Here is a 69,985-nt window from a genome sequence, read left to right as displayed (position 1 = left end):
GGATGAGCAGGGTAGAGACGCAGTCTCCTACCCACGCGGATGCCCGGAGCTGGCAGGGTACCTCGCGCAGACTTCCGAGAGTGCAGAAGTGCGTCCGTCAAGAGGATGACGCAGCGTGCACACGCCGTCTCCCTGCAGTGTTGGAGTGATGGCTCCACCAGGGCTGCCCTGGAGGCTGGCTCTCAGGGGAGCTCTAGGCTGAAATAAGCCCGGCTCCCCCCAAGAGGCTGCTCCCCAGGGTGCAGGCAAACAAGAGTAGAAACCCCAGCTGCAGAGTTCAACTGCAGGTGCTGACCTTGGGCCGGCTGCACTAACTGAGAAGCCTCCAGAGAGAAAGGCTGAGAAAAGCCCCCGGATGTGCGGTGACATGGTGTGGCCCAGTACGGAGAGGTCTGACTGCAGCCTCCCAGTGCTGCCTCATGCCCACGGGATGCAGCCCTGGGGCTCCTGAAGCTGGGAGAAGGCAAAGGACTGGGGAGGAGGCTCCTGTGACCAGGAAGAAGGGGTGCCCCTGAGCAGCAGGGGGCCAGCCCCAGGCAGCTGTGTGCTGGGGGTCGAGGGTCAAGGTGTGTGTCGGGGGAAGACGGGGGCAGGGCCTCCACTGTACCAAATCTCGGCTGACATCTGCATCTCTTATTTTTAAAGATTTACTTTTTTAAAAATCAGAGGCAGAATTATATATAGAGGAGAGACAGGAGAGAGCTCCCATCACTCCCCAAATCACTGCGAGGGCCAGAGCTGATCCAAAGCCTGGAGCCTCTTCCGTGTCTCCCACGCAGGTGCAGGAGCCCAAGCGCACTTGGACCATCCTCTGCTGCCTTCCCAGGCCACAGGCAGGGAGCTGGTTGGAAGTGGAGCAGCCGAGAGGCACATCAGTGTCCCTATAGGGTACAGGAGGGTTAGCTTGCTGTGCCACCGTGCCAGTCCCTGACATCTGCACCTGTAACAGCCATGTCTGTCCTCAGTGACAGATACAGCGTGAGACTGACCTGACAACCTGCTTGGCTCACGTGGCTTCCTTCCCGCCCTTCTGTACCTTCTGAAAATGTGTCCACATCTGCCTGTGGCCCCATCACCCCTGCAGCCCCTCTTCTCTCTGTGTTCATCCTGCTGCAGGGCTTCCCCTGGACATGGCCAAGCGCAGCTCCCCAGGTGCCTTTATGTCTGTGTCCAGTTTGGAGAGCACTTTTGTTCACACTGGCCTTTCCACTGGACATAATCCCCCTTCAGGAGGCTGCCCAGTGTCTCCCAGCTTCCCCGGTGCTGCTCCCATGCTGCCTGGGGGTCAGGGAGGAGTCTTCTCTGCACAGCTGCTTTTATGCCTGGAACTTTTTGTCCTTTTGGCATGTGGCTGGGACGCCAAGAAGCTTGACCAGAGCCTGGCAGGGGTGCAGCCAGGGACAGCCTGACCACAGCCGAGCAGGGGCGCAGCCAGGGATAGCTGACCACAGCCAGGCAGGGGCGAAGCCCAGGACAGCCTGACCGCAGCCGGGCAGGGGTGCAGCCCGGGACAGCCTGACCGCAGCCGGGCAGGGGTGCAGCCCGGGACAGCCTGACTGTAGCTGGGCAGTGGTGGAGCCAGGGACAATCTGACCGTAGCCTGGCAGGGGTGCAGCCTGGGACAGCCTGACCGCAGCCGGGCAGGGGTGCAGCCCGGGACAGCCTGACTGCAGCTGGAAATTTCGGGCCTTCGAGGCAGCTTTAGGTTTGCTCTGTTTATGAGCACCAGCCCCGGCGCTTCCTGGGCTCTGCTCCACAGAAGCCGGCATCTCCCTCTTCCAATAACCCAGTGTAGGTGTGGAGCAAGAGGCTTACAAGAGAGTTCTCCCTTCCCAGCAGGCAGAGCCTCGGCCGCACACCTCTCAGCTGACAGAGCCCCATGTCAATTTGTTCTAGAACCAGCTCCAAAGCTCACTGGTTTTTGCAGCACGATTCAGTAGTGAAGCCTTAGGTTGCCCTGTTGGTTAAAAGCAGCAAATGCTGCTGATGGAAAGCAAGTCCAGGGGATTGTCTGTTCCTCTGGGTGCCATGAGTCAGACAGGGTGCAGGGACGGCGGAGCGTGGGGACGCACAGTCCAAGTCCAGAAGTCGTGCAAGGTCATGGAAACCTGTGCAAGGTCAGGGGAACCTGTGCAAAGCTGTGGGAACTCGTGCAACATCGAGAGCCTCTTTTCAGATTCATTCACTTGAAAGGCAGGGTGAGAGAAGAGAGGGATCTTCCCCAAATGACCGTAGCAGCCAGGGATGGACTGCACTGAAGCCCGCAGTCCCCCATGTGGTCTCCCACGTGGTCCATGCTCTGCTGCCTGCCTGGGTACATCTGTAGGGAGCTGGATCAGAAATGGAGCAGCCGGGGCCACCGGATCTGGCATAAACAGGAAGTTTTATTGGCTGCACTACCCAGCACTCCTTGAGGGACCTACGACTGGGACAGGAGGACTCACAGGTTGGAGAGGAGGGACACACTGGCAACAGTGTGGGATCCATAGCTCAGGAAAGGCCGAGGCTGGGTGGATGTCTCAGGGTGCTGGGGGCAGAGCGGCCTTGGCCTCACGGCCTGCCAGTGGTGGGGAAGAAGCATGGTGCCTGGTGGAGCCGTGGGATGGTGGAGGCTGAGCAGGCCCCAGGCCACACGCGGGGGCTGGGTACAGAAGCGGCTGTAGCAGAGGCCTGGTCAGAGCCCTGGGCGGCTGGCGCTCAGGACTGAAGCCTGGCAGTGCCCCCAGTGGCGAATGCTGCATCAGACCAGGAATTATTCAGGGGCCTCAGCTGCCTGCAGGTGAGAGCGAAGGCAGGGAACCGCCCCTGGACACCTCCTTGGCCAGACGGCCACATGGACTGCAGGTGCAGGACTGGGAGCCTGCTGTCAGCACATGGGAGCCCAGGTGGCCACAGAGACAATGGAGACCATGAAGTGGGACTCACCTTAGGGCTGCGTGTCCAGGTCTGCTGGTGATCACTACTGGGTGGGGTTGGCCACAGGGTATAGCCCTTGCCTACCTAGTGCCTGCTGGAGGCCGGTGGGGCTGGTCACAGGGTATGGCCCTCGCCTACCTCGTGCCTGCTGGAGGCCGGTGGGGCGTGCTGAGAACCACTGGACATGCATGTGCAGGCTGTGCACACACACAGCCTTGGCTCTGACAGTCCGACTGTTTCCCAGCATGGCAGGGCCCTGTGCAGCTGCACCTGCACCAGGTGGCACTGGGCCCTCCACTCTCCTGTGGCCACCCATGATGCTGCCACTCCAGTGACCAGAGCTCTCCTGAGGGTTGGAAATAGTTTCTGGCCCAGTCTCAATGTGCATTTCCCTGTGTACGAATGGCGTTGATGGGTTGTGTCGTCTACTGAGGTCTGTCTGACCCTTGGCCTTCCCAGCAGGCTGTTTGCAAGAGACAGTCCTGCCCACGGGGTCCTTCTGCCACAGACTCTCTTCCCCCAAGACAGACTGCAGGCAGGAGAGATCACCTATGGGCCTGGGCTGAGTGCCTGGACAGGCCCAGCTCAGAGACCAGGCCTCTCCCCAGCTGGGTCAGGCTCCTGCTAATTGGTAGTGAGGAGCACTGGGTAATTGGGCTCTGGAGGCTGCAGGTCCTTGCATAGGGCACAGAAGCCTGGTCCCTCCCGGCCCAGCCTCCTCTGCCCTTGGAGGAGGGCTCGTGTGCCTGCTTGAGGCAGCCAGGCCGTGTGGACACTGCTCCCTCTGCTGTAGGTGGAGAGGAGTGAACCCCGGGCTGAGGAGTGAACCCGGGGCTGAGGAGTGAACCCCAGGCTGAGGCCGCTGCAGAGCCTGCCGGTGAGTCCCCTTGGCATCCAGGCCACCCTGGATCTGCACCTTCACAGAAGGCAATGGAACAAGGCCGGGCCTGGGACTGTACCCCATCCAGCACCCCTCCCTGTAGTCTAAGATTCCCACCTCCCCCTATTGGGCGGCCCCCTTGGGCCACCATGGACATCTGGAAATCTGCCCGAGGAAGGCTAGCTGGTACAGGTGCTCAGCGCCCCTCCTGAGGGCCTGCTGGCAGGGGCTGGGGCGCAGAGCAGCCATGCCCCGTCAGGCTGCTCCAGCACACCTGGTCAGAGCCAGACTTCCAACCCTAACCTACACCCCAGCTCTCTTGCAGTCTCCCTCCCCTGTCTCCTTGTGAATTGAGAACTGCACACCTTCCACGCTGTGCTCCTGCTGGGTCTGACAGACCAGGGAGGCGTCTGCTTGGGGGCAGGGCTACCCTCCCAGGCCCAGCTCGTCCTGGGCCTATCTGGCTCCTTTACTGGTGCCTGCAGGAATATCTGAACACAGAAGTAATTGAAACCCAAGCTAACATCCATCCAGGGGCTGGTCACTTGACAAGACCCACTGTAGCCCGTGCAGGCACAGCAGGACCACAGCAGGCACATGCTCTGATTCACATGGGTGTCAGGGACGATAGAAGGCAAACACCTACTTCCTGGGATAGTCAGCCACTCTATAGTCCTCGTCAGGGACTCCAGGAATGGATCAACTCTGCCCTCACTCCCCCTGCTGGCTGTCTGCACAGATAGTTGTGCCTTCAACCCGGCTCTGCGTCTGTCTGCAGAGTCAGCTCTGCCCTCACTCCCCTGCTCTTTCTGCCGGCACGGTCAGCTCTGTCCTCTCTCCCCCTGCCCTGTTTGTCTGCATGGTCAGCTCTGCCCTCACTCCCCTGCTCTGTCTTCCTGCACGGTCAGCTCTGCCCTCACTCCCCCTGCTGTATCTGTCTGCCTTCACTTGTCCTGCTCTGTGTTTGTGTGCAAGGTTAGCTCTGCCCTCACTCCCCTGCTCTGTCTGTCTGCATGGTCAGCTCTGCCCTCACTCCCCCTGCTCTGTGTTTGCCTGCCTGGTAGCTCTGCCCTCACTCCCCCTGCTCTGTTTGCCTGCATGGTCAGCTCTACCTTCACTCTCCCTGCTCTGTGTCTTCCTGCAGGGTCAGCTCTGCCCTCACTCCTCCTGCCCTGTGTCTGCCTGCACGGTCAGCTCTGCCCTCACTCCCCCTGCCCTGTGTTTGTCTGCAGGATCAACTCTGCCCTCACTCCCCCTGCCCTGTGTCTGTCTGCTCTCATCCCCACTGTTCTGTGTCTCTCTCTCCTTCATTCCCCTGCTCTATCTTCCTGCATGGTCAGCTCTGCCCTCACTCCCCCTGCCCTGTGTCTGCCTGCACGGTCAGCTCTGCCCTCACTCCCCCTGCTCTGTGTCTGCCTGCATGGTCAGCTCTGCCCTCACTCCCCCTGCTCTCTGGTTGTCTGCAGGGTCAGCTCTGCCCTCGCTCCCCCTGCTCTGTGTTTGCCTGCATGGTCAGCTCTGCCCTCACTCCCCCTGCTCTGTGTTTGTCTGCATGGTCAGCTCTGCCCTCACTCCCCCTGCTCTGTGTCTGCCTGCATGGTCAGCTCTGCCCTCACTCCCCCTGCTCTCTGGTTGTCTGCAGGGTCAGCTCTGCCCTCGCTCCCCCTGCTCTATCTTCCTGAAGGATCAGCTCTGCCCTCACTCCCTTGTCTGTGCTGTGTGACTGCTTTTTTTTTTTTTTTTTTGCTTGTTTTGTTTTGCTGACTCATTTTCATCGTTATTGTTGTCTCCAAGTCAAAGTACACAAGTGCTCTTTATTAATCTCCTTCTGGCTCTGTTTCCTCAAATTTGTCTTTCTCTTCTTTTATTATACTTCTCTTCTTTTTAAAAGAATTATATCCTGTAATTCCAAGAAATATAAAAGTTGATGAGATTTCCTTTGACGTAAACTTAAATACCCAATGATTTTGTGGATATTGGCCTCCTTGTAATAGCCTTCTTTTTGTAGGAACATTTAGCTGGCAGTCACTAGCTATGAAACAGCAGGCTCTGGGGTTCCTGGGTGAGAAATGTCTCATTTTAGGAGGTTTGGCTTGGTTTGTGTCCTAGTCCCTTCCTCTTCTTGGTGTCTGTGGTGCGTGGCTGTGGGGTTGTGGTTCCAATAAGCTCTCCTGGCCAGGTGGGGAGGCTTCCATGTTGAAGTCCAGAACAGCCGTGTGTGGTGGGTAGTGGCAGAGTCCTGCCCCATGTGGGGAAGTGTTACTTCCCTTGGGTGACAGATATTCACAACGCTGGGGACAGTCTTCCATCAGCAATGATCAATTCAGCTGGGCTAGATCAGCATGCATCAGCTGGCCTTGAGTCCCTGTCCCTGAGTGGACCACCCTGTGCATCGGCTGGCCTTGAGTCCCTGTCCCTGAGTGGACCACCCTGTGCATCGGCTGGCCTTGAGTCCCTGTCCCTGAGTGGACCACCCTGTGCATCGGCTGGCCTTGAGTCCCTGTCCCTGAGTGGACCACCCTGTGCATCGGCTGGCCTTGAGTCCCTGCCCCTGAGTGGACCACCCCGTGCATCGGCTGGCCTTGAGTCCCTGTCCCTGAGTGGACCATCCCACGGTGTCAGGTACCTTGCAGTATGGTTCTGGGCTCACTCTGCTGGGAGTTAATTTGTGCTGTTGAATTGTAGGTCACTGGCTTCCTTTGGGTATCTGTTTCCAGGTTTTTTTTTTTCAAGATTTACATTTCTTTGTTACTTGAAAGGCAGAGTCACAGAGAGAAAGTAGACAGAGGAGAGACAGAGATGTCTTCCATCTGCTAGATCACTTCCGAAATAGCTGCAATGGTCAGAGTTGGGCTGGTCCACAGCCAGGGGCCAGGAGCCTTTTCCGAGTCTCCCACACGAGTGCAGGGTCCTATGACTTTGGCCCACCCTCTGCTGCTTTCCAGGCCACAAGCAGGGAGCTGGATAGATGTGGCACAGCTGGGACACGAATCTGTGCCTGTAAGGGTCCCGGGACCACAGGTGAAGGATTAGCTGGGTAGACCACCACAACTGTGCCACAACAGGTTTTGTGATGGGATTTGGTGATTGGAAGCTGGATGGGGAAGAATGTTGGGATCCAACAGCTTAGACGACAGGAAATGTAATAACCTCTGGTTCTCAGACTCTTCCTGCATCTTTTAGATGTGGTTATAAGAGGGCGGGTTACCGGGACAATGCCCAAGGTGCTTTATACAGAATGTCGATAGCATCTGCCCGTTCGTCCTTCTGTCCGCCACTGGGGTTGTGTGTGTATTGCCCACCTTTTCCTGTCCAAGAAACTTTCACTTTTTGTTTTCCCCAATGGAGATATGTGAGTTTTCAAAATGCTATTATAGCTGTCTCTCTGGGTTTCTGATGGGCCCTATAGCTGTGGGTTTCCTTCCCACAGGTCACTGAGATCTTGACACCATCACTGTCAACGGTGGCGTTCTGACTGTGAGGTCAGCTGGGCAGTGGGATGTGTGCTGCAAGGCTGAGCCTGTGCCTCTGTTGCCCCTGAGATTAAGCCCAGTGCCTTCCTGACACTGGGTTGAGGTCATAGCTTTCACCAGGTTTACAAACAGAACTGACTCCGCTCTAATTCTGAAAACATGCTTGCTTTCTGTTGGTCTCACAGAGCTGGAACTGACATGCCATTTCATCCGAGGTGAGTTCCTAGCTATGCTTGTTTTCTTATATGCTTGGGTCATTTTCCTGGTGAATTTATTCCTTTTGCATTTCCTGCCATGACCGATGTTTCTCAGTCCCTGTCGTCTGGGGTGAGGGCCTTTCTTGTCCTCAGCCGCACATCTGCATTCTCCATTGTTTTTCCAATCCTCACCCTGTCCACACCTTAAATCACTTGCTTCAACTCTTAAAGGCATCTAAGTTACTCTTGTTATGAACTTCAAGAGTAAGAGGCAGCTTTTTGCTTTCTTTCTCAGAAAATGAGATGAGATGATTTCTCTCACATTTTCCACACATTTTGGGCTTTTCCTCATGAATTCAGACCATTTTCTCCCTTAAAAATGGTATTATTTTCTACTCGGTACGTTCTTGGGAAGCAAACACCAATGTTTGCATTTGGGTCCACAGACCATGTCAATGACGATGGCAAAGTGGACTGCTCTGTTGGGGGTTGCTGATGGTCTCCTAGTCAGTTTTTCTGACAGAGCTGGTTTATCTTGGGGAGGCAGCCAATATTTTAAGTCTCCTGCTGGGGAAATTTGCAAGCCCAGCGTTCAGGGATAGGTGCCTTGTATATGTGTAACTATGGGTCCCAGTGCAGCACTCCGAGCAGGCTCCTGATAACGTGCCTTGAAAGCAGACCCTGGACACTCTGGTGTCTGCATTTCCGAGCTCCTTCTCTGTTGCAGCAGAAGGCGGGGCACCTCGGGACCGCTGATTCAGGCCTCAATATCGGGCTGTGGCCTCTTCCCGTGGGGTTCCCTCTGGGATCTGGGTGCTGAGAGGAGGGTCCAGAGGAAACAGTGGTTGTGATCAGGATGCATTGATGCTCTCTTCCTGGCAGGGAAGGATGAGGGGGGAGAATGCCACCAGGGTCAGCACGTTCATCCTGCTGGGCTTCCCCACCTCCCCCAGGCTGCAGTACGTGCTCTTCCTCCTCTTCCTGCTTGCCTACCTCTTCGTCCTGGTGGAGAACCTGGCCATCATCCTCACCGTCTGGAGCAGTAGCGCCCTCCACAGGCCCATGTACTACTTCCTCAGCATCATGTCGACCCTGGAGATCTGGTACGTGTGTGACATCATCCCCAAGATGTTGGATGGCTTCCTGCTCCAGCACAAACACATCTCCTTTGTGGGGTGCATGACTCAGCTCTACTTCTTCAGCTCCTTGGTGTGCACGGAGTGTGTGCTCCTGGCCTCCATGGCCTATGACCGCTATGTGGCCATCTGCCACCCACTGCGCTACCAGGTCATCATGACCACGGGGCTGTGCGTCCAGTTGGTGGCATTCTGTTTTGCAACTGGCTTCACCATCTCTGCCATCAAGGTCTACTTCATCTCTAGTGCCATGTTCTGTGGCTCCAACGTCCTGAACCACTTCTTCTGTGACATCTCACCCATCCTCAAGCTGGCCTGCACTGACTTCTCCACTGCAGAGCTGGTGGACTTTGTTCTGGCCTTCCTCATCCTGGTGTTCCCACTCCTGGCCACCATTCTCTCCTATGGACACATCACCTTGGCCGTCCTACGCATCCCCTCAACTACTGGCCGTTGGAGGGCCTTTTCCACCTGTGCCTCCCACCTCACTGTGGTCACCATCTTCTACATGGCCTTGTTCTTCATGTACGTCCGGCCCCAGGCCATTGACTCACGGAGCTCCAACAAGCTCATCTCTGTTCTGTACACAGTACTCACACCCATCTTGAACCCCTTGATCTACTGTCTGAGGAACAAGGAATTCAAGGACGCCTTGAGGAAGGCTCTGGGCCTGGGTCCAGCTGCAGCTAGCTAGGCATGCCTCTGCTTCCGGAAGGATGTCTGCTGAGACCCAGGGGACACCTCACAACGTGCTGTGTTGGAATTCTTTAGTTATTTCAATATGACTTGTACTTAGATAAGCCACATTTATGTTTGTCTGTTCTCTATGTCTCCTAGAGGTAGTGGCACAACTAAGATTGATGGATTTCTGAAGCTGTGGACAAAGCAGGATGTGGTAACCTGTTAAGGTTCCTTTAAACTAGCCATTTTAGGTCATCAGCCATGTCCGTATGCTAGCTAGGCCCAGAACGCTGAGCTCCAGGTGCCATCAAAGCACCACACCTCTGGGAAATTGTAGGTGCCCTCAGGGCCTCTGTTTCACCCCCTCTGATGGTCCTGAGAGGACAACTGGCCCTGCATTCTCTGGTCCAGACACCCACCCAGAGCCTAGTCAGCCACTGAGAAAACAAAAGGTGTGTTGTTGCTGCTTGAGTTGATTCGGCTGGACTTGCAGCATGGACAGCAAGACCCATGTCTGTCTTCCTCACTCTGGGATCCCTGAGGCCCACCACACAAGCAGGAGATAGACACCGAGTGCAGGACTAGTGGTAGGTGGATCTGTGCAAAGCAGAAGCTCACCTGGGGCATCCCTGCAGCAAGGAGAGGCAGCCTGCCCAGTGGGAGGGCCACCAGGAGGCCAGGAGGACAATAACTCCAGAGGAACGGCTCTAGGTGGTTCCAGGGCCATAAAACCACCAAGGCAGGAGACAGAGCAGTGGTGCTCTGAGGTGAGAGATGCTGGTGTGGTGGGAAGAAAGATGGGAGCCAGCAGCCAGGACAGCAGCCTGTGGCTGGGTGTCCCTTCACCATCTGCAAGACTGAGCAATGTGCCAGCCCATCCAGAGGTGGGGGGAGCATCTTGGAAACTGGATCTATAAGGAGGTCAGCATGTTTCTAGTTCCTGCGGTCTTCTCATGGGGCTCTGTTGGGGGCTCCTCCCCATCCCGTGGCTGCTGTTTATTTTCAAGTGGATCCCGTTGTCACCAGTTGGATAGTGGCGGTTGGGGAGTCTGGGGATGCTGCAGGGAGGGCTGCACATCCTTGGTGACTGCTTTGGGGTCTTCCCCTCGGTCCGGGCCATGATCTGGGCTTGAGACCAGGGGGTGCTGGTGGCTGCAACAGGCAGACCTGGCTGCTCAAAGGGCCCCATTTTCCCATGATATTCAGGATACACTGAGCAAAATGCTTATGAAATTTAGAGTGTTTGAGTGGAGACAGATAGAAAAGGACACCTGGAGGCTAAGCCCATCAAGGTGCAGGCCGTTGGTTAGAAGTCTGCAGTGCGCTGTTGAAATTTGTCATCTGTTCCCTGGACAGAGGCCTCTAGGGAGGCGAGCTGGCATTCAGTCCTGGCCACCTCTGTGTGCTGATGAAGGCCTCTAGGGAGGCAAGCTGCAATCAATCCTGGCCACCTCTGTGTGCTGATGAAGGCCTCTAGGGAGGCGAGCTGGAATCAGTATTGGCCACCTCTGCGTACCTATCAGAAGACACATTCTGTTTCTCTGCAGACTCTTGTCCTGTGTGTCCAGCAGACACACATGTTTCTCTACATTGAGAAGCATGTTGCTTCTATAGAGTGTTACCTTTTCTGAAAACACGCAAGTTCTGGGTTGCTGGGGCCCATGGGGTGGGTGTGGATGACACAAAGGTGTGAAGAGAACAGCTCTCCTATTGGCAAGGCCTTGAGGAGCTTCCAGCTCTATGGCAGGGCCTGGAGGATGTCTCTCCAACCACCTTGACACAGTCTCACCCTTTTTGCATGGACACTCAACCTCCCCGTAAGAATTTTGTAGCCTATTGAAGCATTGTTGTTTGCTCTGTGAGATGGCTTTTGCAACCGATGTGAGCGTGCGAGTTAATGTTGCTGATCATGTTTTGGTGAGTGGGCCTTTAACAATTTACACACAGGAGCACAATGAAGCCCATGCCATTTCTGGACACCTTATTGTGTGCCTACCCATTGCCTCAGGATCTGGCCCAGACATGAAGCACACCTTCTGGGAAAGGGCTTGATAAGTACCCTAAAAATTAATGGAAGTGATGGGAGTATGAGCTGCAACTGCTATGGTGATAAATACAGTTATTATGATCTTAAAGGCTAGCCTGCCCTTGCACATTTTTGAAGCATAGAAAGTATATCTGTTGTAGCTACTTTTATGATTTTTGGCTAGAGGGATTTAAGGATGCTCTGATTAATAGAGATATGCTTTTTTATTATTGTTTGGTTGCTTATGGGTTGTAGAGTCTGTAGTTGTAAGGGGATTTAATATATGGAATTTTCATTTGGATCTTTATATTTTTTCCTTGTGACATATTTTTTCCATGAAGTGATGGGCAAACTGTAGAAATAGAAATGTGGCAGGGATGTAGTACTGATTAGCAGGTGATCACATGTGCCTTAGCCTTGGAGTCCTCGCTGTCACTCCATGGATACTACTGAAGAATGAACAATGGCTTGCTTGGAAGAATATGAATACAGTATTTTGCAGAATTACTTTAGGGGCACCTGCTTGATCTTGAAGTAACAAACAGTATGACCAAAGGTCGGTACATGCCCCCTTAGTGATGAAGTAAAATAGAAAAATTAAGTGTGTGTGCAGGAGCTTGTGATGTGTCTGGGTAAATAAAGACAGCTTCTTGAACTGTTAACAGAGGACACCAAGTGACAGTGTCAGGGTCTCTTCTTTTTGCTGACTCCACACACCCTTCTAAAGCTCAAAACTTTGCTGGATCTGGCCTCTGGCAAGTGGCGCCCAACGAGGGTCTTGATGAATGTAGGTCTTTTCTATCTTGCTCTTTGCAGTGTGGATAGGACTTCACCCAGGTTGCTGCAGGCCCCCTGACAGAAGGTCAGGTTAGGAGGGGTAAGTAGTCACATTTCTTGAGAAGTTTTGTACCCTCTGTCAGTATAAAGGTAAAATGGGACAGAGTGCATTCAGTGACAGAAGCCTGTGCACTGATACTATTAACCATACTTTACAAAAGAAAGGCGCTAACATTAGTAAAAATATCTTTCAGGATTTTTGCAATTTGTGCAGAAGTTAGTCCCTGGTTCCTGGAGGAGGGAACTCTAGATTTACAAACATGGGATCAGGTGGGGAATGACATGAAGAGGTGGTATCAGAACAATGGGGGGCTGACATGCCTAGCTCAGCCTATGCTGTTTGAACAGTACTGTAACAAGCACTGGACATGCGGACAGATGCCTGTGCCCCATCCTCCCTGACTGCTCCACCTCAGGAACATACACCCTTGATTGATCATAAAAAGGAAGGATCAGGAGGGCTGCGGGAGAGGACGTCTAGCTCGGATCCCGAACCCAGTCCGCCATGTGCCCATGGCTCATGGCGGGCTGGGCCCGGGCGGCCAGTGCGCCATTTGGCGCCAGGCTGTGCCTACTGGCCGCCCGGCTGGGGAGCTCTGGGGTATTGGACATCTGAATCGCTGCTGAGATAGCTCTAGAGTGACCCCACTGTTTCTGGGATCTGAGTCAATCCTAAAGATTCCCAATGCCAGTAACTCTTCCTTTGAAGAACTTCCAATCCCTTAATAATGCTGAGCTTTGAACACCTATCAAGTAAAAGATAAGCTCCGGCTTGTGTAGCAGGCTGGCACCTAATGGTCCTCGGAGCAACCACGTGCAGGTGCGTGATTTACAGCTAGGAACGGTCCCAATCTGGGAAGCCACAGCTGGGATGAGGTTCCCACCAAGGGGTGTATGTGCTGGAATGGGGGCTGCGTTCTATCTAGGAAACAGTTGCAGTCACCCGAGGCACTAGTGTGGGCTGGGATTGGATGCACCAGGCCGGTTCAGATCCCAGCACCATCTGGTGTTATGGAGAAACAGGGTAGATGTGGGACTGACTAGGCTGGGTCTCAATCCCCTTCTGAGCCATGTGTGAGCTGTATGTGGGTATGGACGAGCCATGGCTGGGCTGAAACATCCAACAACAAGAGTCAGAATGGGGTGAAAGCCAGCCAGGAAAAGCCACTGTTCCTGCTAGGACAGGAGGTGAACTGAGTAGGGTTGGCTCAAGAACCCCCTGGCAAGCGCAAAATCTGGCATTGGGAGGGGTTCTGATGGAGGAGCCTGGGCAACTCCTCTGGCAGGACACAGTCCCTGCAGGTAAGTGCGAGAAGCATGATTGGAAACAGCCCAGAATAGGCCATGGAAAGTTTCCCACTGGCATGCATTCGGCATGGGTCAGGAGCAGGCCAGGCTGAATCAGTTCATGTCATCCTCTGGCAAATCCGATCACCAGAACAGAGTGTGGAATGGGCCGGGTTTGGTTGCGACAAAACCAGTACACATTCTGGAACGCCAGGGCGTGGTTGCCTGTACTGGATATGAATGCAACACCCATCCAGCACACGTGAGATCCAGGAAGGGAGGGGCAGAGCTGGCGGGGGGGTTAAGGGGCTGGTCCCCTCGCTGGACAACCACTCCCACTGGAGAGTGTTGGCTGGGATAGAGACAGACACGACTAAGCAAGGCTACAACACCTGTGCGCTGCATGTGGACAAGATCAGGGCCACAGCATCAGCTGGCAGAAGCTGGCACTGGGGACTAATTCTGTCGAGTCAAATCACAGGACCACCTAAAGAGTGCATAAACCGGGACAGAGAGACCTGGGAGGGAAAAAGTGGGTTCCCCCTTCTTGGGTCACTATTCCCGTGGGAGGGCATGAAAACTAGGACGGGGGCTGGGATGGCTAGACAGAGGCACTCAACAACATCTGTGAGGGCTGGATGGTTGAGTCGATTAGATAGAACTAAGCTTTAATACCCATTGACAAGTACCAGAGCCAAATGGGATGGGGAACAGACTGGTCTTCTGCTACACAAATTGGCAAACCAGGGTAGGGGGCAGGCTTGGTGGGGGTTATTGTGGGTCGCCCCGACTAGGCTGCAGCTCCCACTGGTTGATGTAAGGGCCGAACCAGACTGGACTGCAACACCCATTGGTTCCAGTGCAACTCGGGACTGAAAACAGAACCAACACAGTAATTGCAACCACCAGCTGATCAGGGTGATGGACTGTGCCGGGCCCTGTGCTTGCTAGAACATACAAGAATCTGGTCTGGGAATACCTCAAAGTATCTTTGGAGATCTCCCCACTTGAACTGCTGGACTCAGAATTCTAACCAAGAAAAGACAGAAGACAGAATAGGACAATCATTCATCTCAGCTACATGTTGGCAGCGAAATATGGGACAAATGGAGACTTCATGATGGACCATATCAATCAGTGGACCACCTCATCGAGCGAAACTGGCAGTGACTCATAACTGGAGAACTATTAACTCCACTTGAGCACATATCTCAGAGCATGCCCCACATATGGGACTTGGGGTGGGCGGGAAACCGGGTGGGGCTTCTCCCTCAATACCCCCTTTTACCTCAGATACATGATGGAAACAATATGGACATAATAGCATTGCCCACCTCCCTATCCCCCTGAACCTTTTTTTTTTTTTTTTTCCTTCTCTTTCTTGATTTTCCTTCAACTATAGTTAACTATGTAAAGATTGTCAACAACAATACAATAAAATGGATTATGTATAAAAAAAAAAAAAAAAAAAAAGGAAGGATCAGGTTCTACTTATGGCTTTATGGATAATGTCCTTTGAAAGACGACTTAAAATCTCTCTCTTTTTTTTTTAATTATTTATTATTTAACTTCAGTAATTACATTGTATTATGTGACACAGTTACATAGATACTTGGGTTCTCCCCACCCCTCCCCAAACCCTCCCACCATGGTGGATTCCTCCACCTTGTTGCATAACCACAGCTCAAGTTCAGTTGAGATTTCCCCATTGCAAGCGTATACCAAACATAGAGTCCAGTATCTTATTGTCCCGTCAAGTTCAATGGCTTCTTAGGTATACCCTCTCTGGTCTGAAGACAGAGCCAGCAGAGTATCATCCCAGTAAATTGAAAGCTCCAAAATACCATCAGCAAAAATTTACATCATTATGGAATTAATTGACATAGTAATGAGTAACCAATATGTTAAAAGTAAATGAATATTTTATTTTTGAGAATCTTACATAGTTTATTAGGGCACAAAGGGTCAAGGTTTACAGGAAAGTGGGTAAGACCATTGTTCCCACATTAAGATCATTGTTTTGCTGTTGCTGGGGAAAGGGGAGAAACAAAGGGAAAACCCCCAACTAGCCTCCCACCCATCCCAGGTTCCTGATGTGGGGCATGCTCTGAGGGTCCTGCTCAAGCAGTTTTGGTAGTTCAACAGTTCTGAATTGCTGCCAATCTCGCCATTCCAAGTGCAATGGAATCTCTACAGAATCCACTGGCTGACATACTCTCCTCATGGTTAAGGTTCTGAGATCAGCAGTTCATTTGGAGGGATCCACAGAGAAACTTCGTCTGAGGTGATGCCAGACCTGATTCTTGTGTGTGCTTGCCAGTACAGGGTCCAGCACCATCCGTTGCCCCAATCAGCCTATACCTATGCTGGTGGTTGCAGCTGCTGGGTCAGTTCTGTTTCCAGCCCTTCTTCCACGTGAACCAATGGCTGTTGCAGTCCAGCCCGATCCTGCCCACTTCATACTCGGCCTTCACGCAAACCAGTGGGAGCCGCAACCTAGTCAGGTCAACTCCCATAACCCCCCCACCAGGCCTGCCCCCTACCCTGGTTTCCATTTTTGCTTGCCAGTATGTACAGCAGACTTGTCCAGTCTGTTCCACATCCCATTTAGCTCTCATTCATGTCAATGGGCATTGAAGCCTAGTTCAACCCTACATGCCCTACTATCCAGCCCACACACATACTGGCGGGTGCCCTTCTGTCTAGCCACCCCTGCCCCAATCCTGGTTTTCATGCTCTCCAGTGGGAGTGGTAACCCAACAGGGAGGAACCCACTATTTCCCTACTAGGCCACTCCCACTCCCAGATTATGCACTCTCCAAGTGGTTCTGCAGATTAACTTGACAGAATTTGCTCCCAGTGCCATCCTCTGCCAGCTGGTGCTGCAGCAAAGCCCAACCAACCCTCACCCACTCTAATTTATGCTTGCACTAAGTCAGAACAATCAGCTGAGCCTGGCTTTTCCCTGATCTAGCTCACATCAGGCCCACAGGTGTTGTAGCCCTGCCTAGTCTTGTCTGCATCGATCCCAGCTCACGCTCTCCAGTGGGAGTGACTGTCCAGCAGGGGATCCCACATTCCCCCTACTGGCTTTGCCCCTCCCTCCCTGGTTCTCACGTGTGCTGTTTGGGTGCTATGTCCACATCTGGTACAGCTCACCTCATCTTGGCTTTCCATAATGTGCACTGGTATGTGTTGCGAAAATACCTGGCCCGACCCACACTCTGTTCTGGTGCTCAGATATGCCAGTAGGTGATGTGAACTGGTTCAGCCTGGTCTGCCCCAGACCTATGCCAAATGTATTCCGGTGGGTATCTTTCTCTTGTCTGGTCTGGGTTGTTCCCTATCGTAGTTCTTGTGCTCACCTGCAGGGACTGTGTCCTGCCAGAGGAGTTGCCCAGGCTCCTCCATCAGAACCTCTGCCTAGGCCAGATATTGCACATACCAGTGGGTCCATTACCACCCTACTTAGTCCACCTGCTGTCCTGGCAGGCACAGTTACCTTTCCTTGCTCGCCTTCAACCCATTCTGGTTCTTACTATTGGATATTTCAGTCCCACCAAGGCTTGGTCCATACTTAGACACGCCTCACACATGGCTCAGTAGGGACGGAAACCTAGCCTAATCCATCCTACATCTATCCAGGTTCTCCAGACACCCAGATGGTGCCAGAGTTTAGCCTGGTTATGTGCACCCAGTCCCAGTTCACACTTGTGCCAAAGAAGATTGCAGCCATGTCCAGACTAGAATGCAGCCTCCTTCCAGCCCCTGCACTCAGCAGGGGGAACCCCAACCCAGCAAGTGTGTACTTTCACAGCCATTCCCAACCATCGATTGTGCGCATGCCAGTGGTTGCTCTCATCCACTTGTCTTAGCCCCTCACCTGTCTCAGCCTTTGCCTTTGATGCTGTGGCCTAGTATCCCTGGCTCATGCAGACCAGAGCCCAGTTCAGCATGCAGTGAGCTCCATCCTGGTTTCTGTTCTTCCTGTGAGGTAAGGTTTGCTCAGCCCTGCCTGGTCCACCCCTTTCCAGTTACAGCTTGGCCCACCCCTCATCCTGTTTCAGGATGCGTATCCAGGTGCTGCTGCCTTGACTTGCCCAGACTGTGGTCAGTTCCTTTACCCGTGATTGCAGGTTCCATGGTCACACCTAGCTCAGCCCATCACCACCCCAACTCATGAGCTAACCACTGGGACTTGTATTTCCACAGGGTTGGGCCCACACTTTCCCCACAGAATCTACCCTTAGACCTGATTATCTCATGTGTTGGTTAGTGCCTTGACCCTGCCAAGTGTGACCCATCCCGTTTCATCAATCGGTCAGGTATTGGTACCTAACCCTGCCATACAGGCCACCAACCACAGCTTTCATGTGGACTGCTGTGTGGCAGTCTGTGACGCTCTATGCTAACAACCCATCTCAAGTGGGTTGGTGAATCAGTCTGGCCCAAATAGATCTTATGGACTCTTCCCTCCAAACCACAAAGTCTCAGTCCCCATGCTTGCCAGAAAGATCTGTGACCCCATCGCTGGGAATCACTCAGGATTCATCCCTCACCTACACTCACATTGTCCTTATCCAGAGCTGTCCCTAGGCAGCAATTCCATAGCCCGAAAACCCTAGAGCTTGCCATCAGGCAGCCAGAAGGAAGAGCCTAGTGCCCAATAGGCGCATTGGCCAAAAGCCTAGGTCTTGGTCACCACTTGGCAGCAGTGACCATGGCCTGAGTCCCCAGCATTGGGTCCGGCATGGCTGGGGCACCCCCTGCAGCAGCCATGCTGTAGGAGGCTTTTTCTCCCCAGTCCCATGGCTGAACACCTCCCTGGCTATTCCTGCTGCAAGATGATAACGGCAGAGAGGAGCCAGGTCCTTAATCCAGCTCCCAAGTTTCCCTTGTGGTTTACTTACCCCAAGAGAAGAAGTCTCTCAGGCCTGGAATCACCTAGGACTTGGTCACTACTTGGCAGCAGCGACCATGACCTGAGTCCCCAGCATTGGGTTCAACCTGGCTGGGGCACCCCCTGCAACAGCCATGCTGCAGGAGGCTCCTTTCACCCCAGCTCCATGGCCAAACCAAGATGACGTAAAATCTTGTAAAAATGATCAGGAAGGATGGAGATCTTTTAAAACCAGAAATATGTATACCAGGGGTTGAGGATTGTGAAAAAGGGCAGACAGTTGAATTACATGATAGGTGGTCTCCTGCTGTTAATGATAAGCCTCCAAGAGATTCTACTAAGCTATGTTAGCCCTTTCCAGCTAGATCAGACTTGGCAGATTAGCTTTAGGGGAGCAATGCAGTATGCACATAATGAAGGTGATTTTTCTCTTATCCTGTTGTTTATAAATGGGATGAACACGAACGTGAACTGTTACCTTATAAACTCATTAAAGAACTAAAGCACGCTGTCTCTAAAGGCCAAACTCCCAGTACATTATGACAATGGGGTGAGGGATAGGAGCAAAGTGGATGACGCCAAATGATTGGTTTCAGGTTGCCAAAAACTTGCCTCACAGGAGGAAACTTCCTTTTGTGGAAAATGGAATATGAGGAATTGGCTAAAGAGGAGTAAAGTCTCACGGATCTGTGAGGCATGGAAAACCTTCTCTTACTTTGGACGTGCTTTTAGGACAGGGCACTCATCTTGGCGTATCAGAACAACTTCCTCTGCTTAAAGAGACATTACAGCTTATCTCCTCCCTGGCATTAGGAGCAAGGAAACACCTGCCACTTCTGGATCAAAAGATTTCAGGTTTTGTAAATGTTAAACAGAAGCCTGAGGAGCCATTTGAACACTTTGTAGCTCAACTCACCAAAGTGGTGAGTAATTAGTAATTCAGCTACTGATCCCGTAATTAAACAGTTAGCTTTTGAAAATGCTATTCCAACTTACCAAACCTTAATTCAGCCAGTGAGGACAGGAGACTTGTCAGACTATTTTCTTTTTCTTTTTTTTTTTTTGACATTTTATTATTATTGCTATCATTTTATGATACAGTTCCCTATTCCCTTATCCCCTCCCCAATTCCCTCCGACCCCACCTAGTTCCTCTATATCATTACTAACATATAGTTTTTCATACTCAGTCCTATGTCCATCATTGCAGGCATGGACAATGGCAGAGAGTCCAGAATCCTATTGTCAAGATATAGTAAACAGTTTCCTTGTAAGTCCATCTTTGTCTGGAAGTAGAAATGCATACTACATTGTATCCTCACATCTGGATGTTAGTCTCCATTTCACAGCTACTGTACATCCCCTTAAATGAAAAGTCATGATACAAAATCAACAATAGAAAGAAAAATAGAACTTTACAATGCCATGAAGTTAAATGACATGTTACTAGATAGGACAGTCTCCATTACACAGCTATTATACATCCCCTTAAATGAAGAGCCACAAACAAAATCAACATCCGGGAGAAAAAAAGAAATTAACCATACCAAGAAGTTAAATAACATGCTATTAAATGACTAATGTGTAGCTGAAGAAATGAAAATCAAGAACCTTCTTGAAGAAAATGATGCCACTGAATGATCTATGAGTCACTGAATGATTTAATCAGAAGAAAGTGTTTTGAAGAGATGAAACCAACAGAAAACAACAAAACCCATGTGATATAGTTTCTGCTGATCTTTGTTGAAGTGTGTCTCCTTCAGACAATAAACAGATAGGTTTTGTTTTTTAATCCAGTCTACTAATCTATGACTCTTGATTGAGCTTAAGGCATTTACATTGAGAATTTAATATATATGGGTGGTACTTTGGTCCTGTCATGTTTGCAATGGGTTGTTCATTGGTTTAGTCTTTTGTTGTCACTTTACTGGGATGTTCTTCACATTTACCTTTGGTTTTGGTAGGTGCTATTCCTCTTCTCTGTCAAGAGAACATCTTGAAGTATCATTTGTGGGGCAGATTTGGAAGAGGCAAATTCTTTTAGCTTTTCTTTACTGTGGAAGAATTTTGTTTCATTCTCAAAGACGAAAGAAAGCTTTGCTGGATATGTTATCCTGGGCTGACAATTTTTTGCTTTTAGAATCTGGAATATGTCACTCTATTCTCTTCTTGCCTGTAGAGTTTCCTGTGAGAGATCTCCTGTGAGCTTAATTGGCATTCCTTTATATGTCAATTGATTTTTTCACGTGCACATTTAAGGATCTTTTCCTTATATTCAATTGAAGAGAGCTTGATGATGATGTGTCTTGGTGAAGATTGCTTTTGATCAAGCCTGTTGGGAGTTCTGTGCCCCGCCTGGATCTTGTTTCCCAATTCTTTCTCTAGATTAGGGAAATTTTCCTTTATTACTTCATTAAATACATTTGCAAACTCAGCTTCTCTTTCTGCACCTTCTGTGACTCCCATAACTCTTAGATTTGGCCTTTTAATAGTGTCTTTCAATTCTTGAATACTTTTTTTGGCCTGATCCAGTTCTGCTTAGAGCTTTTTGTTTGCTTCCCCCTGGTGACAGGAAATATCTTCCAATTCTGAGATTCTTTCTTCTGCTTGCTCCATTCTATTTTTGAGACTCTCCACTGTACTTTTAATTTGCTCTACTGTGTTCTTAATTTCTGATATATCAGCCTTGATTTGCTTTATTGCTTCCTTAAATTCTTTGAACTCTTGCATGAGCTTCTCATTTTTGATCAGAAGTTTTAAAATGAGTCTTATGCATCTGTGTCCCCCATTTTCTCGATGTCTTCCTCAGTTAACTCTGAGGTTGGCAAAGGCTTTTGCTCTTTTGCAGGGGAGTTTTCAGTAATATTCATTGTGCCCTTGTCTCTTCTTTTGCTCTCGGTCATTGCACTTTTGGTTAGCAGAGTCTTCTCCTTGGGACAGGTTTCTAAGCTGTGTCACCCACAGGTCTACAATGTGATTTTACTTATTGCGGTTGGTACACAACATTTTGCTTGCAGCCACTTGTGCCACAACCTCCAGCAAGTTCCAGGTCTGGGTTCTTATGTCAGATTTCCACCGTGGTCTCCACAGCCCCAGCTCTTGGCTCACCACTCGCCACCTCCTGTGATACGGTGCTGAGGCTGCACCGTTGCCTCTGTAACCTTTCTCCCACTTCCGGTTGGAGCAGGTTCCAGGATTGGAGAGACTCCAGGTGTCCTATATAATTAGGTTGTTGGTGGCTCTGATCTTGTAGGAACCTGTTGGACGTTAGGTCTGGGTGCCACCTGGATCTATTTTGGCTGGTACGATGCCACAGTCAGTATTATTTTCCTGCGGGACCAGTGCAATCCACTGACCTCAGCGAGTTCTCGGGAGCTCAGCACATGCGCAGTTCACTGTTGTCCCCTGCAGTCCCAAAGCTATTGCCACAGTGTGCAAAATCGTGCATGATGTACCACCACTACAGTTCTTGATCTGCTGGCCATCAGATCCGAGAGCTACCCAGACCTGCCCCGGGTGGAACCCGTAGAATGCCACGTCTATGCAGTTCACTGAGTCAGCGCATGCTCCATCCTTTCCCTTGCCCTTTCCTCCTTACGAAAAATGGCACCCAATTCAGCTCTAGGGGGCTGACTGGGCTATGAAATCCACTCTGTTCTCTCACTGCCCATCTGAGATCTGCTGCTCTGTCTGCTCCTGGTCAGCAGGACAGACGGACAGTTCTTTCTCCTGGTTCACCTCCCAAGCTCCCAATGAAAGTCCCTTCCCACCTGGTTGCTGGTGGAGTTCCGGCTGCTGTGGAGTTCAGATCGCCATGCTGGAATATCAGTCACTGCAACACCACACTGCTGTGTCTGCTGCTTTCCAGTGTCTGTCAGTTTCCAGGTACCCCTCTGCTGTTGTTCTGTCCTTTCCTATTTCCTGAAATATGTCCTCTCTGCTTCATCCTGATTAAATGTTTTTCCCTCTGTTTAAACATGTCCTTACCCTATTCCGCCATCTTGATTCTCCCGACTTATCAGACTATTTTCGAGTTTGTGCTGAGGTAACTCCATCTTACATGCAAGGGTTAGATATTGCGGAAGCTCTTCAAGGTCAAACTGTCACTCAGATTCTTTTTAAGATTTATTTTTATTGGACAGTCAGTTATACAGAGAGGAGGGGAGACAGAGAGGAAGATCTTCTGTCTGCTGATTCACTCCCCAAGCGGTTGCAATGGCTGGAGCTGCACCATTCCCAAGCCAGGTTCCCAAAGTGTTGGGCCATCCTTGACTGCTTCCCAGGCCATAAGCAGGGAGCTGGATGTGAAGTGGAGCTGCTGGGATTTCAACCAGAGCCCATATGGGATCCTGGCACATCCAAGGCGAGGAATTTAGCCACTAGGCTATCGCACCAGGCCCTGCCACTCAGATTTTAAAGAACATAGAAGGCAATCAAGGAAATGAAAAGAGACACAAATGTTATTCCTGTGGCAGAGTAGGGCATTTCAGCCACAGCTGTCCTACCAGTAACTCCTCTCAACATTCCTAACAGAAATTTATCTCGCCTCTTCATTCTATAATGTTTGTACATAATTAAATATCATTCTTAAGACACTGTGTAAGGTAATCTCTAAAGAATATAATATTTACATCAAATATAAATTGGCATAAAAGTAAAGTTTAATTCACTGTTAAATTTTTCCAGGTGAGAGACAAAAACACCCATTTGCTTTTTTCTGCGACTTTTTATAGTAAGATAATGAGTAATTGTAAACATAGAAACATGTTCATGATGAACCAGGTTGTAAAGAAAAGAGGTTTTGGATAAAAGAGTAAAGGGAGTTGCTTGTGAAATGTTCTGTCCTACAGAAAAATGGTTATGTTAGATTGCAAAGGTGAAGAGGACAAAATATTGACAGGATAAAGTACGTCAAAGTGGGATTGGGAGGCCATGGAGGATGTGAAAGAAATACTTCTTGTATGAGTTATATGCAATCTAATTGATCACAGGTTTTGAAATTTTATTTGCAGCATTTTCTAACTATTTATTATTGATCCATGAACTTAAAGTCTGATTCTCTGTTAAAGCAACAAAGTTTTTAAAAGCACATGTTATTATTATAATAGCTCCTTTTAAATATTTTATCTAATTAATGATTAAATTTTCCAGTTAGCGCCAAGAAACTCCAGGCCTGTCTTTGCTTAAGTGTCTCAGCATATGAGATAAGTATTTTATAATCAGGTAATCTTTGTGGTTTTTGCCTTCACGATGTTCACATTGCGTAAAACTGGTAAAAGCTAAGTATTTATCTTACAGGTATTGAAGTGATTACTTAATGCCAATAATTAAATTTAATTTATATTGTGTTATATAAAGAAATTCTGCTTCAGGTAGATATTATAAGCTTTCTGGCATTCTTAACAGGCATCTAACAATTCAAAAGTTTCAATTAATAGATATAATGGAGCAGGATTTTGGATTATATTAAAAATCTCAGATGCAAAATTGGGACAAAATTATATCATATCAAAATATCACAATACATACATACACACACACACACACACACATATATATACATATATATGCATAATTTACAAAAGTCTGACTTAAATTGAGTATTTCCAAAAGTTCCCAGATGGGTTATGTCTGTGAAGAATGCAATGTAGGCCAAAGAACTAATAATAACAACAACAACAACAATAATAATAATAAATATTTGCAGTTTTGTAGGTTTGTCCGGCTTGTTCACTGCACGTCTCCTAGGTTAATTCACACTGGTGGAAAGTGTAAGATATAGGTCTTCAATTTAATCTATGGATTTTACAATAACTGTCTTCTTTCAGGATTTTGATTCAGACTGGATTGTCATGGTTGAATATTCACTTATTAATTTTTATTCGGCACTACTAACACCAAACTTGGTTTATAAAGATTTCTTAGTAAATCCTAAATTTATCTAATATGATCTATTTTGCATCCTGCAATATTGGAAGCCTCAGTTAGAGGGCTGTGGACAACCTGTGTTCTGGAGTCTGGCATGTTAGTCTGGGGGTGCAAGTGGCACCATAATGATTAACTCGGCCCCAGATGCCAACCCTGGCTTCCTGGTTCACAGAGTTTATGCTGATCTTTATCCAGATATAGACACCTCACCCCCTAAATTTGCTTGTTTTGAGTACTCACCTGGGACTCTAGAGGGCTGGACGCAGCACAACATCTTCAGTCACGATCCATATGAGACATTGTTATGGCCGATTTGGTTTCTAAACTGTGTGAGTGTGGTGGACACCTATGTCTGTCTGTCTTTTTGTCAAAATTGTTTGGTTTAACAGGTTCAGTGCCAAGATAATCGGTAATTAGAATGTATATTTACAGTCCTCTAGAATGTATTTTAAAAAAATGTTTTAATGTTTTATAGAGAATCAAGATGGCAAAATAGGGTAAGGACATGTTTAAACAGACAGAAAAACATTAGGTAGTGTGAAGCAAAGAGGACACATTCCAGGAAACAGAACAACAGCAGAGGGGCACCTAGAGACTGACAGACACAGGAAAGCAGTGGACACATGGTGTGGTGTTGCAGTGACTGATGATACTCCAGCAGCATTCAGTGAATGGCAATCAGAATTGCAGCATCAGCTGAACTCCACCAGCAACAAGCGGGGAAGGGACATTCACCAGGAGCTCAGGAGGAGAATCCAAAGAACCGCCCGTCCTGCTGGTCTGTAGGATCAGAGGCAAGCAGAAGTTCCCAGACAGGCAGTGCAGGTACAGGGTGGATTTCACAGCCCAGTTACCTCTGATAGCTGAATTGAATGCCATTTTGTTTAAGAAGGCAAAGGCTATGAGACAGGACTGTGTATCCACTGAGCTGGGAGTGAACTCATTTCTGGCTCAGTGCACTGCAACAACGTTGCATCCTACAGGTTGCAAGACATGTCCGGGTAGCCCTCAGACCAGATGGCTAGCAGATCAAGAACTCTAGTAGTGGCACATCAATGCCATTTTATACAGTGTGGCAAAGGCTTTAAGACTGCAGGGACAACAGTGTGCTGTGCATGTGCTGAGCTGGGAGCGAACTCACTGAGCTCAGTGCACTGCACTAGTTCCATAGGGAAAATAATACTGACTTTGGCATTGTACAAGTCAAAATAGGTCCAGGTGGCACCCAGACCTAACGTCCAAAGTTTCTGGCAAGATCAGTACCACGAACAACCTAGCTATATAGGACACCTGCTGTCTCCCTAATCCTGGGACCTGCTCCAACCAGAAGTGGGAGAAAGGTATAGACAACAGTGCAGCCTCAGCACAGGATCACAGGAGTTGGAGAGTGGTGAACTGGGGCTACAGAGACCATGGTGGAAATCTAACATAAGAACCCAGACCTGGAACTTGCTGGAGGTTGTGGCACAAGTTACTACAAAGAAAGAGCCATGGACCAACTGCAATAAGTAAAATCAAACTGCAGACCTGTGGGTGACACAGCTTAGAAACCTGCCCAAAGGAGAAGAATCTGATAACCAGAGGTACAATGACCAAGAGCAAAAGAAGAGACAAAGGCACAAGGAATATTACCGAAGACTCCCCTGCAAAAGAGCAAAAGCCTTTGCCAACCTCAAAGTTAACTGAGGAAGACATTGAGAAAATGGGGGATACAGAATTCAAAATACTTGTTATAAAGTTTCTTAACCACAACGAGACACACAGACGCACGTAAGGCAGGAATTCAAGGAATATGTTACACAGGAAATAGCAGCAATGAATCAAATGAAAGCTGATTTACCAGAAATGAAGAATACAGTGGAGCAAATTAAAAGTACACTGGAGGGCCTGGGGCAATAGCGTAGCAGCTAATGTCCTCACCTTGAATGTGCTGGGATCCCATATGGGTGCCGGTTCTAATCCCAGTGGCCTCGCTTACCATCCAGCTCCCTGCTTGTGGCCTGGGAAAGCAGTCAAGGATGGCCCAAAGCCTTGGGACTCTGTAACCACGTGGGAGACCTGGAGGAAGCTCCTGGCTCCTGGCTTTGAATAAGCTCAGCTCTATCTGTTGCGGCCACTTGGGGAGTGAACAATCAGATGGAAGATCTTTCTCTCTGTCTCTCCTCTTCTCTGTATATCCGCCTTTCCAATAAAAATAAATAAACCTTTAAAAATGTATTCAATAAAATAAAATAATTTCCCTAATCCAGAGAAAGAATTGGGAAACAATATCCAACAGAGGCACAGAACTCCCAACAGGGTTGACCAAAAGTGATCTTCACCACAACACATAATAATCAAGCTCTCCTCAATTGCACATTAGGAAAAGATCCTTAAATGTGCACGTGAAAAAAAATCAACTGACATATAAATGAATGCCAATTACTCACAGGAAACTCTACAGGCAAGAAGAGAGGGAGTGACATATTCCAGATTCTAAAAGCAAAAAATTGTCAGTCCAGGATAACATATCCAGCAAAGTTTTCCTTTGTCTTTGAGAATGAAATAAAATTCTTCCACAGTAAAGAAAAGTTAAAAGAATTTGCCTCTTCAAATCTGCCCTACAAATGATACTTAAAGATGTTCTCTTGACACAGAAAAGGAATAGCATCCACCAAAACCAAAGGTAAATGTGAAGAACATCCCAGTGAAATAACAACAGAACACTAAACCAATGAACAACCAATTGCAAAAATGACAGGACCAAATTACCGCCCATTCATATTAACCCTGAATGTAAATGGCTTAAACTCATCAATCAAACAAAACAGATTGGTAGACTGGATTAAATAACAAAACCCATTTATTTATTGCCTACAGGAGACATATCTCACCAAAAAAGATCCCTGGAAAGAATATCTCAGATTTTGATTTTTTTTTAGTTCCATCTTTTCAAAACTCTCATTAAATTCTTTATTGATCATAGATCATACAGTAGCATCATCTTCTTCAACAAGGTTCTTGATTTTCCTTTTCATTCTTCAGCGACACATTAGTCATTCAGTAGCATGTTATTTAACTTCATGGCAGTGTTAATTTCTTTTTTCTTCCTGTTATTTATCTTGTTTTGTGACTTTTCATTTAAGGAGATGTATAGCAACTGTGTAATGGAAACTAATATATCCAGATGAGAGGATACAATGCAGTATGCATCTCTACTTCCAGTCAAAGATGGACTCCCAATGAAACTGTTTACTATATCTTGACAATAGGATGCTGGAGTCACTGCCATTGTCCATGCCCACTATGATGGATCTCTGACTGTTTATGAAGAGCTATACTATGGTAATAACATGGGTGAACTCAGTGTCAAGGATGGGGCTTTTGGATGAGGAAAGGCAAATCCCAGGGCCTTTGGAACGGTAACATAAAATGATATAATAGCAATCATAATAATAAGATGAAGTAAAATTAAAAAATAAAACAATATTTTATAGTGATATTATTTGGCCTCAGTGCTCCTTAAGATCAAATGTGAAATGGCCACATATTGGTTTTGGATTTATGTTGCCTTTTTAAGCAAGAATTGTAGAAAAATTCTAATTTTAATATATATTACTATTTATGTTTATTGGCTAGAAAATTCCATATTTTTTTATTTGTTATAAACAAATTTTTGGAGTTTTTTGTAACAGAAAAATTGTTTAAAAGAACAGATGTACCTGTTTGATGTATGTTCCCTAAGTCATCTTGATAAAATTTTATCATAATCCACTTTGTATTCTCATGTGTGTATACGTAGAGATATACATCTATGTATCTGTGTATATATACTTATAAACCACAGAAATAGAAACATGACAATTCATGTTAGCACCACCAATAGAAGAGAGTTTCACTAGCCTCAGTACTACCCTTGCTGAGGTCAAACAGACACTTCCACCCAGAAATGTTTTAAAAGCCAAGTCTGTGCAGAGGGTCAACACTTGCCATGATGATACATCACAAATACATCTTCTGATCTACTCTAGCCAGCAGGACTCAAGCTACGTTCCAAAAGGACTTCTGAGAAGTAACTTATCCCTCTCTTACAAAGGGACCCTTAGGCTCCTTCTCCCTTTCCCAAAATGGCTCTAGTATTCTGTAATTTGTATCAACTGTATTGTTACTAATTATCTTAATTTTCCCCAAATGCCTGATATTTTTGTTGTTATTAAAAGAAAGCCCTCAGGCCCGGCGGCGTGGCCTAGCTGCTAAAGTCCTCGCCTTGAATGCGCCGGGATCCCATATGGGCGCCGGTTCTAACCCAGGCAGCTCCACTTCCCATCCAGCTCCCTGCTTGTGGCCTGGGAAAGCAGTCGAGGATGGCCCAAAGCCCTGGAACCCTGCAACCGTGTGGGAGACCTGGAGGAGGTTCCAGGTTCCTGGCTTCGGACTGACTCAGTTCTGGCCATTGCGCTCACTTGGGGAGTGAATCATCAGATGGAAGATCTTCCTCTCTGTCTCTCCTCCTCTATATATCCGACTTTCCAATAAAAATAATAAATCTTTAAAAAAGCCCTCATATGTAATTCTACCTGTAAATTTCACTGGACTATGGTATGCTGCTATTTATACTTTGGAATTATTCTCAACATCTTTATCCCATTCTAGATGCTGTGTGGTTTCCTTATCTTACAGTCTCACTGTTTTTTCCTTGTGACAAATTTCGCATTAAGTGATGCACAAGTTGTGGAAACAGAAATGTGGTAGGAATATATTACTGATTAACAGGTAATCACATGTGCCTTGGCCTTGGAGTCCTCGCTGTCACTCCATGGATACTACTGAAGAATGAACAATGGCTTGCTTGGAAGAATATGAATACAGTATTTTGCAAAATTACTTTAGGGGAGCCTGCTTGATGTTGAAGTACAAACAGTATGACCAAAGGTTAGTATATGCCCCATTAGTCATGAAGTAAAATAGAACAATTAAATGTGTGTGCAGGAGCTTGTGATGTATCTGGATAAACACAGCTTCTTGAGTTGTTAACAGAAGACACCAAGTGACAGTGTCAGGATCTCTTCTTTTTGCTGATTCCACACACCTTTCTCGAGCTCAGAACTCGGCTGGAGCTGGCCTCTGGCACTGGGTGCTCAGTTAGCTGGAGGCGATGCAACCACTGCCTAAGACTTGCATGGGATTCCAGAGGACCTGCCCTCCTCACCAGGCAGTGGAGCCTAGCCCTATCCTCCTCACCAGGTAGTGGAGCCCTGGCTTGTTCTTTTGGGTAACCCCTTCGTGGGAACATGTAGTAGCTGAAGGCTGACATGCTGGTTGTGTCCAGTCTCTTGAGCCCGAATCTTTGCACATTTAAGGCTCTGGAAATGGGTAATCCCTCAAGACAGCAGCTCACATCTTTCCAAGGACACAGAGAGCAGGCTATGTGCCCAGGATGGCAGAGATTCTAGCCACCGATCGGGGAAGTCAGGAGCAGGAGGTGGGACTTCGGCCCTGCTGTGCACAGGGGTGGCAAGGGAGGAAGGGGAGCTAAATGAGAGCAGAGACAAGGGGCTGGCGCTATGGCTGAACTGGCTACACCTACACGTGCAAACACCAGCATCCCATATGTGCTGGTTTGAATCCCAGCTGCTCCACTTGCCATTCAGCTCCCTGCTAATGACTTGGGAAAGCTGTAGAGGCTGGCATGCATCCTTGGGACCCTGCATCCATGTGGGAGACCTGGAGGAGGCTCCTAATTGGCTCAGCTCGGGCCATTGTAGCCATCTGGGGAGTCAATCAGCAGATGGGACATCTTTCTTTGTCTCTTCTCTCTGGAAATTTGCCTTTGCAATAAAGATAAATACATATTTTTTAGAAGATCAGGCAGGACAGAACAGGGTCTGAGAGGGCAGAGAAGTGGGAGCAGGTAGGAAAGTGAGGCCCGGTGGTGGCTGGCATTCCTGGTCCTGTCCACTACTTTGTCCTGAGGACATGGTACTGCCATGGCTCCATGCTGGTCACAGCCTTATGGTGAGGCCCCTCTGAGGCAGTGGGATCCTCCAGGGCACAGTTTGGGCCAGCGCTGTGCTCCAGCCCTGTGCCTTACCCTCCCAGCTCCCCCTGTCCTGCTCTGGCTCATACACAAGTGTGGGTCTTCCTGCTGTAACACAGGTCTTCATGTGACTCTCACTGGGCACGGGGCCAAGGATGATTCAGGCCAGAATTTCTTCCACCAGGAAGTACAGAAGACAGCCACTGGGTGGGTGCCAGCTCCACACACTGCTGAGGGCCCTCGTCCTGGTGGAGGCAGCTGGCCCCAGAGGCTGGTCCTTCTAATTGGCAGTATGAGCAGCTTCATCAGGTTGGGGTGTGTGGGGGTGGTAATTGGGCCCTGGAGTCCCCAGGTTCCAACAGAAAAAGCCACCCCTCTCCCACCCACCCCAGGCAGCCCGGCTTTCCAGAGTTTGGTTGGTCCTGTTGGTTCGCCGGGCCAGCCTGGGAGTGCTGGGCACCAGCAGAAGCCGCAGTCACTGCACAGGTCACTGCAGCTGCTCAGCGTGAGGTGTCCAGACCTCCAGGTAGGAGACATGCTCAGAAGTCTTTGTGCTGTGAGTAGAGAACTTGGGGACCCGGCCTCATGTGTGGTGCCTGGACCCATGTGTAAGTGAGACTACCTGCTGCATACCTACCCAAGGTCCAAGGCAGGGACTAGCTGCTATATGTGCTTGAAGGTACAGTCCAAGAGGTTCTGCCAAGTACCAGGAGTGACACCAGCCAGCGGCTGCAGGGGAACAGAAGGCGCCCAGCCATAGGGAAGCTGCCATGATCCCCTCAGAGACCCCAAATCATCCACTCCGGGGCACAGAAATCTCTCCTCCCAGGCTTTATTATGCTGCCTGAGTTTGCGTTGGATTTCTACAGCAGCACCTTGGAGAGCTCTGGGACAGGGTGGGAGTTTGGGGCTGGATCAAGAGTCAGCAGTGGAGAACTGGGACAGGTAAACCCCATCAAGGGAAGCCAGGAGCAAGTGCAAAATGGGATTAGAGTTTATCAAGGTCGATGCTCTCCTGTCAGCCCCTCGCTCGCGACAGGCATCCATACTGGCTGTGAATGGAACCTAAGCATCCTGCACCATGTTTGCAGCCTTTCTGTTTGGTCTAAATATCATCTGAATAGAGTGCATTTAGGAGGAAACACAGTCACTGTCTGCAGTGTGGGTATTGGACATAGGCAGATGCACTGTTCAACTGACCATGCAGAATTTGCTATCCAGCCCAAGCATGTCCCACTACACAAAAAGAACAGTCCTCGGAGAGGAATTCAGCAGTTAGAGTCTTCAAGACAGACTCAGGAAGTAGGTAGCTACTGCCCACCACTGGCTCCTTCTGCAGACCTGGCATTGTGGGATGATGGGTTAAGCCAAAGGCTGGGATCCCTGCAGCCCACAGACCACTGCAGGTTCAAATTCCAGCTACACTGCTTCTGAACAAGCGTCCAGATTAAGCCCTTGGGTAAACCAAGTGTACCCTGCCACCCACATGGGAGACCTAGACGCAGGTCCCAGCATTAGTTTTGGTCTGGCCATTGGAAAAGTGAACCATGGGTGGAGTATTGTGTGATATGTTTGTCTTCCTCTCTCTTGCTCTGCAGTTAAAATTGATAAAAATCAATCTAAAATAATGAAGTCTTCACTGACCACCCATCAGGGAAGGGGTCACAGCCGCCCTGTGCCAACTCAGGTCTGGGCAGGCTGCCGATCATCACCATGGCTTCTGCAGTCACATTGCTGGCTTGGGCAGACCTTGCGGTGCACACTAAGCCCCTGAAACTAGCCCTCATTTTGAACTGCACATGGGTGCCTTCGGGTCACCTGGGTGGATTGAGTAGACATTTCCACCTGACCCTGGACAATTCTCCAGAAATTTCATTTGCAGTCCAGAACCTTCACAATACCCCCACCTATTTCTACTACCCCCTTACACACAGCCTGCAGTCTTCTAAGGAGCACGACTCCCACATGGCCCTTCCTTAGGACTCTAACAATTGGGAGAGCCCCAAAGGCACACAGCTGGGCTTGCCTGTTCCCTGGCCCTGCCTCCTGCCTCCCACCTCCCTGTGCCAGGGCCCCAGGCTGAAGGATTACAAGGGTTTAGAGGGAGCTGAAGACAGCGGCAAGCTGCTCTCTCTCTTCTGGGGTTGCAACATGGGCACCCACGCAGTGGCTCTTGGGACAGGAGTGTCCCTCCTGCCTCTTCTGTCTTCTGGGGTATGTGGGGCTGCAGGGTTCAGACCTCGGCCCTTATCTTTGCCCCTCTCTCTGTGCTTGCTTCTGTCTCTGATGAAAGCTCTGTCATTAGGATAAGAAACCACTCCAGCAAGGAGGCAAGATGGTAAGAATCAGTCAGCAGATTGTTGACTGACTCAGTGGGATCTGCCAGAGCAAACCAGCAGAGTTAAGGCCCAGAAATCCATGCAAGGCTGGGGTTCCCACATCTGTGCATTCCTGCTGGGAACCCCTCACATGTCAGCAAGTGGGCTGGGTCCCTAGAAACCTATGTAGCATGTTGTTCTGTGAAAATCAGATGCTAAGGCTCGAGGTGTGTTTGGGACTGCAGCCCTGGCTACACAACAACTTGCGTGGTGGGTGCAGAGTAGACCCTGCTCTCTACCCGGGAGCCGCCAGACCACCAAACGATGGTGAGCTGGACTTGCTGCTGTATGGGACAAAGCCAGAGGACTTGTCCAACACCCTGAAAGTGACATCTAGGTCCTGTGCCAGCCTAGCAAGGCATGGGTGGACATGGTGGTGCAAGTCCCAGGTGAGCCTTGGGTGGAGTGCCGGGAGATGGGCACAGCACCCCTCACCCTAAGCAGACACTCAGAGGCCAGGCGTGTCCTGCACACTGCCTCTCTGACCATGTTCTACGGGCATCCCTGGCATAGTTTACTTTTCATACCAGTGTTGGTCTTGAGAATTTACAGGGAACACGTTCTTGGCTCCTGCCCAGCTCTCCCTGGGCATCTGTAGCTGCTAAGCCCCTCTGGGTCCCGCCACAAAGCTGCTAGGTGACCCCTCCTGCCAGCCACCCACTGGACTCCCCAGTGAGAAGGGAATTGGGGTTAGGGGCCCCTTGGGCAGAGCGGATGCCCCTCCTGCCAGCTCTTTCCCTTCCAGAGTCCTCTCTGCATCCAGGGTGCTTTTCTGTCCTGGTTGCCTGAAGCTCTACCTCCCTGTGTGAGGTTCACTGCTCTGGCTGGCAAGAACCTTCCAGGCCTGTGACTCATCTGACCCCTGGGCCCCTCCCTCAATCACACCCAAGAGTTCCTGTTGCTCCCACACCTGGCCATGCTTGTTGCATTCCAGGCTCTCTAAGTCTTTCCTAGTTGGCATCCAGGAAGCCATGGGACCCCAGCACCCAGAGACCCTCAAGGCCCTTCTTCCCTGCTGTCTCTAGTTAGTTTCTGTAACAGCACTTTTTTTAGGAGGGACTTTTCAAAGTCGGGGCATGGATGCCATCCATCAGTTTGGGATTTGTTCAGGTTCCTAGCCTCCTCTGTGACCCTCAAGCCCACCCACCTGTAGAAGCAGGATTTAGGATAGGAAAGGGCCCAGCACTCACTGCACAGGCCCCACATGGCACCTACCCCACTGTCTGCATATATGGATCCTCCCAGAGCTTTCTCACCTCACACAACACCTCCCACCAGGCACATGGCCCCCTTTGAGAGCACAGGAAGGTGACGTGCTGCCTCTTACCCCTGTGCTCAGTACTCTCTAGGCACTCTGTGATCCTGCGGGGGGCTTGTTCTTTGTTGCAATCCCAGCCATCTCCAAGGCTCAAGTTTCTGTGCTTGATGGAGCTGGCTTCTCTTCCCCAGCGGGGAACCTGGGCCATCTCCATGTGAGAGTGGTGGTGTGTGCCAGCACATGTGAGAGCCCATGTGTGCATCTGTGCATTGAAGAGTGTGTCTGTGTATGTGAGCATGCTTAGGACGTGTATGAGATGATGTATCGGCACATTTATGCATGTGTGAATGCATGTGTGTGTGTGTGTGTCTGTGAGAGAGAGAGAGAATGAGTAACTTTGTTTTAGTCTTTTTTTTTTTTGTTACTTTAAAATACTGGGGAAGAGTTTCATGAGACGGAAAAGGTTTATTTCGGCTTACAGTTTGGGGGTTGGTAGCCCCATTAGTCTGGCATATTGCAGAGGCTGGACCCACGTGGGGTGCGGAAGAACAGTCATATGGTGAGCCTGGAAGCAGCGAGAGAAGTGGTGCCAAGCTCAGCTAAGTAACCCCCCAGAACGCCTTCCTGAAAACAGCCCTCAGTGCCCCACACTCTCCACTGGCCTGCCCCCATTACCACCACACCCTGCACACCATTCTCACCATCTATTAACTTAATGGAAGACTTTTGTGTTTGAGAGCCTGCGTGATTTGGGGATCCAAGTCCTGTTCAGTTTGTAACAATGTGTGGTGTATGAGTGTGACTTGCACAAGTGTGTGTCTCTAAGTGTGCCAGCACACAATGGCATGGAGAGAGTGGGAACAGGGAGCCCCACTCAAGTCACACGCAGTCACACACTAAGCACTGTACGCCTGGCCATCCCTCCAGGGAGGTGAGCATGGCTGAGTACTACAGACAGCCTGACTGCTCTGTGGAAGATGTCAATGGCCTGATGATAAAGACATCTCCTTTGCAGCTCCCACTGCTGGCCCAGTCCCTCCCCTGAGGCTCAGTTTGCCTGAAGCCTCCGACACCGGCTCACTGCTCTCTTCCTGGCAGGGAAGGATGAGGGGGGAGAACGCCACCAGGGTCAGCACGTTCATCCTGCTGGGCTTCCCCACCTCCCCCAGGCTGCAGTACGTGCTCTTCCTCCTCTTCCTGCTTGCCTACCTCTTCATCCTGGTGGAGAACCTGGCCATCATCCTCACCGTCTGGAGCAGTAGCGCCCTCCACAGGCCCATGTACTACTTCCTGGGATCCCTGTCGACCCTGGAGATTTGGTATGTATCTGACATCATCCCCAAGATGTTGGATGGCTTCCTGCTCCAGCACAAACACATCTCCTTTGTGGGGTGCATGACTCAGCTCCACTTCTTCAGCTCCTTGGTGTGCACGGAGTGTGTGCTCCTGGCCTCCATGGCCTATGACCGCTATGTGGCCATCTGCCACCCACTGCGCTACCAGGCCATCATGACCACGGGGCTGTGCGTCCAGTTGGTGGCCTTCTCCTTTGCCAGTGGCTTCACCATCTCTGTCATCAAGGTCTACTTCATCTCTAGTGCCACATTCTGTGGCTCCAACGTCCTGAACCACTTCTTCTGTGACATCTCGCCCATCCTCAAGCTGGCCTGCACTGACTTCTCCACTGCAGAGCTGGTGGACTTTGTTCTGGCCTTCCTCATCCTGGTGTTCCCACTCCTGGCCACCATTCTCTCCTATGGACACATCACCTTGGCCATCCTACGCATCCCCTCGGCCATTGGCCGTTGGAGGGCCTTTTCCACCTGTGCCTCCCACCTCACTGTGGTCACCATCTTCTACATGGCCATGATCTTCATGTATGTCCGGCCCCAGGCCATTGACACACGGAGCTCCAACAAGCTCGTCTCTGCTGTGTACACAGTACTCACACCCATCTTGAACCCCTTGATCTACTGTCTGAGGAACAAGGAATTCAAGGACGCCTTGAGGAAGGCTCTGGGCCTGGGTCTAGTTCTACAGTAGAATAATTATGCTCCCTTGAATCTTAATTGTGGCAATAAAATCATATGATATTGCACTTTAATGCTTTGATATTTGAACAAAATTTAACAGACCTACAGAGCTGTGCACAAGGAGTGAACTTCTGTATGAATATGGTTTCACAGGACCACACTCAAACAACCAGCTCTCATATCCCTCACACTCCTCTGAGGCAATATGCCTGCCCTCAAGAGGCATACTGGTCCTGACTGCTAAGACAAAATCCTAGTTTTGTGGCTTTTTAGGATTTTATGAAATAAAGCATTTGCTCTTTCATGTCCAGGTTCTTTCATTTAACAGGATTCTTTCGTGCCTTCTTGATGCCTTTGCATGCAGCAATAATTCATATATCATTATTGCTGCATACTATATAAAATAGCACATTAATGCATTTATGTTAATGAGCAATATTCTGAATTCTGTTGCTAGAAGTTTCTGGCTCACATTTTTAAGTTACTTGCACAGTTACAGGCTGTGCTGTTATCTCTGCAGTGCAAGGTCCGCATGCAGCCAGGTGCAGCAGACTCCACAGCTGCTCCAGAGAGTCCACAGCAGGAACTCCACATCCTCACAGATAACCAGATGTATAAGCACTTCTCCATTTGGCTATTCTTTGGAGGTTATGGTGGTATTTCATTGTGACTTCAATTTACATTCTTCCAATGATAAATGATGTTGGGCAACTTTTTAAAATGTTTAGTATGCTATTGATCTTTTAGACCATCTTTCCTGAGGTTCCCGTTCAGATCTGGATCCAGCTGGCTTTACTTACTATGAAAACCTTTTCCCAGTTTGTGAGCTTTCCTTTTCGTGATCTTAATGGTATCTTTCAATAGAGAAACGTTCTATAATTCTGATGTTCAGAGTGTGCGTCTACCTTCTGAAAAACTTTATTTAGAAATGTTGTCTCTCCCAAAAACATGAAGATGATCTTCTATCTTATTGTAGATGCTTTACTGCTTTCAGTTTCAGGCTTAAATTTGAAATGCATCTGAAATGGATTTTCCATTTATGAGAGCCAAAATCCATTCTTTCTGTGAAGGCATGAAACTGACATGTCATCCACTCATTTACTGCCACATCACCCTTCGCATCAACCACACATCTGAATCCATAGAGACCATCCGTGACTCCTCTGCTTTCTTCCACTTGTCTACTTCTCTGTTCCCACACCACTACCCTGAAGTTGTAGCTACTTTTCCACTGATTTAGTTATCTTAGTATATCTTTCATCCCTGCTCTTTCACCTCAAGATGCCTTCGGTCATTCTTAGCTCATTGTCAATTTCAACAAAAGAAAGCAAGTCCTGGATGTTTCTTCAGAGCGTTCCAGCCACAGATCAATTTGGATATTAATACTGTCACAATTTTGAGAATTTAATGTAAGAACTAAGCATATATTTGCTTCAGTTACAAATTCTTTAATTTGCCTACCTGGTGTTATAACTTTTTAAAAAATTATTTAATTTTAATTTGAAAGGTAGATTCTAAAACAGAGAAGGAGAGACAGATAGAGGTCTTCCACCTGCTGGTTCACCCCTTAAATGGCCACAGCAGACACAGCTGGGCTGGCCCAATGCTAGGAGCAACCTTCAGGTCCCCAACTTGATTGCAGGGGCCCAAGCACTTGAGCCATCCTCTGCTGCTTTCCAAGTCCATAAGCAGGGAGCATTTGGGACACAAACCAGTGCCCATATGGGATGCCGGTGCCACAGGGATGTAGCTTGCTATGTCACCATGCTAGCCCCCCAAGTTTTCCTTTCATGAATTGTGCATATGATGTCAAGCCCAAAATTTCTTTCTCTAGTTCTAGACCTGACATTTTTATACTAGTTTTTAAGTCCACTGCTGGGGTCCATGTAGTGGGTGTGGATGACACAAAGGTGTGAAGAGAACAGCTCCTCTGTTTGGCAAGACCCAGTGGAAGTCTCTCCGACTACCTTAATATAGTCTCATCCCCTTTTGTACGGACACTCAATCACCCCACTAAGAATTCTGTAATCCACTGAGGCATTGTTGTTTGCCTGTGTGAGATGGCTTTTGCAACCAATCTGAGCTTGGGAGTTAATGTCGCTGGTAAAGTCTTGGTGAGTGGGCCTTTAACAATTCACACACAGGAGCACAATCAAGCCCATGCCATTTCTGGACACCTTATTGTGTTGCCTACCCATTGCCCCAGAATCTGGCCTAGACACGTGGCACGCCTTCTGTGAAATGGCTTGATAAGTATCCTAAAAATCAGTGAAGGTGATGGTATACGAGCTGCAACTGTTATGGCAATGAATACAGCTACTGTGATCTTAAAGGCTATCCTGTTTTTGCAATTTCTTTGGAGCACAGGAAATGTATCCATTTTAACCTCTTACATAATTTTTGGCTAGAGAAATTAAAGGTTGCCTTTATTAATATTATGGAGATATGCTTTTAATTATTGTTTGATTGTTTATGGGGTTATAGAGCCTGTAACTGTAGGGGAATTTAAAATTTGAAACTTTCATCTTGGATTTTTACATTTTTTTCCCCTTGTCCATTAAATGATAGGCAAGTTGTAGAAACAGAAATGTGGAAGGAATGTATTGCTGATTAGCAGGTAATTGCATGTGCCTTGGCCTTGGAGTCCTCGCTGTCACTCCATGGATACTACTGAAGAATGAACAATGGCTTGCTTGGAAGAATATGAATACAGTGTTTTGCAGAATTACTTTAGGGGCACCTGCTTGATCTTGAAGTAACAAACAGTATGACCAAAGGTCAGTACATGCCCCCTTAGTGATGAAGTAAAATAGAACAATTAAATGTGTGTGCAGAAGCCTGTGATGTGTCTTAGTAAATAAAAAAAGACAGCTTCATGAGTTGTTAACAGAGGGCACCAAGTGACAGTGTCCGTGTCTTTCCTTATCGCCAATTCCACACACCCTTCCTGAGCTCAGAACTTAGCTGGAGCTAGCCTCCGGGAAGTGGTGTCCAAAGCTCAATAATAGTTTTACAATTACATTTAAACTCACAGTCTATTTTGAGTTAATTTTTCTATACAAAGATCAGATGTCATTATCTCCTACATGGCATTTGGACCACTGTCAAGTATCAGTTGAGCCTGCTTGTATCAGTTTAACCCTGGATTCTCTGTTTCATGATTGGTGTGCCTATCACTACCACAGTTCTAAGAAGTTTCATATGGCCTTGATTAATGCCATTATTTATAAATGTCAACATCAAAGAGCGATTCTTCCCATTACTTCCTCTGCTTTAAAATTATTGTGTCCAGACCCGGTGCGATAGAGTAGTGGTTAAAGTCCTCGCCTTGAACATGCTGGTGATCAATCCCATATGGGCGCCGGTTCTAATCTCGGTGGCCTCACTTCCCATCCAGCTTCCTGCTTGTGGCCTGGGAAAGCAGTCGATCATAGCCCAAGGCTTTGGGACCCTGCACCCACGTGGGAGACCCGGAAGAGGTCCCTGGCTCCCGGCTCCTGGCTTCAGATTGACTCAGTTCTGGCCACTGAGGCCACTTGGGGAGTGAACCATCAGACGATCTTCCTCTCTGTCTCTCCTCCTCTCTGTCTCTCCTCCTCTTTGTATATACACCTTTCCAATAAAAACTACTAAATTTTTAAAAACTACTGTGTCTGATTCTCCAACTGGAGAACAATTTTTATGGTTGTCTAGGTATTTGTGTGTAGGTAAAATAGATCACAACCCACTCAGGTGGATGTCCAACTACTTTAAGCAGCACATTGAAGCATCATTTCACTTAGGCTCTTATACACTCTGCATTTTTCTAACCACTGTTATCTTGGGAATTTCCTGTATAGACATTAAGCACAATTCTAATGCCCTCATGAGGTGAAGGATGATCTGTTAAATTTCCCCATTCTTCCCTTTTCCGTAGCCATCCTGACCAGACCAGCTGTCATCAGGCCTCCTGGCTTTCATTCACCTGGGATGTCTGTTTTCCCCTTCATTCCTGAATACCATTTTACTGGTCAGGGTATGTACTGCCCAGGTGGGTCCCAGGGTGTGCTGGCAGGAGATGCATCTACAAGGATATCACTCAGGAGCCGCCATGACAGCACACAGCCAGGGAGAAAGCAAGCAGGAGCCAACATTTCCCAGGAAACTTCATGACACCAGCACCAAGCAAGCATAGCCCCAAAATACAAATCACAGACCATTATACACTCCCAAGTATTTACGAAAAAAACTATTAAAAATATGCACTAAGCATTGACATAAATATTTTTAAATGAAACATATAATTCAATGGCGATTTAATCCAGCGATGCAAGACTGGCTTAATATTAAGTTACTTGGTGTAATGTACTATGTTCACAGGTTATAAAAAACAAGCCTGTATGATGACAGAGTTAACAAAACCCCAAACTTTTTTTAGTTTGTAAAAGCCCAAAGCAAACAAAACAGAGGGAACTAACCCAATTTGACAGAAGAGACTCAATTTCCTTAATTCCACGGAAATCTATAAAAACATACTGTGGAGAGCAGGACTTTGCCCCAAGATGGCGCTTGTTATTGTCTTCTCACGGCACAAAGGCAGTAAACAAGTTTTAGGAAGTTTCAGAAGATTGGTTCAAGGTCTCATGCAGTCTGCATGGTGTGCGCGTGATCAGAGTTGTGATTGGTGTGTGTGTGCGTGATCAAGGCTGTGACTGGTGTGTTTAATGCGTGGCCAAGCAGCCCTGTTGGGATTGGCTGTTGATAGGGTTTCAACCTAAGTTTGGGAGAGAACAAAGAGAAGAAGAACAAAGAGGAGTGTGGTAGAGGAGTAGCAGTAGTAGAAGAGGAAGCCTGTAAATATGCTGTAGTTACTGCCCTTCTGTATTATACTTGGATTTCTGCTTTGTTATGTAATTAGTTTGTCCTTCAATAAATCCTCATAAGAGCAAGCGCCTGTGTCGGAGCTGCACTCGCTGGACGAGGGACCCCGTTACATACACAGCTGACATCCTTAACTGAAAAGTGAATGTTTCCTAAGAACCTAAGGAGGCTTGCTCTCACTGCCACTCAACACAGTGTGCAAAATGAGGCGGAGGAGGTAAACTCTGATAGTCAACAACCTGACAGGGTGCACAGGAAAGCCCGAGACTTCTACATTAATCTGAGAGTTCAGCAAGGCTGTGGCAGGTAACCCTAAAATACACAACACACATTTTTATGTTACAGCAACCAACACGAGGGGGCCAAACATTCAAACGCCCCCGAGAAGCCCTGGGAAACGCACCAGTATGAGGGCACTGACGGAGCCCCACAGTGACACCCCCTCTCTGGGCACCGACGGAGCCACAGTCAACAGCGTGCACACGCTGGACGGCAACCAGAAAGAGGTGCACAGGCAATGGTTTTTGCTATTTAAAATAAATTCCCCCAGGTCCACACACGATCTGAAAAACACTGAGCTGAGTGTGCCCGAGAACAATTCATGGGGCGTCATCAGGGCGTAGCAACTCAGGGAGACCCACTCAGGGCGCCCAGTACCTCAGGGAGACCCACTCAGGACACCCAGTACCTCAGGGAGACCCACTCAGGACACCCAGTACCTCAGAGACCCACACAGGACACCCAGTACCTCAGAGACCCACTCAGGACACCCAGTACCTCAGGGAGACCCACTCAGGACACCCAGTACCTCAGAGACCCACTCAGGACACCCAGTACCTCAGGGAGACCCACTCAGGACACCCAGTACCTCAGAGACCCACACAGGGCGCCCAGTACCTCAGAGACCCACTCAGGGCGCCCAGTACCTCAGAGACCCACTCAGGGCGCCCAGTACCTCAGAGACCCACTCAGGGCGCCCAGTACCTCAGAGACCCACTCAGGACGCCCAGTACCTCAGAGACCCACTCAGGACGCCCAGTACCTCAGGGAGACCCACTCAGGACGCCCAGTACCTCAGAGACCCACTCAGGGCGCCCAGTACCTCAGAGACCCACTCAGGACGCCCAGTACCTCAGAGACCCACTCAGGGCGCCCAGTACCTCAGAGACCCACTCAGGGCGCCCAGTACCTCAGAGACCCACTCAGGGCGCCCAGTACCTCAGAGACCCACTCAGGGCGCCCAGTACCTCAGAGACCCACTCAGGGCGCCCAGTACCTCAGAGACCCACTCAGGACGCCCAGTACCTCAGGGAGACCCACTCAGGACGCCCAGTACCTCAGAGACCCACTCAGGACGCCCAGTACCTCAGAGACCCACTCAGGGCGCCCAGTACCTCAGAGACCCACTCAGGACGCCCAGTACCTCAGAGACCCACTCAGGACGCCCAGTACCTCAGAGACCCACTCAGGGCGCCCAGTACCTCAGGGAGACCCACTCAGGACGCCCAGTACCTCAGAGACCCACTCAGGACGCCCAGTACCTCAGAGACCCACTCAGGACGCCCGGTACCTCAGAGACCCACTCAGGACGCCCGGTACCTCAGAGACCCACTCAGGGCGCCCGGTACCTCAGAGACCCACTCAGGGCGCCCGGTACCTCAGAGACCCACTCAGGGCACCCGGTACCTCAGGGAGACCCACTCAGGACACCCGGTACCTCAGAGACCCACTCAGGGCGCCCGGTACCTCAGAGACCCACTCAGGACGCCCAGTACCTCAGAGACCCACTCAGGGCGCCCGGTACCTCAGAGACCCACTCAGGGCACCCGGTACCTCAGAGACCCACTCAGGGCGCCCGGTACCTCAGAGACCCACTCAGGACGCCCAGTACCTCAGAGACCCACTCAGGGCGCCCGGTACCTCAGAGACCCACTCAGGGCACCCAGTACCTCAGGGACCCACTCAGGGCGCCCAGTACCTCAGAGACCCACTCACGGCGCCCAGTACCTCAGAGACCCACTCAGGACACCCAGTACCTCAGGGAGACCCACTCAGGACACCCAGTACCTCAGAGACCCACTCAGGACACCCAGTACCTCAGAGACCCACTCAGGACACCCAGTACCTCAGGGAGACCCACTCAGGGCGCCCAGTGGCAGCCGTAGGACCAAAACCGCTTCCGGGCCACTCACTTCAAAGGGTCATCCGGTGGGCTCAGCGTGGACGGTTACTCGGTGCCCGCGGCGAAACGCTCCTGCTGCCAGGCTCGGCTCCGAGGCCCTACACCCTTTCGGAGACGGCGGGGCCGCCCGCGTGCGGTGACGGAGCCACAACCGAGGGGCCGCGGCTCGGCGCCCCTCTCCACGCGTGGAACGCGCCCCGCGGGAGCTCGGGGGAGCGCACCGAGCTTCGGCCCCGGCCCCGCCCCGCCCCCTCGCCGCCTGACAGTTCCAGGCAGGCGCCGCGGTCAGTCCTGCGGTGACGTCGCGGGCCGCGCCGGCTCAGGGAAGGACGGGCCCTGTCAGGGACAGCCCCGCGGTGACGTATTTGTCACGCGCCGGCTCAGGAAGGGCCCCGTCGCGCGTCCCCGCCCCGGGTCCTTGAGGCGCCCCGGGTCCTTTGGCTCCCCGCGCGAGCAGCCATGGGCTCGAGGCTGCTGAGTCTGCGGCGGGCGTGCGGCCTGGCGGCGGGCGGCGGGCGGCCGGTGAGCGCGGGGGGCGGCCCTGGGACCGCGGGGGCAGCGGAGCCCGGTGTCCCTCGAGCGGCGCCGCGACGCACGGGAAGCCGCCCGGGCCGCTCGTCCTCGCTGGCCTTCACCGCCCCGCACGGGGGCCTGTCCGCTCAGCCCGGGGAGCTTGTGCTGTGCGGGACGGGTCGGGCCCGAGACCGAGCGAGCACCGTCGGGCTCGTGGGGAAGGGGCTGCCGTGGGCGAGCCAGTCCCTGTCGTGCCCTCCTCGGGTCCGGGCCATCGCAGCAGGGTTGACTCCTGCGGCCATCTCATCGCTGTCCTCCGTGCCTCGGGAGTGTGTGTGTGTCATGGGGAACGCTCCTGCTTAACTATGCCGTGTGTGTGTGTGTGGAAGCTGAGCTGTGTGCTGTGTGTATCTGGAGTGTGTGTGTGTGTGTGTGTGTGTGTGTGTGCAGCCTGAGCTGTGTGCTGTGTGTATCTGGGGTGTGAGTGTGTGTGTGGAGGCAGAGCTGTGTGTGGAGGCTGAGATGTGTGTGTGTGTGTGTGTGTGTGTGTGTGGAGGCTGAGCTGTGTGCTGTGTGTATCTGGGGTGTGAGTGTGTGTGTGGAGGCTGAGCTGTGTGCTGTGTGTGGAGGCTGAGATGTGTGTGTGTGCTGTGTGTATGTGCTGTGTGTTGTAGGGAGACATTGCAGTGAGGCGAAGGAGGGGCAGGCTGCAGTGTTGCTTTTGTGGCTGGTTCACTGTGCTGGCAGTGCCTCGGCTGGCAGGCTCATGTGCTCTGTCTTGCAGGGAGCACTGCACACCAGCGCCCTGTGCAGCCTGCGCTATGGACCCCTGGCGTTCCTCCTGGGAGACAGAGCATCCAAGAAGTGGACGGAATCCAGCAAAGTGATCACTGTCGACGGGAACCTGTGTTCCGGGAAAGGCGAGCTTGCGAAGCAGATTGCTGGGAAGCTGGGTAAGGGCCAAGCCCTGTGCCGTACGCTCACTTCAGTGTGGACTCGGTGAAACTGGGCCCAAAGTGGGTGTTATAAAGACTTACAGAGGATAGAAGCAGAGAGAGAGATCCTTCATCCTCCGGTTTACTCCCCAGATGGCTGCGACGGCCAGAGCTAAGTGATCCAAGGCTAGAGCCAAGAGGTGCCTCCGCTCTTGCTCCTGGAAGCCAGGCATGGCAGTTGAGCCGTCTTCTCCTTTCCCAGGGCATAAGTAAGAAGCTGGACCGGGAATGGAGCAGCTGGGTTCGAACCAGTGTCCTTATGGATGCCAGCGCTGTAAGCGGAGGATTAACTATGGGACCAACCTCTGACTTTTCTGAACTGTTTGTTGAACGATCTGTTTCAGTCTTTGCTGGCTGGTTTTGTCTGCATTGACGTAGAGGCTTTCCTGTGGGCTGGCCCGGCCCAGCCGGAGTGTCGCCTTACAGGGGGCACTCGTGGTGGCTTGAGCTGATGCCACAGGGCACAGCAGCTCTGGGCTACCCCTGTGGCACTGGGCAACATGCTTCCAGAGGAAGTAGGGCGTGACCCAGCAGCTCACATGTCCATCCAACATGTGTGCCTCAGGCATGCCAGCTGCTGGCTCACAGGCTCCTGTGCACAGTGAGCACAGCTGGGCAGCGGCTGCTTAGGGCTTCAGGGGGCAGCCCGGTCCAAGGGTGCTCAGGTGGGCTCTCTGCTGGCCTTTGTCCGACTACCTGCGCCTGGAGGGATGGCCCACGTCTTGTCTCACCCCGTTATTTCTCTCCTCAGGCTTAAAGCACTTTCCGGAAGTGGGGATCCACTACGCGGATAGCACCACGGGGGACGGGCAGCCCCTTGGCATCCACTTCAGTGGCAACTGCAGCCTGGAGAAATTTTATGATGACCCGAAGAGTAATGATGGCAACAGCTACCGCCTGCAGTCCTGGCTGTACGCCAGCCGCCTGCTGCAGTACGCGGACGCCCTGGAGCACCTGCTGAGCACAGGTGCGGCCCCCAAGCATCCCTGCTCGGCCTTCTCCACAGGCTCGCCCTGGCAGATGGCTGCTCCCAGAGCCGACTGCGGGGGTTTTGTGAGGCGGGCGCCATCTTCCCTTGCAATCCCTGTCACCTCTGCTGCGTGGTGACATTGAGGTGATGTCACTTCACTGAGGAGACCGCGGTAAGACTAGGGATGGTGTGGAAGGTCCACGCCCTGAGCTCGGCACTCCACTCGTGTGTCAGAGTGAAGTGGAAAGGAAGACGCCCCAGCAGCAGGAGGAATGGGGTCATACTGTGTGCTATTAGAGCCCACTGGCAGCAGAAGGGAAATCTGGAGGGGGCTGGCGGGGAAGGGACCCACAGGACCCCAGGCCCCTCCAGGAGAGGGGGCAGATGGACCAGGGCTGTGCCTGGCGTAAGGATGGGTCAGAAGACTGGAAGGTAGGAGGGAGATGCAGGGGCGAGGTGTGGGTCGCTGTGAGGCCTAGAGAGCTGCTGCTGCTTTGGGGACTGCCCTCGTGCGTGGGCACGACCTGTGGAGGATTGGTGTGTCTGGTGCGTGACCTGTGAAAGGCCAGCGTGTCTGGGGCATGACCTGTGGAAGGCTGGCGTGTCTGGGGCATGACCTGTGGAAGGCTGGCGTGTCTGGGGCATGACCTGTGGAAGGCTGGCGTGTCTGGGGCATGACCTGTGGAAGGCTGGCGTGTCTGGGGCATGACCTGTGGAGGGCCAGGGTGTCTGGGGTGTTACCTGTGGAAAGCTGGCGTGTCTGGGGTGTGACCTGTGGAAGGCCAGCGTGTCTGGGGTGTGACCTGTGGAAGGCTGGCGTGTCTGGGGTGTGACCTGTGAAAGGCCAGCGTGTCTGGGGTGTGACCTGTGAAAGGCCAGTGTGTCTGGTGCGTGGCCTGTGGAGGGCCGGCGTGTCTGGTGCGTGACCTGTGGAGGGCCAGTGTGTCTTCTGGGCTCTCACGGGCTGTGTGCCTCTGCAGGTCAGGGTGTGGTGCTGGAGCGCTCCATATTCAGTGACTTTGTCTTCCTGGAGGCCATGTACCGCCAAGGCTTCATCCGCAAGCAGTGTAAGTCAGGGGAAGGGAGCTCGGCTAGGGGGCTGGAGTGACCACAAGGTTTATCTGGAGGGGGTCTGTGGTAAGGGCAGGTTCCATGCAGGGAGGATGTTGGGCTCCACACAGGCTGCTGGAGACGATTGGGGCCATGACCTTGGACTTGGCCCGCAGGTGGGCCACCTGTGAGCAGTTGTGGAGGGCAGAGGCTAAGAAGTGTCTTGAGGGAAGAGTCCCTTGAGGTGGGGTCTTGGAGAGGCCTGCGGATGTCCTGAGGACTGGGCAGCGCTAGACAGTTGGATGTCAACAAGGAGGGTGCCTGCTTGTCTTAGGAAAGCCGAGCGGATCTCGCTGCTGGGCTAGCTGGGGCTCTGGAGCCGCTGCAGTGAGGGCGGGGCAGGTGCAGCAGGAGTGCCAGATGGGATGGGGTGGTCTTCCATGTTGCATGGACTGTGCCCCTCTGGCAAGTCACTTCAGTGTTAGAGTGGAGAGAGCTGATTGCATGGGCAAAGAATAGGGTCATAGGACGAAGGGGATAGGAGGCGGGAATGTTGTACCCAGCAGCTGGTGGGGGACTGGCCTGCCACAGTTCCAGCACATAGAAAGCAAGTCGTGTCCCGCGTGGTGTGCTGGGCCAAGGTCCATGTCAACTGAGCTGTCTTGTTACAGGGCAGTGCCTAGGCACTGAGCCGTGTCCAGGCCTTGTGCGGGGCCCAGCGTGTGTGGTCCGCCGTCCTGTGCGGTTGCTGACCGAGCCGTGTCCGGGACCTGCGCGGGGCCTGGTGTGTGTGGTCTGCCATCCTGTGCGGTTGCTCACATTCCCTGCCGCACTCAGCAGCCGTGTGCGGGTGGCCTCCAGAGTGAGAGTTATGGGTGATGGTCCCCGCATGGCGTGTGTTTAGATGTGTCCAGTGGGCAGGTCTCTAGTTCAGAGTTGGCTGAAATGCAGGGACTTGTGTGTTCTGTCTAGGTCTGCTGCCTTGGTCAGTGCAGGGCAGGGGCCTGCGCTGGAGAGTTGCTGTGAGCCTGTCCCGTGGCTGTCAGGGGTTTGCTCATGATGCTGGTTTTGTCCCTTGCTCTAAGGGAGCTCTTGTTGGAGCCCCCATGGGGGCATGAGGTGACGCGCTGTCGTCTGCGTGCCAGGTGTGGAGCACTACAACGAGGTGAAGAAGGTCACTGTGTGTGAGCTCGTGCCCCCGCACGTGGCCATCTATGTGGACGTGCCCGTGCCCGAGATCCAGAGTCGCATTCAGAAGAGAGGAAATGTGAGTGAACCCCTGTGTGGCCCCGCGAGTGGCTTTAAGACTTATTTTTATTTGAAAGGCACAGTTGAGAAAGAAGAGAGGATGTGGATGTGCTGTCTCCACTCCCCACATGGGTGCAGGGACCCACGGGTCAGGTCCATGTTCCACTGCTTCCCCAGGCCATTGGCAGCCGGGACATGAACTGGTGCCATACAGGATGCTGGCCCACAGGGCGGGGAGTTAGCAAGCTGCACTCCAGCCTAGTCCCTTCTTGTGTTTTTAGTGGCTGAGATGAAATAATTGACATGCTGAGACACTGAGTTGAAGGGTCCGCTGTACAGTTGCATGCATCTCCACGACTGGGTTTTGTGACATTCTGGGCATTTTGTCAGCACACAAGCCCAGCTGTGTCTGTCTCTCTCCCACAAGGGGGCTGGACACGCGTGGTGCCAGGCACGGCCAGGGTCCTCACACTGGGACCTTAGAGTCTGCGGCAGGCTGCAGGCAACCGAGGAAGCAAACAGGAAGCTCCTCCAGGAGGGGGAAGGTCAAACAGGGTGAGGGCCCTGTGCCCTTGGCGTTGCTGGGTTACCAAGCGGTAAATTCTGGAACTTGATACTTCCTGTCTCGGTTTTCAGATCTCTGTACATGAGGTGACGCCGAGGGCACTGGGGAGCCAAGGGGAGACGGTGGCTGGCTGGGAAGGGAAGGGGCGAGAGACCACACCCACTGTACCTGTGACTGCAGGAAGCCCAGACTGTCACTTACTCCGAGGGCGCCTCCCCCAGCCTCCGGCCACGGGCTGGGAGTCCTGAGGCGCCCGTGACTGTCAGCTCTCTGCCTTATCCAGCCTCACGAGATGAAGGTCACCGCGGCCTATCTCCAGGACATCGAGGATGCCTACAAGAAAACCTTCCTCCCTGAGATGAGGTGAGGCAGTCTGTTGTCGGGTCGGTGGGCGTGCACTTGTCTCATTAATGCTCTTCCTGCCGTTAGAGTATTAAGGTGTTTTGGATGCTAGCAGTAAAGCCAGGCTGTGTCGCATGGTGCAGTTAGTACCAGAGGGTTCATCAGAGATGTGAACGAGAGTGCGCGCTGTCAGTGGCCATGCGCAAGGCAAGGGACCAACACAGACTCCAAGGTGGTCTGGAGGGGCTGGCCCAGGTTTTCAGTCCTGTGGGGGGTCAAGCCGACCTCAGCACCGCCTCGGGGAAGTAGACTGAAGGGCAGCAAATGTGGTGACCCTGTTTGTGGACCAGGGCTGAGAGGTGTGGGCGCAGGCTGGGCTGCCCCGTGGGTGTGCTTGGAGCATGTGACTGTGTGGTCTTGGCCGCTGACCCCTGGCCTCCAGCCTGCAGTCCCTGGGCTCCCTGCTGAATCCCTCGGGATTGCTAGATGGCTGCTAGGGTGCCACAGGCTCAGGGCGGCGTGGTCAGGCAGGAGGGCATGGACAGACCTGCAGGCACACAGGCACATTGTGTCCTCCCCAGTCAGGCGGGCGAGTCCCCCAAGGCAGTATAGGCCCCTGGGTTGGGTGCCAGGAGCAGGAGCTGTGGGCGGTGTGTCTGCTGCAGCGTGGAGGAGCTGGCGCTGAATGCCATCTTGTTTTTCTTACAGTGAGAAATGCGAGGTTTTGCAGTATGATGCACGGGAAGCACAGGACGCAGAAAAGGTGGGTAGGTGGTTGGCAGGTGGTTGGCAGGTGTGCGGGCTTTCCTGCCCTCATTCCACTGTCGTGAAAACACCAATGTGCTATACACACCCGGCTATGAAGTTTCTTTTTATTTTTTAATCATTTGGTTTCTGTGATCTGTGGCTGTGGAGAGGAGGGGCCCTGGGTCCCCTGGCAGGAGACTTGGTGCTGTGGGGGACTGCAGGTGGACAGGTCAGGCCAATCACTCAGGAAAGAGACTCTGGGGTGCACTCTGAGTGACAGACGAGAGCAGTCCACACCCGGGACAGGTGTGGGGGGAAGAGCGCCGCCCTGCAGGTTGGGGGCAGGCACCCAGTGGGCATTAAGGCAAATGAACATGGACCTCAAGACTTGGAAACGGAAATACAAATTTACTTTGGTGAAAAGAAATTTTGCGATCTATGTCATTTCATAGTGTTTTCCATGAACTCTTCGCAAGTCTGTGGATTTGAAACTTTTTGGCATTGAAATAATTGTCTAATCCCATTTTCCAGAAAGTTTTTGAAATCCCCTGTATTTAAGTATAAGTTACTGAAAACAAAGCAAAGTGACAGGCAGGCTAAGCATTCTGGGAGGAAGTGTGGGGTCAGGGCCTGACAGGTGTGGCACACCTCAGGGCAGAGCTGTCCTCTAGGATGCGCGCATGTTGCCCCCCATGGGGATGGCGAGAAGGTGGCCCTGGATGCTGTCCCCCACGGCCCTGTACTGTTGGGCTGCCTGTTGTCTGAGCGTTGCAGCTTGGGCAGGATGTTAGCAGCGGTACCTCTGGTCTGCCTTGCTGTGTGCGCCATTGAGGGCACTCAGGTTCTCACAGCTAAGGTGAGGCTCTTAGGGCCCAGCATGTTTCACAGTCACCCCCTGGGCGACATCAGCTATGGGGCTCCCCAGTAAATGCCTCCGTCTTGCCTTCTAGAATGAGTTTACCTGGGAAGAAACGAGAAGTCGGTCACCATGTCTGGCTCTCCCCACCTGGCCTGTGTACTGGCTCCAGGCCTGTCCAGGACCCAGCTTGAGCGAGGGGAGCCCTTGGCTGGCCACTGTAGGAGGTGGTCAGGGGAGCTTCAGGGCCCAGGATCCCTCCTGCCAGGTGTCGGCCACTTAGAGCATGTTAAGTGTCACCTCACTGAGGTTTCTGATGCCTCCATCTTGGTTACACTGGCTGTGTTTGCACCCAGGTGGTGGAGGACATCGAGTACCTCAAGTGTGACAAAGGGCCGTGGCCCTCCCAGAATGACCGGACCTTGCACAACCTACGGATGCTGTGAGCACAGAGTCTGAGGGCAGCGGGTGGGGCGGGCAGCGGGTGGGGGGGGGTCCACTGCCCACCCTGAGCTCCCGGAGTCAAAGCAGTGAGATTCCAGGTGGTGGGTCATGCCCTGTTGCAGGTTTCGGGGATCAAGCGAGGTTCACATACTTGTCAGATACGCCCCCCAGCTGGGGAGACGCAGTAGGAATACAGCTTGTGGTCGGAAGGGCCATGGCCAGAGGTGGCCCTGGGCTGGAGGACAGTGGTCTGGGGGTGCAGGATGTGAATCCTCAGCACCGCGCCAGGGGCCAGGGAGGCCGTGGATGGGAGGGTTGTGGGAGCTAGCTGTGGTGCTCCTGGGAGCCGCGGCCCTCGTCACCCACATCGCCTGCCCTTGCCATCCTCTGTCGTGCCTGGCCTCTGTCCATCCTCAGCCAGCCGCTGCCCTGGTGCTGGACTCCGCTAGTTGCTCCCACCTTCCATGATCGCAGTGTGGGATCCTGGGCGCTCTGGCCATCTGACTCCATTCTGTGGTGCCTTCCCAGCTCCAAGGTTGCAGACACGTGGACACGCACCTGAGGGCATCCCGCAGATCTTTGGCTGGCACCGTAGATGAGTGCCTGCAGCCCCGCTCCCCTCCCCTGGCCTGCCAGCCTCCTGTCCTCTCAGCCCAGCAGCCTTCTCCCAAGGGACACCCTGCTCCCGTGTGCTGAGTGCCCACCGCAGCTCTGAAGCGCTGTTGGCCACGGCCCGCTGGATGTGCCCTCAGACGGGTGGCTCCTGGGGGTGGGAGTGCCTTTTGCAGCACTTGGAGACTGCTCAGCAGTGTGTGAGAGAGAGAGAGAGAGAGAGCTGAGCATTTCAGGACATTTTGCAGAAGGCAGTGGAGGACACATGGACAGCTGTTTGGGTTTCTGCTCTTCGGGCCAAGTTCCAAGTGCCAGCCTGGCCTGACCCTGTCATGTCTCGTTCCAGCCACAGCCTGGGAAGCTGTGAGCAGGGCCGGACCCCAGCCCTGCCCTGCTCCGTGCCCTGGAGCCTTGGCCTGCAGGCTGGGCATCACTGAGGGTGTGTGGCAGTGTCCCTGTGACATGGTGTGTCCATGGGCTGCTGCTCCTCCCTGACTGGGCAGGGCTGACCGCCTTCTCCACCCACTGGGAGGGCACTTAGCTCAGCCTCCCCTGATGGATAGGCCCCAGCAGCCACCGGAGTGCAGGGCAGTCAGACGGTGAGTTTGTCTTCCGGAGGCCGCCCGGTGGTCTTGATAGAAGAAGGGGAGCATGTAGCTGAGCACCTGCCACCAATGTGATGCCAAGTCCTGCGTCTACCCTCATGCTGCCCTGTCTCCTCTCTGCCTGCGCCATAGCTGCAGGGTTCTTCTGGGGGAGAGAACAGGCAGAGTAAGGTGTCTTACCGTGACTGGCTAGGAATCAGAGGAACCAGGCATGCTGGGATCTGGAGGACCCGTGGGCAGGCTTCCCTTAGCAGCCCAGTGTGCGAGCTGCGCCCTCCGTGGGACAGCAGCTGGGGGCTGAGACCAGCTTGGTCTGTATGTCCTGTGTCGTGGCATCGTGAGCGTGTCCTGTGCTGTGTGCGCTGGCTGGGACACACATGGGACTGACCAGCTGGCTGCCGAGTGGCTCTCACACTGTCAGAGGGTGGAGAGGAGACAGGGTTTCGGGGGGTCCCTCACTGCCGACTACTGCCTGTGAGTCCACCAGCATAGGTGTGCTGCCCTCTGAGGTACAGGTACCCCACTTAGCATTTCCGCAGTATCCAGCTTTGCCATGGCCTGCATCCCAGATTGGAGTGCCTGGGTTCTAGTCCCACCTTGGGTCCTGATTCCAGCTTCTTGCTGATGTGCTGTCTGGGAGGCAGCAGGGGACGGCTCAAGTCCTCAGGTCCCTGCCCCAGTTCCTGGCAGCCGGTGTCCATCCGGGTCCCTGCCCCAGTTCCTGGCAGCTGGTGTCCATCCGGCCAGGCCCACTTGGGTAGTGAATCGGCTCAGGGAGTTCTCTCTCTGCTCCCCTCATTTCTTCCCCTTTCTCTCTGCCTTTTGAAAAAAATAAATAGTTGAAAATACTGAGGCGCTGGGCCTGATTCTCGTTGAGAAGACGCTTTACAACAAGTTTTTGGGGCCCGGCACGTTGGCCTAGCAGCTGGAGTCCTCTGCTTGAACGCACTGGCTCCTGGCTGCAGATCAGCGCAGCACCAGACGTTGCAGTCACTTGGGGAGCAACGGAAGATCTTCGGACAGAAGATCTTCCTCTCTGTCTCTCCTCTCTGCATATCTGACTTTGCAATAAAAATAAATAAATCTTAAAGATTAAAAAAACCCAAGTTTTTGAATTCTATATCCCCATTTTCTCATGTCTTCCTCAGTTAACTCTGAGGTTGGCAAAGGCTTTTGCTGCTTTGCATGGGAGTCTTCAGTAATATTCCTTGTGCCTTTGTCTCTTTTGCTGTTGGTCATTGTACTTCTGGTTATCAGATTTTTCTCCTTGGGGCAGGTTTCGAAGCTATGTCACCCACAGGTCTACAGTTCAGTTTTACTTACTGTGGTTGGTGAACGGCTCTTTGCAGCCAATTGTGGCACTCGCTTCAGCAAGTTCCATGTCTGGGGTCGTATGTGAGCCCAGCTCCTGGCTCGCCACTCTCACCTCCTGTGATCCTGTGCTGAGGCTGCACCGTTGTCTGTACAAGCTTTCTCCCTCTTCCGGTTGGAGCAGGTCCCAGGATTAGGGAGACAGCAGGTGTCCTGTATAGCTAGGTTGTTGGTCCTTGACCGTTGGCCGTTAGGTCTGGGGGCCACCTGGACCTTTTTTGACCTGTACAATGCCAAAGTCGGTATTATTTTCCCTGTGGGACTGAGCTCAGTGAGTTTGCTCCCAGCTCAGTGCATGTGCAGCTCACTATTGTCCCTTCAGTCTTAAAGTTTTTGCATACTGTACAAAATAGCGTTGATGTGCCACTACTGGAGTTCTTGATCTGCCGGCAGTCAGGTCCGAGGGCTGCCTGGACCTGTCTCGGGTGCAACCTTGATGCGGTGCAATTCAGATCTCTGCTTGCTGAATGCCGCTTAGTATCGGTCACTGCAACACCACACTGTGTGTCTGCTGCTTTCCTGTCAGCGGCCAGGGGCCTCTCTGTCCTCTCCTGTTTCCTCTCAGTGTCCGGGTGCCCCTCTGTGTCCTCTCCTGTTTCCTGTCAGTGTCCGGGTGCCCCTCTGTGTCCTCTCCTGTTTCCTGTCAGTGTCCGGGTGCCCCTCTGTGTCCTCTCCTGTTTCCTGTCAGTGTCCGGGTGCCCCTCTGTGTCCTCTCCTGTTTCCTGTCAGTGTCCGGGTGCCCCTCTGTGTCCTCTCCTGTTTCCTGTCAGTGTCCGGGTGCCCCTCTGTGTCCTCTCCTGTTTCCTGTCAGTGTCCGGGTGCCCCTCTGTGTCCTCTCCTGTTTCCTGTCAGTGTCCAGGTGCCCCTCTGTGTCCTCTCCTGTTTCCTGTCAGTGTCCGGGTGCCCCTCTGTGTCCTCTCCTGTTTCCTAGAATGTGCCCTCTGCCTCACATTGGCTGATTGTCTGTTTAAGGGTGTCCTCACCCTGTCCCGCCATCTTGGCTCTCTCCTGCTGTGTGTTATTCAGGGCCATCTCACACCAGGAGTTACTTCCTTGGGTTCCACACATTTTGAAGAGCAAATAAATTTAGAAATTAGTTTTTAAAAATACATATTGTTAAGTCATGTTTTTTGTTTTGAAGATTTATTTATTTTATTACAACGTCAGATATACAGAGAGGAGAAGAGACAGAGAGGAAGATCTTCCATCCAGTGATTCACTCCCCAAGTGAGCACAATGGCCAGAACTGAGTCAATCCGAAGCTGGGAACCTGGAACCTCTTCCAGGTCTCCCATGCGGGTGCAGGGTCCCAAAACTTTGGGCCGTCCTCGTCTGCTTTCCCAGGCCACAAGCAGGGAGCTGGATGGGAAGTGGAGCTGCCGGGATTAGTACCAGTTCCCATATGAGATCCCGGGGCGTTCAAGGCGAGGACTTTAGCCGCTAGGCCATGCCGCCGGGCCCAAGTCATGTTTATTTTTATATTATTTGAAAATCTGAAAGATAGAGGCAGACAGAGATCTCCCGTATGCTGGTTCATTCCCCAGGTTGTTCCGGCAGCTGGGGTTGAGCTGTCTTGAAGCCAGAGCTGACAGTGCCATCCAGGTCTGCCCTGCAGGGCACAGGGGGCCAGGACCTTGAGCCATTGCCTGCTGTCTCCCAGATGTGTGTGCGGGGAGTGGGAGAGTAGGTGGAGCTGACGCTGGGGGCTGGGGCAGGGAGCTGGGCCATGGGAGGGGAAAGGGAGCCAAGACCGGGGCAGGGGACGGTGGCAGGGGGCCAGGGCGGGGGTGGGCAAAGGGGTGTCTTGCCCCTGCGCCACACTGCTCCTACAAAGTTCTACGTTCATTTTCATTTAGTTGGAAATAGTTTTGACTGAAGAGACCTTTGACGGGCATTGAACGACCTCCATGTGGGAGTTTCTCAGCAGTTTCTGTTGTGGCTTAGTGCTGAACTCCGCTATACTCTGAGGGCCTGCTTGCAGGAAAGCTCGGGATGGCTCATTGCCACTTCCTGGCCAGGAGTGCTCTGTGGTGATGGATATTCCGTGGAGCTTAGTACGTGGACTCTGCTGCTGGGACGGCGGGTCGGGTGGGGCCGACAGATCGTGTCCTGGGCTCTCATTGTGGCTGATTGTGCCCAAGGGTTCTGTTTCTGGTGGTTAAGGGTCACGCCTCCAGTGCCACCATTGAATGTGTTTGTTTCTCCATAGAGTTGTATAGGTTTTTCATTCTGCAACACACGCCTGAGGGACCGTGCTGTGTTCTTGGACAAGTGGCCCCTCCAGCTGACTGTGGTGCCCCCATGCAGGTGTCTGTGGTGCCCCCATGCAGGTGTCTGAGGGCAGGACGTTCCTGGATCTCCTTCCGTCCCCAACAGCCTTGCTGGGTCCACTCCTCTCTATAGACTGAGCATCAGCACCCTGCCTTGCTGGGTCCCCTTTGCTCTGAGGATCAGCACCCTGCCTTGCTGAGTCCCCTTTGCTCTGAGCATCAGCACCCTGCCTTGCTGGGTCCCCTTTGCTCTGAGGATCAGCACCCTGCCTTGCTGAGTCCCCTTTGCTCTGAGCATCAGCACCCTGCCTTGCTGGGTCCCCTTTGCTCTGAGGATCAGCACCCTGCCTTGCTGGGTCCCCTTTGCTGTGAGCTGTTAGTCTGGAAGTCCTTCTTTGTTTCAAAACTCCTTTTAAACTTTCAGCCCAAACCTTTGTGTACTTTCGCTCTGCCATTCTGAGCCTGGACTGGGGGTTGGGGGGGAGACGGCCGGGCCACTGTGGGCATGGGTTTAGTGCAGCCTCACGGTTCCAGGAGAGGCAGAGTGGCCTGGGGGTATTCCCTGAGGAGGTTTCATGCTGTTTCCACTGGGGAGCAGAGTGCAGGACCTCCCATTCTCCTTTTCTATGCTATATGTGTGTGTGTGTGTGTGTGTGTGTGTGTGTGTGTGTGTGTGTGTGTGTGGTGGGGTCCAGCTCACTTCCTGGGACAGGCCAGCGGCACAGCAGCTGTGAGTCTGCCAGTGGTGTGGGGCAGGAAGCCTTCTCACTGGTGTCTCTGCGCCTTCTTTTCCTCCACTCTGGAATGTATGAGTTTATTCTAGTTTCCTGGCGCTGTGCTCTGAACAGTCGAGCTGTAAGCATGTGGTCATGAACGTTAAGGACTGTTTAATCACCGTTTAGGCAGTTGTAGAATGCTTGCATTCCAAGCAACCTGGGTGGGCTCCCAGCCTCGCAGTGAAGACCCTTGGTATGCCCTGGTGGGTGCCTGGGCTGGAGTCTCACTCTGGTCCAGCCCAGCTCCTGTTAAGGCACAGCCTGGGAGGCAGCCTGGGCCCCTGCCGTCCACCTGGGAGCCCCTGACTGCTCGGCCCAGCTGTGGCCCAGCTGTCGCAGGCATTCCAAGGATGACCCAGCAGGTAAAGGTGTCACTGCCACCCTGTATGAGATGTAGTGCCGCTAAATTAAGCATAGATGGCGCTGTTTCTCCGTAGCTCTAGCATGCAGCAGCCCCCCACCCACCCCAGGCCATTAAGTTCTTGATTTTCCAGCATTTTCTTGGGCTTTTTCAACTACAACAGGGGTGGGGCACATCCAGCCCGGGGCCATGAAGAGACCTACAATATGATTTGGTCTGGCCCCACCAAAGCAACTTACAGGTGGGACTCAAAAATCAATGAGCAGGACCCGGCGGCGTGGCCTAGCGGCTAAAGTCCTCGCCTTGAACACCCCGGGATCCCATATGGGCGCTGGTTCTAATCCCGGCAGCTCCACTTCCCATCCAGCTCCCTGCATGTGGCCTGGGAAAGCAGTCGAGGACGGTCCAGGGCTTTGGGACCCTGCACCCGCATGGGAGACCCGGAAGAGGTTCCTGGTTCCCGGCATCGGATTGGCACGCACCGGCCCGTTGCGGCTCACTTGGGGAGTGAAACATCGGACGGAAGATCGTCCTCTGTGTATATCCGGCTTTCCAGTAATGATAAAATCTTTAAAAAAAAAAAAAATCAATGAGCAGCTGATGTTTAAGTTGATGGTTGAGTATGGCCCATGAATAATGTGGGATCCAAGTAACCCTTGGCAGAATAGAGGTTCCCCACATGTAAATTCTGAAGAAAAGCAAGCCGGCGTCCACTGTGCTGTTGGTGATGCTTGTGTGTGTGCGACCCTGGGAGCTCACTGTAGAAGTGCTCTTGGTTTGGCTGATCCCAGGTAGAGGCCTTTCATCTTATCAGGAGACACTACACACTCACGCGTGTAGGAGCTCTCAGGGTCACATACGCTCGTGTACACGTACATGTGCACTCACATACACAGTCCTGCATGTATACACTCCACACTGACACACACACAGGTACACATACACACACACATACACTCCTACATGTGTACACACTCCACACTGACACACACACAGGTACACATACACACATACACTCCTACATGTGTACACACTCCACACTGACACACACAGGTACACATACACACACATACACTCCTACATGTGTACACACTCCACACTGACACAGGTACACACACACATACACTCCTACATGTGTACACACTCCACACTGACACACACACAGGTACACATACACACATATACACTCCTACATGTGTACACACTCCACACTGACACACACACAGGTACACATACACACACACATACACTCCTACGTGTGTACACACTCCACACTGACACAGGTACACACACACACTCCTACATGTATACACACTCCACACTGACATACACATAAGTACACATACACGCTCACACACACATATATATGCCCTCCTACATGTATATACACTCCACACTCACACGCTCACAGACAGGTACAGATACATGCTCACACACACACAATTATACTCCTACATGTATACACACACGCTCACTCATGTACTCTCACACCCCTGTGTGTGTACACATGTACGTATTGATGCATCTGCACACTGGTACACATTCACACACGTGTACACTCATTACTTGTACACGCCTGCCTACACAGTGCACACCCACACTGCCTGTGCTGACTGCGTCTGGGAGAGGGCAGGCGTGTGCAGTTGGGCCTGAGCCCCTGTCCTCCTGGAAGGAGGCTGCAGCGACGTTAAGTATTTTTTAAAGATTTTTTTTTTTAATTAGAAAGTCAGGTTTACAGACAGGAGAAGATACAGAGAGGATGATCTTCTGTCTACTGGTTCATTCCCCAGGCGGCCACATTGGCCGGAGCTGAGCCAGTCCAGAGCCAGGAGCCTCTTCTGGGTCTCCCACGTGGGTGCAGGGTCCCAAGGCTTTGGGCCACCCTTGACTGCTTTCCCAGGTCACAAGCAGGGAGCTGGATGGGAAATGGAGCAGTTGGAACAGAACAAGCGCCCATAGGGGATCCCAGCGGGTGCAAAGTGGGGATTTTTTAATTTTTATTTCAAAGGCAGAGTCACAGTGGGAGAGACAAGTCTGCTGATTCCCTCCCCGAGTGGCCAGCCAGAACTGGGCTGCTCCAGAGCTGCTTCTGGGTCTCTGGGTACCGGAGCTCAGGCCTGGGGCCTCTACTGCCTCTCAGGTGTATCAGCAGGGAGCTGGATCCGAAGTGCAATAGCCAGGACTGGAGCTGGTGCCCATGTGGGATGCTGGCACCGCAGGTGGGGGCTTGGCTTGTTGTGCTGTAGTGCATGGTGGGCACCTGCCTGACCTGCAGAAACCTGCGTGGAGGCACTCAGCAGAGCGCGTACGTAGCCGTCCATGCCGTATGGGGGTCACGGGTGGCCAGCCGTGTGGGCAGGGTAGGGCTTGGCCGGACTCTGAAGACGTGCTTGTCTGCCACCGTGGGCATCCCGCAGCCCATGGTGTTCTGCTTTCCTGCAGGAATTGTGAGGGCTGCCCCTTCTGCCTGGGCCCTGCGGCCAGGAGCCCGCTCGGGGTGCCCGCCTGTCCAGGCCCTGCAGCCAGGAACCCATTCGGGGCGCCCTCCTGCCCCTGACAAACAAGAGCCCTCTAGAGCCCCCAGGCCACTCAGTCACTGTTTGCTCTTTGGACTCCTTAGGACATGCTTTTCATCTTCAAGAATACTGATTCTGGTCAGAGAAACTGTCAGCACAGTGTGATACCGTGCACACCTTGAGCATTTGATGGATGAGATGACGCTGCATGTCTGGATGGAGTCGGTGTTCACCGCAGCGCCGTTAGCCAGTGGCGTGTCTGATCTCTGGAGTGCGTGATGCCCTTGTCAGCTTGTCTGCTGATGGCCACAGCCTGGGGGCAGCAGCCAGGACAGCTGTGTCTGAGAGGCATGGGCCATCCTTGCTCGTCCCCTCAGGAGTCAGTTAGGCCTTGTATGGGTATTCCTGGGGGGCGCCAGGTGAGCCTGGTTCTGGGCTGGAGCGTTTGCTCACGGCGTCTCATCGCTGCTTCCAAGTGTGAGGCACAGGTGGCCTTCCCACCGTGTCTGGGTACAGGAGGGAAGGCCGCTCCTGGGGCAGCCTGCCCGTGGACGGCGGCCTCCGTGTGACGTGCGGAGGTTTGATGTGCTCATCTGACTCGACCCCCGCCATCTGACCGTCCTGTCTGGGTGTGTCTCCTCTCTTAGGGTTCAGGACAAGCTGCGGGTGCTGAACTACACCTCCATCCCCATGTACCTCCCTGAGATCACCATTGGAGCGCACCAGAGCGACCGCCTCTTCCAGGAGTTCAAAGAGGTGAGACCCGTCTGCGTGGCCATCGGGGGGGCCTTGCTGTTCTTCCCCATCACTCCCACGTGGGGTGCTCGTGTGGTCCCCTGGGGCGCTGCTTGTTGGACATGACACAGTGGACTTCAGCAAAGTGATGTCATGTCGCTTCGCTCCCAGAATTGTCTCTGGCTGGAAGAGGCTCTGTGCCGTGCTCACAATGTCCTGGGATGGCACTGTGGGGCCTCTGTCAGACCTCCCAGAAGCTCTGTAGCTGCTCAGGGCAGGTCCCTTGGGACAGGACAGCTGACTCCTGTCTGTGCTTCTGTGGGCAGGGCAGGCTGAGCCCTTCCTCCCGAGCCTGCCCGGGCCGCGCCCTGGCTTCAGTGGGCTGGGCGTGGCTGCCGGCAGAGGCGTGTTTCTCCAGGGCTGGCACTGTACTGCAGGTGAGTCACCTCCCGTGCTGCCAGCGTCTCAGAGGAGTGCTGCCTGACAGCGATGGCCCGTGTGCCCGGGCCCTGCCAGCTGTGTGGGAGACCCGGATGGAGCTCCTGGTTCCTGGCTGCAGCCCTGGTTGTTGCTGCTATTTGGGGTGAAACATCTTTCACTTTAACTACATTTCAGATCTTTATTTTTTAAAAAGTTGTCCAGCACCCCGTGTGGGCGGCTCTGCTGGAAGAAGCAGGGTCTGTGTTGGTGTAGTTGTCCGAGCTAACGTGCAGACGGTGCGGTTCTGACCCTGTTTTGTTTTGCTCACTGTTTGTGTGAACGTGGCCTGGCATGAGAAGTCATCAGGCACCAACGGGAAAGGAACTAAGCCCAGAATTTGCCTCTGGACATGGTCAGATTGTATCAGGAGCTAGTCAGACACAGGTGGCCCCCCAGGCAGTGGGGAGCTGTGCCAGGTGCATTTTGAGGCCGTCTGCCCCCTGGGAGCTCATGCCAGCTGGGGGAACTGACAGCAGAGCAGGTGACTCTGGGTCCCTCCTGAAGCAGAGGACGGGCAGCAGTGGGCATGTGTGGGAGGGCAGGAGGAAGAGCCCCACTTGCCCAGACTCACGGGCAGGGCATGAGTGTGCTCAGGTGGCCGGGTCTGGGGGTTGCAGTAGGGGCACTCAGCTTGACCGAGTGGCTGGGCGCAGTGTTCTGGTGGGGAGACCGGGCTGTGACTGAGGTGGGTCCCCTGCTGTCCCCCAAAAGCCTCTGTTGGCAAGTGGCTATGTTACTGCATGCTGTACATGTTGCTATGGAGGGTCCAGGCCAGGGAAGGTGCGGGTGGAGGGCCTGGTGATGGTTCCTCACTAGGCGGTGGGTGCCAGGCTGCTAGCGTAGGACTGTGAGAAGGGGCGTGGCCGGGCAGGTGCAGGCGCAGGCAGTGACGGAGTGGGATTGGAGAGCGGTGGGCTCCCGGGGAAGAAGCTGACAAGTGAGCTTGCACGTCTGGGGGGCCTGGGCTGGCCTGGTTTCCTGGGGTGGTGAAGGAGCTGCCTGGGGCGTGCACGTCTGTATGTCTCTCCCTGTCTCCTTCCCTTCTCCCTGGGTATGCCCCCACTCTGCTTCACCAGATCACCAGACTCCTTGCTGTGGAAGCTGCATGCTTGGTGGGTGCACAAGTTTTTGGGTGAGCAGAGTCTGTGCAGGGCCTGTGGGAAAACAGACCTATCTGTGGTCTTCCTGGAGGCTTGCCCTCTGCCGCCTCAGCCTGGGTCAGCATAGCAGTCTCCGGGAGCCACCCCCAGCAGGCACGGCTAGCGTGCGCCGTCGCCGGGAGAAGTACAGCTGCCCTGGTGTGACGGGTGGAAGTGTCCCCATCTGAGTGGGTCCACCCTGAGCCAGTCAGTGGGCGAGGTAAGCAAGGACGCCCGTGCGGGGCCCAGGAGCCCAGGTGGGCAGGCAGCTGAGCATGCTCAGGGCGGTGACCCGTGCACCCGCGAGACTTCAGGGGTCGGGAGTGGCTGCCTGCCTTTGGTTAGCATGTGGGAGGGGACAGGGTGGGTGTCAGAGAGGCCTCCAGGTCATGAGGAGCTGGACCATGGCATCCATGGGGGGTGGAGTCCAGGCAGCCCTGGGCTCGACTCAGAGACCTCACAGCCGGTGTGCAGAGGGGACATGGGCGGTGAGAGGACGGGCATTGACCGTGGCCAGCCCATGCCTCGCGCCCCACTGGCCATGGGGGTTGAGGCTTCATTCCTTGAGCAGGCCTTCTGCCCGTCCAGGCCCAGCCTCACACAGCAGATCTCCACTGCATAGCCAGCCCCTCAGCAGGTATGTGGCTGCTTCTTCACCAGGGCTGGCGCTCGGGCGCCCTGGAAATGCGTTCTCCCACCCAGAGCGGCCATGCTGCTAGGGCTGTCACTCTGTGCCCAGGTGGACACCAGAAGCGGGAGATGCTGCCGCTGCCGGGGGCCTCCCACACCTGTGCGGGTCAGGCTGACTCGGTTCCCTTTTCTGCTGCGCTCACACCAAGGCCGTTGCCAGGACAATAGGAACTTGAGTTTTGTCTCCTGCTAGTTTTACTTCTTTACTATCTCATGTTTTGGGTTTTTTTTTCACCATCACGTTGTCATTTTTTTTAAAAAAAAGCATTGATTTATTTGAAAGAGAACCAGGGAAAGACAGGAGAGGGATTCTCACATCTGCTGGTTCACTCCACAGATGGCAGGGCCCGGCCGAGGCCAGGAGCCTGTGGCTCGGGGTGTGAGAGGCTGAGTGAGGCGGGAGGCCAGGGAGGCCAGGAGCCTGTGGCTCGGGGTGTGAGAGGCTGAGTGAGGCGGGAGGCCAGGGAGGCCAGGAGCCTGTGGCTCGGGGTGTGAGAGGCTGAGTGCCAGTTGAGGGGTACACCCAGGCCATCCCGGGGAGGGGGCGGGGCAGGCTGCCTTGCTGCCGCACCAGACATTGACCGACTAGGTGGAGAGCTTTTCAGTTTTATTACATTTGATTTATCTACACAGTAATGAAAATTTAGGGAAACTGTATATGAAGAAATGACTATAATAATTTCTACAGTGCTTGTCTTTAAAAGGAATGAGAAATTCTAAGTGGATTCATTAGCGTTTATATTTAATAATAGAAGAAAGGAGCTGGCGGTTGGAATCTCCACACCTCGCCCACTGGGCAGTAGGTTCAGGCCCCTCGGAGCATCAGGAGTGAAGGCAGTCATAGCTGTAACAGCCCATTTCCTGCCCCCGGGGCACTGTGAGGGGCATCCTCCAGGGACTTGAGCTGAGAGAAGCTGTGCGTGGCCCGTGTGGCACTGAGCACGCGGACATGCCCCGGGGACAGTATGGGAGTAGGCATCTGCAGAAGCGCACAGGAAAGATGAGAGTCCGTCATGCCGACGGGGACCCAGGAAAGCTGGCCCCATCTCTGCTTCACGCTGCTCTGCAGGAATGGGGTGACAGAGCCCTGCTCAAGGCCACGCCAGGCTGACCTGTGCTGCACACCGTGGTTGCTGGGGTCAAGCCCACGCCTCCTGCCTGGAGAGGAGACTGTCCACCTGCCTGCCGCAGCAGCCAGAGAGGGGCTTCAGGCAGCCCCTTCCTGAGGGTCCGTCCTAGATTTGGCCAGTCAGGAGGGGCAGAGCAACAGCACATCTGAGGGTGTCCAGCTCTGGTGAACCCAGCGCCCTTAGCTGGCCCACCTACCTACGCAGTGACTCCTGTCGGTCACTGGAGGGCGCTGATGGGCTGTGTGGACTGTGCACACAGGCCAGGGTTTCTGGGGAGGGACACCCACTGACCTGGGTAGCTCGTGGAGAGGCAGCACCGTGCGCCAGGCACCACGTGGCTGTGTTGTTTGGGGGAGAACTGCCTGGAGATCTGTGGGAGTCAGGTCTTGCCACAGGGTCAGGCGTGTGCAGGAAACCCTGTGGGCTTCCTGAGTGAGGTGGGTGGGCATTTGCTCCCACTGCCAAGCAGCATTCTCTTGCCTGTGGCCCTGTTGGCTGTGTGGGGCAGAGAGGGCAGGACGGGGCAGGCTGCCTTCCATACTGCTGGCACCTAGAAGTCCGTCGGCACAAGGCATCTGCTGTTGGCTGCAGGGACCCCGGCCCAGGGCAGCTCCCGCCTGAGGCCTGCAAGGCTTGCATTAACATTCCCGCCGTCTTCCTTGCTTCTGATGGATTGGGATTTTGAAGAGGTTTATTATATCTTATTTGAAAGAAAGTTACAGAGAGGAAAGAGACAGAAGAATCTTCATCCACTGATTTACTCCACAGTAGCCACCTTCCTCCGGGCTTCCCAAATGGGTGCAGTGGCGCAAGCCCTTAGGCTGTCCTCCACAGCTTTCCCAAGCTGTTAGTTGGGTGGAAAGTGGAGCAGCTGGGACTCAAACTCGTGCCCGTATTGGATGCCAGCATTGCAGGTGGTGGCTTTACCTACTGTACCATACCACCGGCACCCCCTCACCTTATTTTCCATAATTCTATTCTATTTTCTTTGTGGCTTGCTCTGTTTCCTCTCTGATGACAGTTGGCCCACGAGCTGTGCATGTTCTGCCGCCACGCACGGTACAGGGCTCGCAGAGCAGGCCTGTGGGCCCAGCCCTGCCTCTCAGGAGGTTCCCAGGTGTCCTTGCCTCTGCCACTCCCCACGCGCGGAGGGAAGAGTCCTTGCTGTACACCAGGGACCTGCCGGCATATGGTTGTGCTAACTCACGTGTCACGGCTTCCTCCTGCAGCTGCCAGGCCGCAAGTACAGCCCTGGGTACAATGCCGACGTAGGTGACAAGTGGATCTGGCTCAAGTGAGCGGCTGCCCGCCACTCAAGCTGCACCGCCAGGAGGAAGGAGCTTCGGTCAGCCTGCCTCGCAGCCCCAGGACAAGAGCAGCGGTCCAGGGCTATGCTGGAGGAACCGCCCAGAACCTGTGGCCGCTCCCCAGGCCCCGTGCAGACATGAGGAAATAAAGCCGCTTGCATCACACCTGCTGGTCTTTGCTCACTCAACGCTGGTTCAGCTCAGATGCCTCATGAGTTTGTGGAAACTGTTAGAAAAAATCTTGGTGGTTCTCAGAATTTTTTGCACCGAAATAAGCTTCTTTTAATTCTACTTTGTAAGAACTGTTTTTTGTTTTTTTTTTTTAAGTAAAGGTTTTAGTTTTATTTGAAAGGCAGATTTACAGAGAAAAAGAAAGGGAAAGGTCTTCCATCTGCTGGTTCACTCCCCAAGTGGCCGCCAACAGCTGGAGCTGAGCCGACCCGACCTGAGGCCAGGAGCCAGGAGCTTCTTTCAGGTCTCCCACACGGGTGCAAGGTCCCAAGGCTTTGGGCTGTCCTCGACTGCTTTCCCAGGTCACAGGCAGGGAGCTGGATGGGACATGAGCTGGCACCTACATGAGATGCCAGCACTCTAAGAAGAGGCTTAGCTTGCTCCCACAGCACCAGCTCCTTCCTTGAGTGTTTTGAAGTCCACCGTGTTAGAGTGAAGAGATTTGCTGAGTTGTAGTTTGGTAGTATAACCGCTACGTGAGAAGACAGGGAGGAGAGATTAGAGAAAGGAACGAAGCCAGCCACAGCCATTTGAGCACTCCTGTGAGAGAAGGGCTGGGCGGGGCTCCGGTGGCTGCGGTCAGCTCCTTCCGTGGCCTGGCGGCGGGCACTCGGCCTGGTGGCCAGAGCGTAGCCCAGCGGAGTCACGCACTGCGCTGCCTGTATGTGGGTTGCACCCAGGAATACCCACCACCACTCCTTTGGGGAGCTGCAGCTGGAGTTGTGCAGGGGTAGAGCTGTGCCCGGGCTCCCGTGTGCTGTCCTCTGCTCCGGGGCTCCAACTTGTCCCTGGGTGGCTGTTCAGAGGGCATTGACACCAGACCCTCAGGCCTCACTGGTTCTGTTCCAGAGAGCACGTGCCCAGGCAGAGGGTGTGTGCGGCCCCCTGCACACCACCCTGCCCCCCACTTCTGTGCCAACAGAAATGGGACATAGACCCAAAACAGGGCAGCTGGGGCCCAGCCACATCCTTGCTTCTTGGATTTGCTGAGGGAGTGACTGACCAGCTGGTGCCCACATGATCCCTCACCACAGGCGGGGCCATTGTGTGGTCAGGGTTTCTGTTGCCACAGTTGGGTCCCTTGAGGCTGGCATGAACCAGTTGTGGCCACCCAGGGCAGCCCCATGTGCTTCGTGCCCTCTAGGTCTGTGCCCTGAAGACACATCGGAGGCTTCCCTCCAGGCCCACCCCTCGGGACTAGGTGCGCTCGTGACTTGGTTGCCTTGGGGGCATCAGGACATGAACTGTTTTTAATGGTTTATTTGTTTATGAGGCAGAGTGACAAATTTCCCATCCGCCCAGAAGAGGAAGCCTGAGTGCTGCAATCACGGAGTTGCCCCTGCTCCGTTTCCCTGGGCCAGCTTTAGCCCCTGGGAACCACACACACACACACACCCCAGCACCTTCTCCTCCTGAGCCTTCCAGGTGATTCCTCAGTGGGCTGCTGGGGCCAGGCCCCTGGTGCAGGGTGCAGGGGCCAGGACACAATGGCATGTCTCCCCACTGGGTCATGGAGTCCTGGCAACATTCCCCCACAAAGAAGCAGGTCAGGCTGCTCAGTCCTTCCCACCAGAGGCGTGAGATCAACGGTGGAATCCACTGCGTTTTGTGCTCTCCTGCAGCCTTGTACCCTGGTACGCAGCAGTGCTGACTAAGCAACCAGTCTGCAGGCACCTCCCCCATCTGGTGCCAGGTTCTGATGCCTGCTCCTGGCGAAGAAAGGGGCAGGGACGAGGGGCCACCAATAGGGTTGAGTGTCCTGAATAGCTGCTCGCAAACACAGAGCCAGCCCTCCCTCGTCCTGGCCCATCCTTGGTGACGCCAGGTCTGTGTACCTGTCCGCAGGCAGGACAGAGGACCCTCTTCAGTTGGTCACATGCGCACCTCCCTTGTGGCCCTTGCAGCAGCCTACACAGTTAGCGCCCCCCAGCCTGAGGAGGCTGCTGCCCCAGTGGGGATGGGTGGCGCCTGCTGCCCCAGTGGGGATGGGTGGCGCCTGCTGCCCCAGTGGGGATGGGTGGCGCCTGCTGCCCCAGTGGGGATGGGTGGCGCCTGCTGCCCCAGTGGGGATGGGTGGCGCCTGCTGCCCCAGTGGGGATGGGTGGCGCCTGCTGCTCCAGTGGGGATGGGTGGCGCCTGCTGCCCCAGTGGGGATGGGTGGCGCCTGCAGCTGCAGGATGGAAAGGCAGCATCTGAGCAGGCCACCTGACAATAGGGCAGGAAATTGCGGACCGTAAGAAGCGGCAGATCCGGGAGCAGTTATCCAGACTGGCAGGCCGTTCTGCACATGCACAGAATAGCTCTAATTGGCGCTCTAAAACGCCTGCATCGCCTCCCCTCCCTGTTCAGACCATGCAGTAGGCAGTGGGGCGCCCAGCTCATAGTCGCCCACACCTCCCTTTCAGAGCTGGTTCTGAACGCCCTATGCAGGGCAAGGAGATCTGGATGGGAGGTGTGAATAGGTCTCCTCCAGGACATCTCCCCCAGCGCCTCAGATACCTGCTCAGGTAGGTGTGAGGGGCTGGGGTCAGTGGGCAGCAGCTGGGAACTCCACACTGCCGCTTGCTGTCCCCGGGGCATGTGGCTGACCCAGAAAGACTTCGGGCTTGCCAGGTTGAACTGAGCTCCAGGCCGGAGTCAGGTCCACCTGCAGTCAGGGACCCCAGCAGGTATAGAAGGGTTGGTTTCCTGGGTTCGATCCCCTACCCCCAGCAGATGGTCCTGGGGCCCTCACAGGAGCTCGCTGGGACTGGGAGTACAGCCCTCACTGGAAAATGCCCCTGCCCAGCTCCCAGTTGGTCAAGCCCAGTCCAGTCTGCTCATAGCCGGCCGATACCCTGCCCTTTATGTTTGTGCCACCCAGAACACCTGCCCCCGCTGTGGCTGACCCATCAAAGGGGGCCACGAGGACTGAGGAACCAGCAGAGGTCTGCTCACAAGCTGACCGCACACACTAGCTGACCGCCTACGAGCTGATTGCACAAGAACTGACCGTTCATGAGCTGACTACACATAAACTGGCCATTCATGAGGTGACCACGCACAAGCTGACTGCACAAGAACTGACCACGCACAAGCTGGTTGCACAAGAACTGACCAGTGAGCTAACCATGCACGAGCTGACTGCACAGGAACTGACCATGCACGAACTGACCACTCACTGTCCACCCCAGCCATGGACTCAGGTTTCCGACTCACCCTCTGGGCAGCCTGGCTCAGTTCGTAGCCACCCAGCTGCCCACCCTGCACTTTGCTGTGAGCACCTGCTTCTTGCGGCCTGGATGTGCAGACCCCGTTTGGTGGGGGGCTTATGGCCACCTGCTGTGGCCATCACATAGTCACCTTCCCCTGAAGTCCCAGAGGTCCAGAAGGAGCTGCTGATGCTCCGAGTGAGAATCAGAACCACCTCTGTGCATGTGCACGTGTGAGGGACAGGCCACATGGCTTTGCCCAGGCCTGGCACCCCATGGCAACCAGCTCCTACTCAGCTTCTGTATCCTTAGGGCACAGGTCACGCATGGCCCTCATCCACACATCACAGGTGGCCCTCACCTGAGGGCCCGTAATGTCCACTGCTGGTCTTCCCATGATACCTGCATGCTGAGGCAGTGTCCACTCTGCTGTCATTGTCCTACTGAGAAACCCTGGGTTGGGGTGGGCAGGGCCTGGGCAACCAAGGAAGGAGAGGCCTCTGACGGGTTCCTGCCAGTGTAGACAGCCCCATTGTAGATGTCTGGTGAGCACAGGCAAGGGTAGAAGAGGTGCTGGAGGAGCTGCGGGCCTCAGCGCTGGACCCAGATGCCAGGATCTTCCCGGCCTCAGCGCTGGACCCAGGCCTGGCGGTCTACAGTCAGACCCAGATGCCAGGATCTTCCCGGCGGGTGCCATACACACATGTGCTTCTCACACCTGCCTCAGCCAGGACTCTGGACTCCTGCATTGGGTGCTGGGGGCTCTTCTGGCCGTGTCCAGGTGGTGAGTGGGCACCCCTGAGGCCTTTCTGTTGCTGGGGGTCTGATCTCAGTTGTCCTGGTTGAAGTCCAGAGCCCCCTGCCTGGGCTGTGCCCAGCGGGAGGGCGGATGCCAGCCACTGAACTGGACACACGATCTGTGCTTGGGGCAAGGTGGCCTCCTGCCAGGCATGTGCCTACAGTGGCAGGGGGAGTGGCCCCTGGGTGTGGGTGTGGCATATGGGGAGCCAGTCCCGGTGCAGACACACCTAGGGTTGTATTTCCCATAATGCCCTTGAATTTGTTCTTTCAGGGAGTCCAACGTCATTGGAATCTTCCCTAGAGTCTTGGGGGTCCTACTTGAGCCCTGCCCCCAACATGCCAGCTCAGGCTAAACTGGACAGTGGCTGGGGTGGGGCAGGGTCAGCTCAGCCACCTTGGAGTCTTAGTGCATGTCCTGGGGGGGCGGCAGGTCCTGATGGATGCTTGGACTAAAGGCAGTCACATGGGCAGGTGCCCGCAACCCCATGCAGGAAAACATGGACCACCTAAGTGCCGGCTGCCCAGGAGGACAGGCCAGGCATACAGGGACACTCATGTCTGCTTCTGGGGACAGAGCTGCCTGGGGCAGGGGTCTGCTTTCTGACCCTGTCTGCTGAGCTGACTTCCTGCTCTCGCGGCTACCTCCCTGCTAACCACGCACAGATAAACCAGGACTGTGGAGGGAGGCTGGGCACGCCCGCCTGTGCCACCGCCTTTGAAGGAGTCCAGAACCGCAGTCAGCGCAGGCGGGATTTGCAGCGGTGCTGGGCGGTGCCCTGGGACAGCCGTGTTGTTCCCCACGCCAGGACCAGCTCTGACTTCCAACCCCCACTCAGCCCCCACAGGCCTTGCAGAGCTGCCTGGACCCCAGGAGGAGATAGGGGGCCCCGCCTGCATTCCTTCAGGAGCCCTGCCTGCTGGGTTCAGACAGCCTGGGTGGAGGGGCTGCAAGGGCCCAGGTCCCTCTGCAAAGAAGGAATGAATCCCGGGTTCCATGCGTGCTACCTGTAGCTGACGTGGAGATGGTGGGCGAATGGTCAGAAGTGAAGGCAG

General features: G+C 53.0%; 3 protein-coding genes across 3 annotated transcripts; all 3 read left to right on the top strand.

Moving 5' to 3' along the window:
• The first annotated feature begins 8,340 nt into the window (after positions 1–8,340).
• Positions 8,341–9,393, top strand: LOC101517938 (olfactory receptor 6B2). The gene has a single exon (XM_004597454.2). It carries the CDS (start codon positions 8,355–8,357, stop codon positions 9,294–9,296), a length of 942 nt encoding a protein of 313 aa, XP_004597511.2. The 5' UTR covers positions 8,341–8,354; the 3' UTR covers positions 9,297–9,393.
• A 25,620-nt stretch (positions 9,394–35,013) lies between these two features.
• On the top strand, positions 35,014–35,955 carry LOC101517688 (olfactory receptor 6B2). Its single transcript, XM_058664272.1, has one exon. The coding sequence runs from the start codon at positions 35,017–35,019 to the stop codon at positions 35,953–35,955; it is 939 nt and encodes a 312-aa protein (XP_058520255.1). The 5' UTR covers positions 35,014–35,016.
• Positions 35,956–44,251: 8,296 nt separating this feature from the next.
• On the top strand, positions 44,252–64,785 carry NDUFA10 (NADH:ubiquinone oxidoreductase subunit A10). Its single transcript, XM_004597453.4, has 9 exons — positions 44,252–44,453; positions 45,247–45,462; positions 46,446–46,532; positions 47,661–47,782; positions 48,612–48,691; positions 49,379–49,433; positions 50,630–50,715; positions 59,876–59,984; positions 64,632–64,785. The coding sequence occupies exons 1-9, from the start codon at positions 44,267–44,269 to the stop codon at positions 64,698–64,700; spliced, it is 1,011 nt and encodes a 336-aa protein (XP_004597510.3). The 5' UTR covers positions 44,252–44,266; the 3' UTR covers positions 64,701–64,785.
• The last annotated feature ends 5,200 nt before the right edge of the window (positions 64,786–69,985 follow it).

The sequence above is a fragment of the Ochotona princeps genome, chromosome 5 (genome assembly GCF_030435755.1).
Source record: "Ochotona princeps isolate mOchPri1 chromosome 5, mOchPri1.hap1, whole genome shotgun sequence".
Taxonomy (NCBI): domain Eukaryota; kingdom Metazoa; phylum Chordata; class Mammalia; order Lagomorpha; family Ochotonidae; genus Ochotona; species Ochotona princeps.
Note: the sequence above shows the minus strand (reverse complement) of the source record. Positions and strands in the feature narration are given on the sequence as shown.

Excerpts from the sequence above, each read along its gene's own strand:
- LOC101517938 (XM_004597454.2), top strand. The coding sequence starts at position 8,355 with ATGAGGGGGGAGAATGCCACCAGGGTCAGCACGTTCATCCTGCTGGGC.
- LOC101517688 (XM_058664272.1), top strand. The coding sequence starts at position 35,017 with ATGAGGGGGGAGAACGCCACCAGGGTCAGCACGTTCATCCTGCTGGGC.
- NDUFA10 (XM_004597453.4), top strand. The coding sequence starts at position 44,267 with ATGTGCTCTGTCTTGCAGGGAGCACTGCACACCAGCGCCCTGTGCAGC. Across the intron at positions 47,783-48,611 it reads GCATTCAGAAGAGAGGAAAT|CCTCACGAGATGAAGGTCAC; the intron begins GTGAGTGAACCC and ends TGCCTTATCCAG. Across the intron at positions 49,434-50,629 it reads AAGCACAGGACGCAGAAAAG|GTGGTGGAGGACATCGAGTA; the intron begins GTGGGTAGGTGG and ends GTTTGCACCCAG.